The sequence below is a fragment of the Panthera tigris genome, chromosome C1 (assembly GCF_018350195.1).
Source record: "Panthera tigris isolate Pti1 chromosome C1, P.tigris_Pti1_mat1.1, whole genome shotgun sequence".
Classification (NCBI taxonomy): domain Eukaryota; kingdom Metazoa; phylum Chordata; class Mammalia; order Carnivora; family Felidae; genus Panthera; species Panthera tigris.
The window spans coordinates 84,196,989-84,269,077 of record NC_056667.1 but is presented as its reverse complement, the minus strand read 5'-3'; the positions used below and the strand labels follow the sequence as shown (position 1 = coordinate 84,269,077).

The 72,089-nt window shown below is 37.1% G+C and overlaps 1 long non-coding RNA gene and 1 other non-coding gene across 2 annotated transcripts; both read right to left on the bottom strand.

Moving 5' to 3' along the window:
- Positions 1 to 25,304: 25,304 nt before the first annotated feature.
- Positions 25,305 to 25,411, bottom strand: LOC122241623. The gene has a single exon (XR_006221865.1). It is a non-coding gene; the product is annotated as a U6 spliceosomal RNA (small nuclear RNA).
- A 2,648-nt stretch (positions 25,412 to 28,059) lies between these two features.
- LOC122241532 lies at positions 28,060 to 68,901 on the bottom strand. The gene is made up of 3 exons (XR_006221733.1): positions 68,782 to 68,901; positions 64,739 to 64,865; positions 28,060 to 29,350 (listed from the first exon to the last, which is right to left on the bottom strand). It is a non-coding gene; the product is annotated as an uncharacterized LOC122241532 (long non-coding RNA).
- Between the last annotated feature and the right edge of the window lie 3,188 nt (positions 68,902 to 72,089).

The window sequence follows — 72,089 nt, the reverse complement described above, 5'->3', positions numbered from 1 at the left end:
TCTGGCTTAAATGCCTGAGTGCAATTGCCCTTGGATTGTATGGTAGTTGCATTTAGTGTTTGAAGAAACTAGTAAAGTGTTTTCTAGAGGAGTTGTATCATTTTACCTTCCAAGTAACAAAGTGTGAACGATCCAGTTTCTCTGTATCCGTGCCATTTATGGTTGTCACAGTTTTTTGTTTTAGTCATTCTGATAGGTGTGTAGTCATAAGTAATTGTGGTTTGAATTTGCATTTCTCTAATGGCTAGTGATGTCCACCATTATTTGCTTATTTGTCATCTGTAGATGCTCTTCGGTGAAATGTTTCTTCATCTTTTGCCTACTTACTAATTGGATTTTTTTTCCTGTTGAGTTTTGAGAATTTTTTACATATTCTAGTTACTAGATACCAGTCTTTTGTTGGATATGTGGTTTGCAAATATTTTCTTCTAGTCCATAGTTTGCAATAACAAGGTCTTTCACACAGAAGAAGGTTTAATTTTGATAGTCCGATTTATCAATTTTTTGTTTGGTACCAAGTCTAAGAACTGGGTCTAGTCCTAGGTTCTGAAGATTTTCTCACATGTGCTCTTCTGAAAGTTTTATAGTTTTCTGTTTTTCATTTAAGCCTATGATCTATTTTGCATTGATTTTTGTATAAGGTAAGGCTTAGGTTACATTTCTTTTTTTCTTTGCTTTGCTTTCTTTCCTTTTCCTTCCTTCCTTCCTTCCTTCCTTCCTTCCTTCCTTCCTTCCTTCACCTATGAATGTCCAATTTCTTCAGCATAATTTGTTGAAAAGGTGACCTTTCCTCCATTGATTTGTTTTTCTCCCTCTGTGAAAATTCATTTAGGCATAATTGTGTGTGTCTATTTTTTGGTTCTCTGTTATGTTACTATGTTTTTCATTCTCTGTTATGATCTATGTGCTCATCCCTCCAACGATCACACAGTCTTGATTACTACAGTTATATTGTAAGTCTTCACTTCAGATAGATTGATTCTTCCCACTTTATTTTTTAAAATTATTTTAACTATTCCAGTCCTTTTGTCTTTCCATGTAGATTTTAGAACAATCTTGTCTGTATCTATAAGAAATTTTACTGAATATTGATAAGAATTGTGTCAAATCTTGTATATCAGCTTGGGGAGACACAACACCATTTTATGCTTAGTGTTCTAATCTGTGCGTATGTTTATCTCTTCATTTATTAGATCTTCTTTGATTTCTTTCATAAGTGTTTTACTTCTCAACATGTTAAGTCTTGTCCTTGATTTGCATCTGGTATTTTATCTTTTTTTGACCAATTGTAAGTGCTATTATATTTTCAATTTCAGCTTTTATATGTTCATTGATAGTATATAAAATATAATTGATTTTTGTATGTTTATGTCCTGTGACCTTGCTGAACTCATTTATTAGTACTAGGAGGTACTAGGTTTTTTTTTTGTTTTTGTTTTTTTTGTAGATTCTTTAGGTCTTTCTACATAGACAATCATGTCATCTGAAGATACAAGCAGTTTTATTTTTTCATTTCCAGTTTCTATGCCTTTCCCACTCCCTTTCTTTCCTTATTGTACTAGCGAGAGCTTCCAGAACTATAGTGGTAAGAAGGCTATCATTGTCTTGTTCTTGATCTAGATGGTGGTTGTTGTGGTGGTGATGGAGGTATGTGCATTCAGCTTTTTATCGTTACCCATAGGATTTTTTGTAGATTTTAAAATCAAATTGAGGAAGTTCCACTCTATTCCTAGTTTTCTGAGAGTTTTAAAAATCATGAATAGTGGATTTTTTTCAAATGCTTTTTCTGCATCAATTGATATGATCAACTGTTTTCTTCAGCCTGTTAATATGATGGGTTATACTGATTGATTTTTAAATACCGAATCAGCCTTTCATGCCCAGAATGAACCTCACTTGGTCATAGTGTATAATTCTTTTTGCATTTTATTGAATTCTATTGGGTAATATTTTATTAAGGATTTGTGTGTCTATGTTCATGAAGAATATTGGTCTTTTATTGTCTTTTTCAGATAATATCTTCACAAAATATTAGCTTTCCCTTATTCTGTTTTTTGAAAGAGAGTGTACAGAATTGGTGTTTGGTTTTTAAAGTTTGGTAAAATTCTTCAGTAAAACCACCTATACCTTGAGATTTCTTTTTTGGAGGGTTTCAGTTGGTGAGTTCAATTTCCTTAATAGTTATAGGGATATTCAAATTATGTATTTCATATAAGTTTAACTGTGGTAGCTTGAGGAATTTGTCCATTTCACCTACTTTGTCAAATTTATGTATGTATATTTATTCATAGCATTCCTCCATATTCCTTTTGGTGTCTGCAGGGTCTGTAGTAATATCCTCTGTATCATTACTGGTATTGATAATTTATGTCTTTTCTCTTTTCACTTTGTCATTCTGCTAGAGGCTTGGTCTTATTTGAAGTTAATATGCTGATAATGAGGGTTATAGAAATGAGGTAAGGAGGAAAAAAGAAAATGACAGCGGTTTGGATTAATCACCATAGGATAAATTAAAAAGGGACAAAATAAAGCTGGAGACCCACTTATGGTTCAGAATCATAAATTTTTGGTAGCAAAAATCTATAGAATTTTTTTCATTTTGTGCTCCCTCACCCTCACCCCACTCTACCCCCAATTTCTTACTTTCAAAGAGGCAAGGATAGAATCCAGGTTTGTAGAGCTCATGAATGGCGAAAGTTCATTCAAATCTAGATCTGTCTGTCTCCAAAGTCTATGCTAAAGTCTATGTAGGTTAAGGAGCTGTGAAGTTGATATTGTATATGTGGTTCCCTTAGAGGTGAACATGGCAGAATTTAGGAGGAAAAAAATGACATAAGTGTAGATGTGGGCATTAGGGAAGAAGGATAAGACAAAAAGAAATCAAAGGATGTTTTTGTTAACCTGTATTGCAGTTCACTATGTCAAGGTTTTATTTCTGTGTCAAAGGTTAATTTCCTTTGTAATGAAAATAATACATTATAAGATTTTTGTAAGGATAATGTGGCATATTAACTAAAGCATTTAGGGTAGTGTACAACACTCATATGTGTTCAAATTTAATGCTGTTTAATGTCTTTGAACATGATTGCTCTAAGTTTTCTGTTCAATAAAATGAAGCCAAATTAGAATTATAGCAAATGAGTGTTTTCTAATAAGTGGAACTCCTTAAAGTGGAACTGGAAAAATATATTTGCATTCACTCTTGTATGTATAAAACCTCCAGAAGAATAAACAGGGAATTTATAATGATGGTTTTTGGTGCAGGGTGGGATACAGTGGTGCTGGTGGTGTGGTTGTAGAACTAGGCAGGTGGTTTGGAGGGAGTATTATTTTATAATTTAAAAAGTATGATCCCTGTGTATATATATTAATGATACAATTTTTTAAAGGGAAAAAATGTAGAGTTAGCAATCAAGAAGTTACCCATTCCCTTCTCCAGAAGTGTTTGGGTTGAGGCCGCTTGCCCATTAACCAGGGAAGTTGTAGAGAGATACTCCTTCCATGAGTGAGAGGTAGGATTTGATGGCCTCTATTGTCCCTGTGTTGTGATTCCTGAAATATGAATGGATTCTATCTTCTCCCAGCCTTTATTCAGGAAATATACACTAAGTACATGCTGTAGTGAGTCTCTTTATTTAGTGAAATTCAACAAATACTGCTTTTAATTGCGTGATTTGTCTACTTTTTATGTTGACTAGATTATCTTCATCAACTAAAAAGACTTTGCATTGGAGGAGAGAGTCTGTTGCACCTAAAACTGCAGAACTAACACTGAAAACATTGTTCTGCCAATATCTAAGTACCAATATAGTCTCTTGATTGATGGGAGCAGAGTGACCTATTGACCCACAATGGCATTATCCAAGGGCCAAGGCTATATCAGTCACTTCTGTTTTCATAAAGGAGACAGAGTGCCCAACATCCTTGTTCATCTATAGTTTCATGCTTATATGTGGAAAGAATCTGACTGGGCAGCTTATCTTTCTTACTTGACTTTTGTTCTGACTTGTGAACCCTGTTTTGGATTCTAGTTCTAGTGTTATTGACCTCTCATCTGCTGGCCCTGACATGAACTGTGGCTAGGTTTAATATTTGCTTTGTCTCTGTTCAGAATTATATTTTCTTTCCTCTTTGATCTCTGACAGGCCTTCAAAAACTTTTTTCAGCTTTCCAAAGAAAATGCTTTTTGAAATCACTATTATCATGGGGTTGCTTCTATAATTATTTTGGCATTAAATTTCATTCTCTGTACAACAATAGCATTACCACATAATATAAAAGGACCCCTTGTTATTGTCGTCTGGGCAACCCAGATTGTTGTGGAATCTTGTGACATTTCACAGTGTGTTGGCATTGTAAAGAAATTTTATTTGTGTGTTATTTTTTGAGCATAATTCATCAAGCTTGATAAAATAAAGCACAAATATGCAGAAGCACTGTGAATTTTCCTTCCTCAAATCAATTTTTCCTTTCTCTCAGTGAAGTTTGGAAAATAAATACTACTAAGACAACATTGGGAAAAATTTTTACCAATATTGATGTTATCTGACTAGTGAGTGGGTAGTAGTAAATGACTCACCTTTTAGAAGTAAATGAATTCTTTCAGGTACCAAGCAGTATGCTGGAGATATTTGTTCACTCTTAACTGAGTTAAGCAATTTATGATCAGATTTCTCTTAACTTCAAAAGCAATTGCTGCTAGATAACAGTCTGATCAAGCTCGTTTTGTGTGATGTCAGATGGAATCCAAGTAAGCCTTAGGTCAATTGGATTCCACAGGACACATCTTTCCTCGGAATTGGCAAAGTTTTTATCAGCAACTTTTAAGAGAGAAATCTTGTGAAATTTGAATACATTTTAATATTAAAAATTTTCTTTTATAACTACAGATTTCCCCAGGGACTGACTTTTTATTCCTAATTGATTAGTTAGTGTCATATCACTGGGCAAAAATTCCCCAAAGTTCAGTTACCTCTTGGTCACATTTAGTTTGATAAGAATATTTAACTGAGGAGTGTACCAAATATTTGCTGTGTCTTCTCCTTGAAACTTAAATTATGTTTGAAAGCTTACTCAGAGTAATTGTAGGATACTTTTTGCTTTGGATTTTTGTAGGTTAGGAAACATCGTATTTACAAGCCCTAAGACAAAAAACATAAAATACATTGAAGTCATTTTTTTAAATATTTATTTTTGAGAGAGAGAGAGACAGAGAGAGCGTGAGCAAGGGAGGGGCAGAGAGAGAGAGAGAGAGAAACAGAACTTGAAGCAGGCTCCAGGCTCTGAGCTGTCAGCACAGAGCCCAATGTGGGACCCAAACTCATGAACCGTGAGATGGTGACCTGTGCTGAAGTTGGACGTTTAACCAACTGAGCCACTGAGGCACCCCTAAAGTCATTTTATCACTAAAAAGATAAAACATCAGAATAACTATCAGACACCTCAAAACCCATTTATTTTAGTTAAAAGCGGTAAGGAGAATAACTTTCACAGTTTGCTTTTGACTTAAGGCAAATGGCAATTAAGCTAGTTATAAAAGTCTTGGACCTTGGCTGACAATTCTATTATTTTATTTTAGCATTGACTGTTGTAGAAGATACTGCTAAAACTAGCTGATTTTAGCTTCTCTGAAAGACACTTGCTTAGAAACTTTGGAATTCCTTCTTTCTGCCCCATTAGCTTTCTTTTCTTTTGGGATTTCAGTTGTAAGTAATTAGATAGACTTTCTCAGTGTATCTCCTATGTCTCTTACCCTCTTTTCTGTATTTTCTTTACTTTTATCTCTCCATGCTTCATTTTGATGATTCTATTCAAATTTTGCTGCTAGTTCAGTAATTCTGTCCTCAGCTGTATGTAATTTAATTTTAGACTCATCCATTGAGTTTCTAATATCTGGTTTTATTATATGGTTTCTACATTTTTGTCAAAATTTGTCATGTTGTTTTCTGTCTTTTTGGACATATGAAAAAGTCTATGCATAAAATTTTCATCATCTGGATTGCCTAAATCTATTGTTCCCTATTTCTCTTGATTTTTAATTACATTGTCTGGTTACTTTTGGTTGTGCTGAAAAATGTATAATGAAAACTATGAAATTAATTTGAAGCTTATGATAGTGCTATCCCAGGCCTTATTAATTGTATATTTTCTTTTGGCAAGAGCCTAGAAGCATTAGCCATCCCAGATCAACTTGCTCTAATTATAGAAATTAATATGATATGAAGCTGTGCTTCAGTCCCTGCAAAGGTTGAACTATTTCTAGTTTATCCTTCTTCCTAAGACTCAGCCCTATGGGGTTATAACCTGAAATATGGAGTATTTCACCAGAGAAAGTTCATTTCTCTGGCCTATAAAGGCTTTCAGAATTTCTGTTCAGCATCTCAGCTTCTTTCCTAAAAGAGGCAAAAGTCTCCAGAAGAAAGTGGCCCTGAATGCAGGATTTGCTTCTCTGGATTCCTTTGTATTTATAGACAGTGTTGATGAACTAACTAATAAAAATAATAAAATCATGTTTTCCTAAGCTTTAGTCATATCATTTCCCTATCCCATATTCTCAAGAGCTTACTTTTCAGAAACTTATTGATGATACTTTAAAAATCCATTCTGGATCTGGGTCATTCTTTGGCCACATAATTACATTGATTTGACAGATGTGCAGGAATGCAAGGCTTCTTTCTTGATTTTATTGACATTTATCAGACTAAATATTTGAAGGAAAGTTTTTCCTAGGGATTTAGGAAGATTTAAAAAACCAGGGGCACCTGGGTGGCTCAGTCAGTTAAGTGTTTGACTCTTGATTTTGGATTTGATCATTATCTCATGGTTGGTGGGTTTGAGCCCCTCATTGGGCTCTGTGCTGACAATGTGGATCCTGCTTGGGATTCTCTCTCCCTCCATCTCTCTGCACCCCCCCCCCCACTTTTTCTCTCTCTCTCCTCTCTCTCTCTTTCTCTCTCTCTCTCTCAAAATAAGTAAATAAATTTTAAAAAATTTTGTGGGAGAAGAAAATTTAGTTTTATTGATTTTTACAATTGTTAGGTCTTGGTGGATAGACCCCTTAATTATAATATAATGCCCTTCTTCCTCTCTTGTTACCGTGTTTATTTTAAAGTCTAGCCTGAGTATGGCTACTCCAGCTTTCTTTTGTCGACCATTAGCATGATAGATGGTTCTCCATCCCCTTACTTTCAATCTGAAGGTGTCTTTAAATCTAAAATGGGTCTCTTGTAAACAGCATCTAGATGGATCTTGTTTTCCTATCCATTCTGTTACCCTATGTCTTTTGATTGGAGCATTTAGTCCATTGATGTTTAGAGTGAGTACAGAAAGATATGAATTGATTGCCAGTATGTTGCCTGTAAAGTTGGAGTTTCTGGTGGTGTTCTCTGGTCCTTTCTAGTCTTGGTTGCTTTGGTCTTTTTTATCATCTTTTCTCTTCTGAGAGAGTCCCCCTTAAAATTTCTTGCAGGGCTGGTTTAGTGGTCACGGATTCCTTTAATTTTATTTGTCTGGGAAACTTTTTATCTCTCCTTCTATTTTGAATGACAGCCTTGCTGGATAAAGAATCCTTGGCTGCATATTTTTCTGATTTGGCACATTGAATATATCCTGCCACTCCTTTCTGGCCTGCCAAGTTTCTATGGATAGGTCTGCTGCAAACCTGATCTGTCTTCCCTTGTAGGTTAAGGACTTTTTTTCCCCTTGCTGCTTTCATGATTCTTTCCTTGCCTGAGTATTTTGTGAATTTGACTTTGATATGCCTTGTTGATGGTGGGAATCTAATGGGAGTCCTCTGTGCTTCCTGGATTTTGATGTCTGTGTCTTTTCTCAGGTTAGGAAAGTTTTCTGCTATGATTTGCTCACATAACCCTTCTACCCCCTTTTCTCTCTCTTCCTCTTCTGGACCCCTATGATTCTGATGTCGTTCCTTTTTAATGAGTCACTGATTTCTCTAATTCTTAAATCGTGCTCTTTTGCCTTAGTCTCCCTCTTTTTTTCTGCTTCATTATTCTCTATAAGTTTGTCCTCTATATCGCCGATTCGCTGCTCTGCCTCATCCATCCTTGGCATTCATTCGAGATGGTAGCTCAGTTATAGCATTTTTTATTTCATCCTGACTAGCTTTTACTTCTTTTATCTCCACAGAAAGTGACTCTAATCTATTCTCAACTCCAGCTAGTATTCTTATTATCATGATTCTAAATTCTGGTTCAGACATCTTGCTTGTATCTGTGTTGATTAAGTTGTGTTGATTCAATACTAGAATTTTTTAAATATACAGGTAATTCTGACCTAAGTCTGTTGGTTAGACTGTGTTGAATTCGTGGGTGGGCAAAACTGGTAAATGGTGTGACTGCAACTACAGAGAATGGAATTAAGCATGCCTGCAACCTGTCGGTAGTGATGGATTTCTTTGAACAGGGTAGATTTCAGAAGATCAAAACAGAAAATGACTGGTTTCTCCCAAGCAAACTTTTTCTAGAATATCTGAAGGAGATAGATTGAGTGTTGCTGGATGTTTAATAGTTTAGGAGCGGTCTAGAAATGGAAAATAAAAAAAACTATAATAATTTATGATGTCTAAATACTGGATCAGAACTTGATAGAGGCAAAAAAAGTATAGCTTGATATGTACTCTCTTCTTTTGTCTTATATTAAGGAAGTAAACTATAGTATGATGTGGGTGCAGCTAGGACTCCATAAACATACACACAATTTTGTAGCTTTTCAGCAGGTGGGAGGTATTTCTTCGTTACATCTATCTATTTATCTATCTATCATCTATCATCTATGTATTTTCCCACAAGGCTATCAGATCTGGAGCCTGAATGAAGGCATAGTTTTTCTTTATGACTTTCTTGGCAAGGTGATGTTAATGCTGTGAAGTATCTCCTTCCTAGCAAACCATGACCTCATTCTGACCTGGCACTCATTTATTTGAAACACCTTGATCATCACTTTTAAAGTCTTCTGGGGAAATAAAAGTAAAGATATAAAATTGGCTCCATGTTAAGTATAGGGTTTGTTTTTGTTTTTGTTTTTTTTATAAGGAGGATAAATTTCTCTTTTGCTAATCTAATAGAGAAATTAGTTTACATGTATTTGCCAAGCTTAATTCTCTTTCTGCAACAGAGCTCACCTTTGGTGTCCCTGTGGATGGAATTTTAAACCTGGTGGTATGAGCATAGCAATTTATCTCTATGGCTGGATGGGGCTTAGGAAAAGGGGCATGCTGAAGGGATTTTGACAAATTTAAAACTGGCTTTTAGTGTGTATGTTGAAAGAATTCTAAGAGCAAGACATTGTGCCTTCAAAAGAGTTAGGAAATAACTGTTAAAAGCTTTCTTCTAGTGTATTTTTCACAAAAACTTACAATTTTGAAAAATGACCAGAGTCAAGTGGCCTTTTGTAGACTGAAGTATTAAAACAGCCCAGTCCCTCTGTTTAAGAGATCACCAGGCACATTAGTATGTTGAAGAATTACAAAATTGTCCAATGCCCAAAAGTCGTTAGGGCCTGAAATGATATTTGTAGTAAAGCCCAAATTAGCCCAAATTAAAATTTAGCTATAGGGGCTCCTGGGTGGCTCTGTCGGTTAAGCATCTGACTCTTGATATCAGCTCAGGTCATGATCTCACGGTTTGTGAGATTGAAGCCCGCGTCAGGCTCTATGCTGACAGCATGGAGCCTGCTTGGGATTCTCTCTGCCCCTCCCCCACTCATGTGCACACATGAGCGCACACCTGCTCTCTCTCAAAAAAAAAAAAGCTTAAAAAAATAAAATTTAGCTATAAATTTCATGAAATCCATGGGCTGATCTCGTATTATCCCTTTCATGGCATTGCTGAAGCCGACATGCTATAAGAACGTGATAATGCAATATTAAAGATGAATTCTGATTCTGTTTATTTATTTGGTTACCTAGTCATTTTATAAAAGAAGGTAATATAAGTGAACCTCATTTTATACAATTGGAAAAGCACTTGGTAATATACTTGGTAAAAAATTAAATACATTTTAAATGAAATTTGGACAATATTTATAAGACTCTGTTACTCTTTTGTAAATGAAATATTTCAGAAACATCACTCATGATTACTATATTTATAAGTTCAATTTTTTTATATTTCTTAAACTTTCTTAAATTTGGACATATCTGCTTATTGGTGTGAGGGTAGATAGGAAGGAAATGTTAGTTAGAAGAAAGGTGAGGAGATGGCTAATAGGGGAAGAAGGTAAAAAATGTTATTTTGAGGCAGAATTCTTCATTGCAGGCGTTTGGGGAAAAGGAAGAGCATAGCCCACAGTGTAGCTGATGAAGGTGAGCAATCTTTAAGATATGGCATAGAAAGAGAGCAGAGAACATTGTTAAGACAAAACCTTTTCTGTTGTGTACTAGGGAGAGTGAGATTGCTAACTACCTGGTGAGTCAGGTTTATCAGTCACTATTCTTGTAGGTATAAGCAAAGCAAGCCTACTTGTAACACAATTAACATCTCCCTTCTAGTGCCACAACAAGTCATTGCTGATGGCAACTTGGAGTAGCAGTGTTTATCTTTGAAGAGCTCAAAGCACTTCATAGACACTTTCTCTGTTTCTTTAGATCTCTTATCCTCCCAGATAAGCCCACATTGTGTCTTCACCACTTAGCCCACAATGGAGTTGTTGACTTCAATGTATGAAGCTGCCCAGCCTTGCCTAATGCTGGATTTGGAACTAGCAAGAGATGCTTTTGGGTGTTCTGTTATTATCTTCCTAACCATTTTTTTTCATAGCCTCTCTGAATTCACTCATGCCATGTGTCAAGGTCTATGCTAAACCACATGCTTGCAAAGGCTGAAGTCAGCTCTACTTTTAAGATGAGTTAGCATGTGATATATCTCCCCATCCTCATCTGCTCCCTTCCCACTGTCATTATCTCCCTGGAAGGCAGTGGGAATGTCTACTTCACCAGAAGAAACCTGAAAACCCAGAAAGTGTTTGCTGCATTTCATAGTCATTCAGTAACTGAAACAAACAAACAAACAAACAAACAAACCGGAGTTTCCTCTGTCCTCGTCATGTGTCCTAAATGTTGCATCACTTCGCTTCCTTACAGATGATCAACTTTCAGTAAAGAGCAAAATATTTTTAAAGAGGCTGAGAAAGCATGAAATACTGAAATAAACAAGATTCAGGAGTCCAATAGTTGAGTTATAACCCAGCACTTGCTGGTTGGTTGGCCTTGTGCTGTAGTTGCCTAATCTATAAATTAGGATGATAAAGCCTAGCTCATGGGGGGAAGGGGAGCACTGCAAGAGTCGTGAATAGTGGAAGTGCTGTGTAGACCACAATGATTCACATAATTGTTGGTTATTTGGATGTTTGATTTTATGGATGCATGCTTCCATAAAAATCCAGAAAATTTAGGATTTTCTGGTAACATCAGATGGCTGGAAGGTTATCCCTTTTTATCATTTGACTGTGGAGCAGGGAACGGCAGAAAGAAAATAGAAAAAAAAAATTTGCTTCACCCTACTATGTGTTTTAGGTGATTTCAATGGGCACAATCAAAAGTTTGCATTCTAGAAAAATACTAGTTTAGTAACAGCTCCTGTAGATCTTGCTGCATTTTATTCTTGCTTGGATCTGAGGAAGTTAAAAGCAGTGATAACATTAAAGATCGGATGAATTATTGTTATAATATTTGTGCCAAGTTTCTGAAAGAGTTTTCTAAAAATGTATAAAGAATCATTCTTAAGGGCCTGTCTCGGTCAATTGTTCTTTATTTGCCGTGCAGAACTTTGTAAATATTTAACTTTCTTCAGAGTTTGGAATGTGCAAATGTGATTTATTATTTCTAATGATTGGAAAGGGGCTTGGTATCTGCAAACAAAATGTATGAATTGAAAGAGAATGCATAATACAATACATTTCTTTGTACATAGTGGCAGAACAACATGTAAAAAGAAAAAGTGAAGGATTCTCAGCACGACTTGTCCCTCAGCATTTCCAAGAGGTGGTGTTTAAAGTAATAATAGCTTTTATTCTTTGAGTACTTATTATGTGCAAGGCTGTATTTGAACTAAGTGCTTTATGTGTATGTCTGCTCTCTGCATCAGGACACTGACTAATAGAGAGTACAAGGTGAATTGTGTTGAGAATGTTATTTACCTCTCTTAGTATGTTACAATATCAATTATTTTAAATTTCTTTTAATGACAATTCCAAAGGTCCTTGAAAAAGAGAAAGAGAGAGACAGATAAATGCACAGACATAAAGGAGAGAGGGATAGGAGGGGGTGGAGAGTGAGAGCAAGAGTGAAGGAGGAGGAGGAAGAGGAAGAGAGAGAAGATGGAGAGAGATGGAGACAGATTAGTTGTGAGATTCAGGCCTCTGTGGGCAAACATGACTCATGATAGATAATGAAAACACAACTTCATTATTGTCTCCCTCAGCTTTATTTCAGACATTCAGTGAGAGTAATTATCTCTTGCTAGTGAATCAGAACTTGGGTAGCTTCCATAACTTCTCTGCTCTTACTTGGTTATTAACACATCCTACCATCTCTTTTAAGAAACAAACCCCATGTCAATAAATAAATCAGAGTTGCCAAGTGTAAGATGTTAATACAAAATGAGCTTGATTCAGTATCAGATGTTTTCCCTTTTTCCAACTCAGGCCTTCTTCTAGTTGATAGACATGATGGAAGAGACATTGTTGGCTTCTGTCTTTCTGTGCTTTGTGTTTTCTTCTCCTTAACAATCTTCTCATACCAGTTTTTGAGCTTGTTCTTGACCCTCCTGAGGTTTGGGTAGAGAGGGAGGTTGAGGTTGGGAGTAACAGAAGAGAAAAGGTCATAAATTGGTTCTTCTGGGCTGAGTACTTTTCAAATGTGATTCTCTCTCTCATGGGCATTTTTGTGAGTTTTTCTGGGATTCTCATTCCTGGTGACCTCTCACATTGAGGTTTGTTGACTCTTTCAGATCTATCTCTATATTACATGGTCTCTTTGACTCCCTTTTACAGTCCCTAGAAATCAAGTGTCTTCTAGCTTCTAGCTTCTTGTTCCTGGGATTTTTTTGCTTCTGTAGGTGTCTCTGCCTCACTGGGCCCACTTTGATAACACGGTAGCTCTTTCTACCGAGGGACTTGCATCTCATCCACCAGAAACATTTATACAACCCTTGTGCCAGCAAAAATTTAGGAGAATAGCTTGATTGCAACAGGGCTACCCTGCCACAGGTCATTCAGGCTAACTTAGGCTTCAGGCTTCAGTCTTCTATGCCCATCAATGGCAAGGGAAAACCTAGTTGTTCAACTAGGTGCCATGGAAGGTCCATGCGAGAGAAAAATGAGATAATAGTGGACCACTCTTCTGAGTAAGTGGGAGAAACCTCAAAGTGTAGCTTTCTCTAAAGAAATATTCTTCTCAAATATTTTTCAATTTTCATGCTCTCTCTCCCTTTCTCCTTTTTATATTTTCAAGGTAGGTAGGTGGATCCATGACTTGGAAACTACTTTAACTTTTTGGCAGGTACAAATTCTGTATATGGTGATCTGTCTCACACTCAGTTTGGCATCAGATATAGATTATACTTATCTTTCAGTAAAAATCAAAGCAGGAGAAATCCCTCTTCAACTACCGTAGTCACAACCTTCTTTGCAGTTCAAAGAAGCATTATGAGGAAATAAGCAAATTAATTAATTCTAATGATTTTATTAATTATAATCATAGAGACTAGTGCAGTTTAGATACAAAGAAAGTACCCAGCAAATGTTTGTTTGAAGAGGAAAGGAAAGAGGAAGGGCAGACAAGTCACCTTATATAATCCGATAAATGTACCCATATTCTAAAGCCCTGCTTTTTCCCCTTTAGCTTCTGCCAGCTTTGACCATGATCTTGCTCTTAGCCCCAACAGCCATGTTTATTCTGCTTGCATCTGCTATCTCTCCTTTGGGTAACTGATTATCTGACCTTGGTCATCTCTCTAAATTCACATTTGCTACAAAACCTGGTTTTGGGGTAAGCTTATACTCCTTTGATGATGAATCTTGACCTACCTTATTTGTATTCATTTATCAAACAATTATTGAGAATCTATGATAAGTCAGGCATTAAGAGGCACTGAGAATAAAAAGCTTAAAAGGGTATGGTCTTCGTATGTTAACACAAATAACTGATGTACAGGACAGACATTAAGTGCTTTATAGAGGTTATCTTGCTTAATACTTACAGTCATCCTGTAAATAGATATAGTTATTATCATTTCTGTTTTATAGATGACAAAACAAAACACAAGAAGGTTAAATAAATTACTCAGGCTCCCATAGGAGTAAGATGGAGCTGGCAGTCTCCATGTTTGGTTGGTTCGTTGGCATTTTTTAACCAACATGCTATGCAACTCCATCCATTTGGTTCTGCCTGATGTATTGAATGACTTCTGTCTGCTTCTAGGGTAGAGCTAGTGGGTCGGTGATGGGGCTTTAACTGGCTCTGGTGATGGCAATGAAGCTTCTCATGAAAATTATGGAGATGCAATATCGTGTGTTGATAAAGGGCATTGGTTAAAGTTATGACTTCAGTCTTTATTAGTTGTGTGTCCTCTTTATTCTTTATTATAATTGAGGCATAAGCCTTAATTTTCTAGTCTGTCAAATAAGGATAATAATGATACCCACTCGGGGTTGTAGGGAGGTGAAACAGAATTTAACAAAGTATGTGACACTCAGGAGGCATTCAATAATTATGCTATTATTTTTTGAAATACATATGTATTTTTTAAATTTTTTTAATGTTTTATTTATTTTTGAGAGAGAGTGAGAGACTCAGTGTGAGCAGGGGAGAAGCAGAGAGAGAGGAAGACACAGAATCCTAAGCAGACTCCATCCAGGCTCTGAGCTGTCAGCACAGAGCCCAATGTGGGGCTCAAAACTATGAACCATGAGATCATGACCTGAGCTGAAGTTGGATGTTCAACCAACTGAGCCACCCAGGCTTCCTGAAATAAATATATATATTTTAAAGTATAATATATCAAAAATATTCAAGTTTGGTCTTTGTTCTGAAAAAGTCCAAGGCTTTGCTCTTAGTAGGACATTTGAAATGAGAAACTTTTATTATTTCTATTTTAGAGAAGAAGGAAATGATATGAAGAACCACCAGAGACCTGTCTAAAAATTTGGTTTTTGTTTTAATTTATTTTTTATTGAAAAAAAATTTTTTAATGTTTATTTATTTTTGAGTGAGAGAGCGTGCACAGGAGGAGCAGAGAGAGGGAGACAGAGAATTCAAAGCAGGCTCCACGATGTCAGCGCAAAGCCTGATGAGGAGCTCAAACCCACGAACTGTGAAATCATGACCTGATCCAAAGTTGGATGCTCAACTGACCGAGCCACCTGGGTGCCCCAAGAATTTGGTTTTTAGAAACAAGATTTCTTGCCTCTCTGTTCTTACTCTGTTTGTGGTGTGCATAGGTCAATGAAAAGCAAGTTTTCAGCATTTGTGTTTCTTTTCCCAGGAAATTTTTTTTACCTTGAATCCATAACACTAGAAGACCTGTGTAATTCACATAATTTCTACTTAATTTGTGACTTTAAAATGGCAAAACTGCTGCATAGTGAGGCCCCTCCCCACTGGGGAACCTCAGGCCCACTGATGAAGGATATTGGCTTCTACAAAGATGTGCAAGATATACATGAGGTGTGAGGGGGAGCTCACATGGGTAAACCTTCTTTAAGTTCCTAAAAGACAGTAAGGGAGTGAATGACACAACTCTATTTCAGCTCTGAATGAAAGCCTGTATTAGAGACAGTTCTCTCTTTTTTTTAATGTTTATTTATTTCTGGGACAGAGAGAGACAGAGCATGAGTGGGGGAGGGGCAGAAAGAGAGGGAGACACAGAATCAGAAGCAGGCTCCAGGCTCTGAGCTGTCAGCACGGAGCCCGACATGGGGCTCAAACTCACAAACCATGAGATCATGACCTGAGTTGAAGTTGGTCGCTCAACCGACTGAGCCACCCAGGCGCCCCGAGACTGAGGTTCTATGTGGAGTTGGGTTTGACTATTGGCAACTCTGTCATAGTTTAGCATTTGATCTTTGGATAAAAATTGGCTAAGTAGAACATTATGTCATCAAAATGAATAGACTGCTTTGTGACATTGGAGGACACATAAAATATGCAAAATAATTCTTACAAAAGGAAATAAAGCACATTATATCTGTTTGGGGTTACATGAACTCCAGAAAGAAATCCATACATTTGAATTTAAAATCATTTTCCTTAAATTAAAATCTTTTGCAGGGCACCGGTTTTAACATTAGAAAGAGAAATTATCCTCCAAAACATGAGACAAAACTAAATTTCTTAGATTCCCTACTGTTCTACTTTATTTTGAAAGGTCCAGAGGCAGTAAATTCTCAAACATGAAAATGTCCTTTAGCTGCATGGCATGGCCTCTGCTATGAGTTTCTCAGAGAGCCCATGAACTCTTAGGATATTCTTGCTAAAGCATAGTGGGGAATGGTCTGTTCAGTCTTCTCTCTGTATTTGAAGAAGGAAAAATTCAGTGTAGGGAGAACTTTTCCATTTATCTATACATAAGAAGGTAGTGAGGGAAACAGACAGAGAGAAAGAGACAGACAGCCTCAGAGATGGAAATAAAAGGAAGTCATTCCGAGCAAGCAAGCCACTTAACAGCTTCTCTGTGGCCCAAATGTGAAATCACATGCAGACCTATTCTCAAGCAAATGAAGTAATTTTCCACATTTGCTCATAGAAAAGAGCTGGACTCATTCATCAGACTAACCTGCAGTTTCCAGAAAGGTCGAAACTGTCCATTTTGACTATTGTATTGATAACACCTAGCTTAAGGCTTGGCTTATGATAAGATGGACAGTAATAGTTGTTAAATGCAAAGTGTGAGTGATCAAATTTCTCCCTCTTTATGTTACTTTTGGTATAAGAAGCTATAGTATTTTGAATTTATTTATTTATTTTTTTTTTCAACGTTTTTTATTTATTTTTTTGGGACAGAGAGAGACAGAGCATGAACGGGGGAGGGGCAGAGAGAGAGGGAGACACAGAATCGGAAACAGGCTCCAGGCTCCGAGCCATCAGCCCAGAGCCCGACGCGGGGCTCGAACTCACGGACCGCGAGATCGTGACCTGGCTGAAGTCGGACGCTTAACCCACTGCGCCACCCAGGCGCCCCTATAGTATTTTGAATTTAAATGCAAGTGCGGTTCTCTTAGCTTAGGGCAGACCCTGCAATGTGTATGTTTTACAGTTTTTGAGCCTTACAGACTACTTTAGCAAGAACATTCCTTGGAAAAGATATCTAAACAATAACAATCTTTATTGTAACCAATTATTTTGGAAAGCATTTTAATCCTTTTAAGTAAAGAATTCATTCTAGCGTGTGTGTGAAATGACATAGGCCTAACTAGATCTGACCATTCCTTGTGGGGAGGCTTGGCTGCTGGGGTTGATTAGGTAAGGCCATTTGAAGCAGGATCACAGAGGTTATTATATTAGTCTATTCAAGCTGCCATAAGAAAATATCATAGATGGGTGACTTAAACAGAAGAAGTGTTTTATTACAGTTTTGGAGGCTGGAAGTCCAAGATCAGGATGCTGGCTTGGTTGGGGTCCAGGAAGAGCTCTCTTTGTGGCTGGCAAATGGTGCCTTTTTACAGTATCCTCACATAGCAGAGAAAGAGAGACAGCAAGAGCACTCTACTTACAAGGGCACTAATCTCATCACAAGGGACCCATCCTTATGGCCTCATATGAACCTAATTACCTCACAAAGGCTGTGTTTCCATAACATTACAACAGGGGTTAGGACTTTAACAAATGCATTTTGGCAGGACACAACTCAGTCCGTAGCATTTGTGTTGAGTTGATTGGATTTATTCTGAATTGTCTGCAGTTTCTTAAGCAGCTGAGCAACAGAGAATAAGATCATGGTCTATGTTTCAGGAAGATAATCCTGAGTAAGATGGACTGAAGAATAGTTATGATTAGCAATGTGGAAAGAGGAGAACTGTAGATGGAAGAGTTGACTGTAAGTGAGATGTCACAGATTTAAAATAAGGTGCTGGAGTGGAGAAAAGCAAAAAATCAAAGATTCATGAAAAATGAAGAACCAACAAGTTTGAGCAACCACTTAGGTATGGAGAATGAAGGAAAGGGAGGCATTAAAGTGCCTCTGAAATTTTGAGCCTGTACAATATGAAGAATAATGGTGCCATTGATAGATCCAGGGAACTTTCCAGGGAGGAACCAAAGTTTGATGTGCAGAGGATGAAGAGTGGAAGGAATATCCCATTTTCCCAGCTAGGTGGCACCTGTGTGTGTATGCATCTATGTCTATATACCCATCTAAATAACAACGTGGGCTTGCAGCTGAAGTCTATTTTTAATATGAAGTGCTAGCTGGAAATAATTGAGTCATAAATTAATAAACTCAATATGACAAATATTTATTGAGCACTCTTTCTGAAAAAATGGGAGATCCAAAGACTAGTAGTCCTTGCCATCTGTCGGCTTACAATTTAGTGAGAAGTTCATGTATTTAAATAATATTAATTTAAAGTAGACTGAGATATTATGGTAGAGAAAATATCTTCTGTTAAAGGTAAATGTTCTAGGGGAAAGGTATTTAGTATTTAGAAATTTAGTGTTTAGAAAAACTTCTATTTGGAGGGAGTAGACCTTGATGTGATTTTTGAAAAATGGTTGGACTCAACAGAAATGAGATTATTCCAGAAATAAGGTATCTCATGAGCAAAGATCCTGAGGTGAGAAAATGCAAAAGGGCATGGTTGAGAAAGAAGGGCAGAACATTCTGATGTAAGTGTAAAAAAGGTGGAAGTACATGGCAGAGGAAAGCATCTTTCCTAAATATCATGTGTTCTCAAAGAGGCAGTGTTACTCCAAAGGCAGGAAAAAAATAGTTCTTACTTAAAAAAAGTTTTTGGAAATATTTATTGATTTATTTGGGCAGGGGGAGGGCAGAGAGAGAGGAGAGAGAGAATCCCAAGCAAGCTCCATGCTGTTAGCACAGAGCCTGACACGGGGCTTGATCCCATGAACCATGAGATCATGACCTGAGCTGAAATCAAGAGTTGGGACACTTAACTGACTGAGCCACCCAGTGCCCCTAAAAAATTTATTTTATTTTATTTTATTTTATTTTATTTTATTTTATTTTATTTTATTTTATTTTTTATTTTTGAGAGAGACACAGAGTACAAAGGGGGGAGGGGCAGAGAGAGAGGGAAACACAGAATCTGAAGCAGACTGCAGGCTCTGAGCTGTCCTCACAGAGCTTGACGTGGGGCTTGAACTCATGGACTGTGAGATCATGACCTGAGCTGAAGTCAAAGCTCAACTGACTGAGCCACGCAGGCACCCCAGTTCTTACTTTTTAAATGAAAAAAGCACAGATAACATACAATAAATAATCAGGCATACAGTATATCTGTGGTATTGAAATTGTGTGTGGGTGATTAGAAAAAGAAATATCTAAGAAGACTCCTTAAGTTGAACACTGATATTGATGGATTTTGGCAAAGCAATGAATTTTATGAAGCCGCCCAGAAGAGAGTAACTTGCTTTACCTGACTTCTGGTTCTGGTGATTTGAGGTGAGTGTAGGTAATTTGGGGAAAAATACTCTACAAACTCAAATTGGTTAAAGTAATTTTGGAAATTACATGTAAGGTAAATTATGCAAAAGTTGGTTTTCCCTGACTCATGGAGAGAATGACTTCCAAAATAATTTTACCCTTCTCTTGGATTCTGGTGACTTGGCATTATAAGGCACATGAATTGCAGGATGCTTTCAGAGCCCATTACAGTCATTAAATAATGAACATTCTTCAATCTCACCAATACCATTAAGAGTGACATCATCATTTTCTAAATCTAAAGACATAGACCTGTCCTTTTTCACATTGCAGAACAGTTTGGTGATAGATCTAAGATTGAAAGTTATTATTTTTATTCTAGGAGGTGCTGTCAGTTTATTTTAATCATTTTATTAGCAAGTATTTATGAAAACACAAAATGTGTAATTATTGTAAGTTCCAGGCCCTGTGGGGGAAAAGACTTATTAGAAGATTAGAAGTTACATTTACAGGTGTAATAGAGAGTTGGAGAAACAATGTAGAAGCTCATGGGAATTTATGTTAGAATGAGTTCATGTAGTCATCTGATAACCTAACTTTGGTAAATAAACAATAAATAAATAAATAAACAAACCCTATAGCTTTTTTTGTGATGTGTATCTTTTTTTAGGATAGTAACACTATGTTCAGTATCCAGTTTCAGAAAACTAATCAGGAGTCACACAGAAATAAGCAGGAAGAATGATACAGACAATTTACATTAACCTTGGAAAACTAGAATCTGCTGTAACTCAGGAGGGGGGAAAAAAAGAATAAAGATTACAGTAGGAATGCGTGATAGATTATATTGCTGTTGATGAATATCTACTTCATCACCCTACTGAAGACTGACTTGGCCATGTGACTTGCTGTGGCCAATGAAGATGAATGGAAGTGACGTGTGTTACACCCAGGGAGAAGCTTTGAGAGCAGGTTCACACTTTGCCAAACTCCTTTTCTCTGCTGTGATGCCCACAATGTTCCAGGGATGACTATGTCAGGCGAGTCCTACAATGAGCTACAGTCAGTCCACTATGACATGAGCCATGAGTGAGAAATGGAACTCTGATTTTGTAAGCTAATGCAATTTTGTTTGTTACTACAGCACAGCCCTACCTAATCTCACTACTACTGAAAGCTAGGACGGCAAGGTATCAATGAGTAAATGCAATTCATGGGGTTGATTAATGAGAAGTATGGAAAATCCTTTCCTACAGAGAAAACCAGCTGGCTAGAACTCAGTAGGAGAGGCAATGATTATAGTTGAATGGTTCTTCAGTAGGTAAGGCAGTGTATTCACTGCTAGTTATGTTTTATGTGTATATTTGGGCATATATCTATTTCAGTTAGCAGACAGAAGAATACAACTATTTTATGGGGAGGAAATAAGTAATGAAAAATGGTTGCTTCTTACTTTATTATTTTTCAACCATGCATTGCAATTCAAAATAATTTACCTTCCCTCAGAAAGTGGGAAGTTTCAAGGAAAAAAAAAAAGCCTAACAGTTTGTTTGCCTGTGACCTTGAGTTAGGGTTTTCTATCATTCACTCATAGTATCTTCCAGTCCTATAACTTACTATTTGCATTTGAACATGCATCATATTGCTTCGCTGCCTTTCAGCTTTTATTATTTGAGTGTGACCACTATCACGACGGTAGCACTTCTTCAATGTTACTGATTTATGAAAGGGAAAAACCCATCCACGTGAAATGATGGTGATTAATAGATAATATTTTTTTTAACGTTTATTTATTTTTGAGACGGGGAGAGACAGAGCATGAACAGGGGAGGGTCAGAGAGAGGGAGACACAGAATATGAAGCAGGCTCCAGGCTCTGAGCTGTCAGCACAGAGCCCGACGCGGGGCTAGAACTCACGGACCGCAAGATCATGACCTGAGCCGAAGTCGGCCGCCTAACCGACTGAGGCACCCAGGCGCCCCAATAGATAATATTTTTAAAGCACTTAATTTTGAAGAATTTCCCTTGTATTATCCCTTTTATATCCTCACAACGATTCTGTGCAGCAGGTGCTACTATTATCCCGATTTATCAGTATAAGAAACTGAGGCACAGAAAGGTTAGAGTTGTACAGTTGCACAGAGACTGGCAGAGGATGGATTTAAGGATGTAGAAAGTTAGAAATAGGATCCAGGAAGCAATTTTCTAGTCTCTTGCTAATGAGTGGTACAAATTTAAGCAATTTCATATCTCTGGATCTGAGTTTTTCATGTTTCCAATAAAAAGAGTTGACTAGGGGAGTCTCCCAGCTGTAAAACTCTATAAATCTCTGCATCATTAAATAACTACATTTAGATCACTTCATGCATTATGGGAAAGAATTGTTGCATATTAGAAAGGCTATAAGGTTTGGTGTGACGCAAACGTGATGTCTGGCAAGTCTCTTAGCCTTACTGAACCTGTTCCTTATGTGTAAATTGTCAGTATTACCCATTTCATGAATTTGTTGTCATGTCTAATTGAGATAATATATTTTGGAGTTCTTTGCTAACAATATAAACAATATAAATAAAAGAAATGATCACCATGTGAAAGACACTATTCATCCATTCTTTTATTGAGCCACCCATCCATTCATCCATTAAATATTTATTAAGTGCCATTCACAAGGGTGGAGAGCAGGGTTACTTTCCTGTAAGGAGCTCATAGACTAAGTTGGAGATAGGAGAAGGGCCATATTGTCAAAGGGCTTGGACACCATGTTAGGGAGGTGAGATTTTAACCTGTTGGAGGTGGGAATCCATGGAAGGATTTTTAAGGAGAGGAATGTGACTAAATTTGTACGGAAACTATTAGTCTAGCAGGGCTGTGGGGATATGGAGTGGAGGGAACGAGACAAGAGAGAAAATTGGTGACAGTAGTACAGCCTCTCCTTGTTGCCATCTGAGACATCAAGCAGTGTTTGGCCATAAGTAATTCTGAAACTGCAGCCATGAGAGACCCCTGAGTCTGCATGGATATCGAGGTGGCAAGAAAGGGACAAAAGGGACAAGAGTCTGTCAGCTATGTTGGCAAGGCTTATTCAGAGACTGCCGAAATTGTGTTGTTATTGGGGATTTGCCTCCACACACTCTACACTCCACTGTCCTGCACTAAGCTGGTACCCATGGAAGCACCAGAAGTACTAGGAATATAATAGGTGGGTATATAAACTCGATCTTACTTTGATCATTATATTGAGTCTGGTTTCCCTTAGAAGTCAATCCCCAGCAGAACTAATAAACATCAAACTGTGGGAAAATAGTCATTTTTCTCTAAAATGTGTTATTCCTTTGTTCTATTGTTTTCTGGTAGAAGTTTCAGAAGGTGGGAAAGCCAGAGGCCTAGATAAGCCAATAATTCTTTAATTAATTCCTAATCCTCCCCTGTCATTGACCATAATAAATAAAAGCAGAAATCCAGGGATATAACATACATAGATCTTTCCAAATGTATAGATATATTTGCATACATCTTTTCACATATAGGAATCAAAATACTTGTTACCAAAATTTGTATTAGTAAATACAGAATATCATAGAATATAATAAAGTTGCCAACTCTGATACCAGGTGTCTGGTTTCAAATCCTGGCTCATCTTCTTGCGGGCTGTGTGACCCTGGATAAGTCATCTACTTCTCTGTGCCTCTATAAAATGGAGGAAATTGTGTTCCTACCAGTTAAAAGTGTTTTGAAGGGTTCCATGAATATAAAGGGCTCAGAACAAGGTCTGGACCATCAGAAGAGCCTAAATAATGTTAATTCTTATTAACTGTATTAACTGTGGTTACTATTCATGCTGCTAAGGAGGCAAGTGTGCCTCCTCATGGGCCTTTCTAAACACAGAAGTATCAAATTTAAATGTAAGGCAAGCAAGAAGTTTGCCCTTAACTCAGCACAAGAGGCAAATAGAGTCAGAGAATGATGAGACAGAAACTTAGAACTGGGAGGGAAGTCCAGTTCTTTTTAGAGTCACCTTGTTAATTATAGCTTACGCATCTCAGACATTTCCAAACCCCTCTTCCCTAGCAGAACTGATTTTGGTGTTGTCTATTCCCTGTTCCCCATTGTCTCCCTGAGCCTGAGCCTCAGCCTGGACCCCTCTGACTTAACAGATGTACTAGCACAGACCTTCTGCTTTCCAAGTGTCAGAATTTCTGGGTGCTCACCATCAGCCAAACTCCTTGGCACAGTATGTATCTGAGTGGCTTATAAACAGGGCTGTGTCTGAGTTGGTGCTAATTCCTCCTGCACCAGAAATATTTAATAATCTCCTTGCAGGTGCTTTCAAATTGACTTCCTGGTAGAGCAGCAATAATCAGTACCATCACACCCTAACTTTACTCTAGATTGCTAAGTCTTTGAACTTAGGGGCTGGTTTTTATTAAAATGATGAATTACTGTATGGATGCAGTAGGGATTCTCTCTACTTAACTCACAAAAATATCAAAAAAGGAAGCAATGGAATAAACTGCCTGGTAAATATGATTTTTAAAAACTTGAAAAATTACCACAAAGAAGAAATGGAGGTATTAGCTAATGCTATGTTGGTTATCATTTTGCAATATATAAATGTATGAAACCAACATGTTGGACACCTTATATGAAACTTACACAATGCCATGTGTCAATTATGTCTCAATAAGACTGGAAGAAAAAAAAACTTAAAAAAAACTTACAATGTCAAAAATCATAGGCAATATTAAAGTGCAGTTGACAAATTTGGAAAATTTTATGAGTTAGGATGACTGTGTAATTAATTTCTTAAGGTGTCAATAAGGTGTAGAAGTCAATAAGGAAAATACTGAAAGTGGAGCAAACATAAGATATTTGTGGCAGAAATAATTAAAATCAATAAACATGACAAATTTTCAGCTTCACTAGTGATCATATAAACATAGATAATGGAAAGTTACTTTTTTTTGGCCTATGAAATTGGTAATGATTAAAATAGGTAATCATGATGAAGCTACCATAAAATTTATCTCTTACATTGTCTAAACAGTACAATACTTCAGGAACAGAATCTGACCATATGTTAGCAAGGGCTAGCCAAAGATCTTAGAAGAATCCATACATTTGATTCAGTGATTTCAGTTCTAGAAATGTCCTCTATTGAATTAGGGGTCCATAAAAAGATTGTCGTACAAAGATGTTTACTACAATCTTGGTTATAATAGCAACTAAACTCAGTGACATCAACAACAACAAAATAGCAAAACAAGCAAAAACAAAAGAACCTGTAAATGTGTATTTTTAATGAGTTAAAGGTGGAGAGTGATCCCACAAATTATGGTTCACTCCTATGGTAGTATTATTACCCACCATATTTTTAAAAAGCTTTTATTTAAATTCCAGTTGGTTAGTTCACAGTGTGATATTAACTTCAGGTGTACAATTTAGTGATTTAACACTTCCATACAACATCTGAGGCTCATCACAAGTGCCCTCCTTATCCCCATCACCTATTTATTAACCCATCCCCACACACACCTCCCTTCTGGCAACCATCAGTTTGTTCTCTATAGTTAAGAGTGTTTCTTGGTTTGCCTTTCTCTCTCTTTTTTTCCTTTGCTCTGTTGCTTTGTTTATTAAATTCCACATGCGAGTGAAATCATATGGTATTTGTCTTTCTCTTTCTGCCTGTGCAAAAATGTGGAATGCTTCATGCGTTTGTGTGTCATTCTTGTGCAGAGGCCATGCTAATCTTCTCTGTATCATTCCAATTTTAGTATATGTGCTGCTGAAACGAGCACTACCCAACATATTTTTAATGCATCCATTATTAACCATGTTTAGAAATAATTTTTAGTAACATGAAAATGCATGTATCCATCATACTTCATTATATATATTATATATGATAGACATATCAAGCTGTTATTAACCATGTTTTGGAAGAACTTTTATTAACTTAGGGATATATACATACATATATCATAATATATGTAAATATGATAATACACAATTACATCATAATAAAATATTGCCTACATTTAAAAAAGTAAATCTACACAGATACACAAACACATACACTGTAGAAAAAAGACTGGAAGGAAATAAAACCTTAACTGCCTGTAATTGCTGTTTGATAGAAATGATGGGGCTAAAAGACACTTAAAATAGCATGAACAATCCTGCTATAGAGATGTGATTTATGCAGCATTTTTGCATACTTCTCAAACTGAGCCTCACCACAATTCTGTGGGTAAGTACAGGCAGGTATTATTTCCCCTTTGCATAGAGAAAGGTGCTGAGGCTTAGGGAGGTGCTTGGTTTAATCAAGGTCAAAAGGCAGAGCTGAAATATGAACACGGGTCATTTGACACCGTATCTGAAGCTGCTTTCACAAAAATAAGTTGACTCTTTAAGATCGTATGGCTAGAAAGTCTATAGCTATAGGGACTCCAGGAAATGGTGAGAACTTGCAGTAACAATTCTTGAAAGTTTCATGGCTGTTGATAAATAGGAAAAGTCTAATGAGATTCTAAGTAAATGCAGACGAAAGTTTCTGCAGGCTTAAAAGAAATTATTTATTACTCACAGTATCTTAGCATACTGGCTGAATAGAAGAGCCATGAGTCACCCCTGAGATTTTTGAGGGAAAGCAAGTGGGTATTATCCCAGTCTATACAGGAGACAAACTCATAAATAAGAGAAGAATACACTTGACACTCCCACACACTGAGACTGTGGCCAAAAGGAAGGTAAATTTCACATTCCTGACTTCGGAATCATGAAGTGGTTTCATATTCTTATACCCCAAACAGGGTATGCTACTGAGGGGTCCTCAAGGCTTGTTCATAGGTGAGTCTGAGCAAATGCATTGCTTCCTGAGATGCATACCTCTCTACTTTAATTTAGTTCCCTTTGTATTCCATTTTGTGTTCCCAGCAAAAACAAAAGCACTCTTACTCAAGAATTTTGGAATTAGGAAATTGAGCATTGGAGTAACTTTATACTCATCTGGAAGACACAACATGTAACCTTTACCCCTCCTTCATTTGAAGAAAACAACTATACTGTGGTTGGTACAGGAAGTCCCTGTGGGGTATCTCCTGGGTGCCAATTATTTTTGTCACTCATAACAGGTTTTATTTCATTTCCTCAATAAGTACTCATTTATATAATTTGCTCTTTCCTCTTAAAGTATTATCTATTTCATTCAAGCTCTAAAAGTTTACCCTCAGTTTTCTGTTTGGCTAGAGTGCTTTGCCTTCTGAATTTTCTAAGCATTTTCTTGATCCATCAAATCGGTTTGCATAGATAGACCTAGTGTTCATTATTCCTAAAATGTAAAATACTATGCTAATTTATTTTATGCTTGATTCTACCTTTGTGCTATGGCATATTGAAAAGCATTCTGAACAAAGAAGACACTAGTAACTATTAATAGCTGATTGGGAAATATTATGACTCATACATATTTAGAATACAGTATAATGTCAGTATATTTTGGCAAACATACCTTAAATTACAAAAAAGGAATGCCTTTGTTAAGTTCTTTTTTTTTAAGTTCTGATGGTTCTTATCAACTTAGAAATCATAACATAATGCCTTGGAAGTAGGTATGTTCATCTCTGGTCACACCTTTACTGGCCCTCTCAACCTCATGCTTTTCATTTAACCCCTCATATTTGGACTTTTAACAAATGAGAGCAAATTATTGGTGGGGTTAAAATATGCTAGGTGATAAAAAGGTAACAAAAAAATATACTCAAGACTGTAGAGTAAGACCAGTGTCTGTATGTGTCTGGAGAATGTAGGTGCATTAGTTTAGCATTTGAATGGTTCTGGGGCTTTAATAGGCTTATAATATACTTAGGAAAGGAAACTAAATATACTCATCTAAATTCAAATAGCAATATAAACGAAACAGTAATCAAGGCATGTCAAAATATGTTCTGAAGGGGAGCTAGGTTTAGGTTGGGAGAAATTGCTGTATTGTGGAATCATCAAGAAAGTTTGTATGGGAAGTTGGTAAGGATGACTGCAATATAGTGTGTAATAATATCAGCTTTAGATCAAGACAGGCCTGGGTTTGAATTCTGGCTTTGTGATCTTGAGCAAGTTATTTTATCTCTGGGTTTTGGTTGTCATTTGTTACACTGGCTTAATGAAAGTAACTTTGTAGATGTGTTGGAAGAATTCAGTAAAATGAAATATGTAAAGCATTCAGCTTAGTTCCAGGTACACAGTAAATGCTAAACAATGGTAGCTGTTATTAATTAAATTGGAGCTTGAATGACAGGTTATATTTCAATGGTGGAAGCTGGGATTGAGGGAGGAGAAGAGACAGGACAGAAAAAGGCAAAAGATCTTGCTGGTGGGGCAAAGGTATGAATAAGGATGAAAAGGCCTAAATATACAGATACATTTAAGAAGAATATAAATGGATCACACTGAAGATTTTGGATGGGGGGGCAGGATGTTACACCGTTTGTATTGAGCAGAGGCAGTTTGCTTCAGGTCACAAACCATTTGACCTTAACAGGTGGCTTGGCATCTTCCCGTTGGATGCTGAGATGCTGGTTTTTGGCAAGGTAAACATCCTATATTTATTTGGTTACTTGCTTCACAGCACCATGGAGTGTCTTACACATTATGTAGTTCTTTTATGACACACCTGTGAGGTAGAAAAAGCTGTGGATAAAAATGCCTGGCATGAACTGAATGGCCCACAGCAGGTGATTGTGCTATGGGGATGGGCCTGGCTCCAAGTTTTCTTCTTCCCAGAGCCTCCGTATAAAAGCCCATTTGGCCAATCATGGCATTTCTCATTACACATCTGCTCTGGGAAAGAGAGAGAGCACTGAGCACTGTCAGGACTCAGGCAAGAGGCTTCCAAGTCTTCTGCAAATGACTCATGCAAATAGTTTTGCTTTACATATATGGAATATAGATCTGTAATTATGCAAACACTTGCACATAATTTCCACAGTAGCATGTTGTCAATAAACAGGTGCTTTCTTGTGTTTACAAAAAGGCTCATCCCACTTCTAAAACATTTATTTTTGTAATATCTTTCATGTTGACTTACACTTTTCTTTGGACAGATTATAGCTGTTTTTCCTTCTCCTCTGACAAACGACTAGGTGAGCAGACATGGTAAACATCTTATGAAGCCATGTAAACTTTGGAGAACATTTGTATTCACCAAAGTCACAAAGCTAAGGCAAAAATGACCTCACTGGATTTTCCTCGTTGTTTCGTGAGCAGTGAAAGGAGAACACTGGTGAAGGAAATGCTCTCATGCAGGATTATGGAGATGAAGGACGGACTTGCATGGCAAGGATGCTCAGGGATCATCTCAGTGAGGTTTTATTTTTACATAAGAGAGCTTCAGCCAAGAATTTAAGTCCATGATTCTCAACCTTGGCTGCTATTGGCCTTATCTGTAGAGATTTGAAAACAACTTCTTTCTTGGGTCCGTTTCCAGGGTCTCTAAATGTAATGGGTTTGGTGTGTGGCTAGAACACCTAGAGTTTTAAAACAACTCCCTGCCCTGGTGATCTTCTGTGCAGCCCACAAATTGAAAATCACTTTGTTCCAAGCCACTTGTACTAATGAACTAATATTTCATTAAGATTTCATTAGCCTTCAATAGGATATGTCAATATGAGCAGCCAACATCTGTCAGTGGGAGCCCAAACTGCTCAATCTGAAGCAATTTCCTCAAGCTTCCAAACTTCCTTCTGCAGGTATGGAAAGAGAGGAGAGAAGGGCATATAGAACAAAGAAATTAATCATGAACTGTATTTAAGCACTTTATGCCTGTATTTAAGAACTTTATGCCTGACTTTAAATTTCGGCCATGATTAATTAGCTTGTATCAGACTTCCCCTCCCACTAAAGCGTGTACCAGTATGGAGAAGAATATAAAACAATTACTTGCAGGAAATGGGCAGCAAGCAATGTCTGTGAGCAAAGGGAAACACATGAGCTACATCCTGCATTCACCCTGATTTCTCCCTGAATGGAATTTCCAGACCACTGTTTGGGGGAATAGAGCCCAAGCAGACAACAGTATTTTTGCTATCAGAGGAAACAGACTGGTGTTTGGAGTTACCATGGTGACTGCGATTTGAAGGATAGGATATCAGACAGAAGAAGCTACAGAGGACCTTCAAAAATCTACACAAAAGTTCACACTGTGTCTTTGGCTGACTCATAAAGTGGAGCATGACAGAATGAGATTTCAAGAGATGGGACAGAGAAAAAATAAAGGGAGCCTGAAATATAATTGGGAATTTTAGAGGTTTCACAACTCTGTGGAAACATTAATGTTTGGGTCCAGCTAAGTGAACTCCCTAGGCTTGTTGTTGTCATTGAAATACCACATCCTAGAAGTTAGGGGAATGCTAGGAGTATGCTAGAAGTAAGGGTTGGACTCTAGGAAAAAGGGCAAAGTGAAATAGACCCACCCCTGACTCAGACTAAATGTGGCAGGATGAGGGTGACCCTCTAGTGATATGATTATCTGCCAGATAAAAACTTAATGTCCTTTAGAAGATAACATACTGCAAAGCACCTATGATATATCATTTATAATATCCAGCATTTAATAAAAAGTTTTAGGCATGCAAATAAGTGGGTAAAGTGACAAATAATTAGGAGATAAAACAGAAAAAATGGACCTAGATGTGATATAAGTACGGAATGTAGTTAGTAAGGAGTTCAAAATAACCATGGTTTATATGTTCAAAAATAAAGGAAAATAAAGGCAAAATGAATAAAAAGATGGACTATTTCAATAGACAATTGGAATCTATTAAAAGAATATGATGGAGATCTGGGTCTGCAAAGTTCAATATTTGAAATTAAGGTCTTTATACCTAACATATGACTATTTAGCCTAGATTCTCATGGTATTTGTATGGAATAAAATCTGTGATGTGAATAGAGAAACCAATAGGTATAAGATGATTAATGACAAAATATAAGAGAGTGGAATTGCATATGCAAAAGAGGAAGTTCTTATGTGAACTCTGCTTGATTTTGACCAGTGAGATGAGACAACTATAAAACATGATGTTCAAATGACCAGAAATACATATTTAGTCTGTGTATTAGTTTGTTAGGGCGCTGTGACAGAGTAACACACACTAGGTGGTTTAAGCAACAACAGAAATCACATGGCATTCTCCTATGTGTGTGTCTAGGTCCAAAATTTTTGCTGAAATTAATTGTAATTAAGTTGCTATTGCTTTCAACCCAAAAACCTAATAATTGAAATAATTGGAACAAGATGTAAGCCTTTGAGGATTCAGTGTATTTGGAAATGATCAGGATGGAGCAAAACTTGGAGTTCCAGATGGACAAACCACCTGCTTCCTTGGCAGTCAGAAGGGGGAAGAGCAAGGAGTCTGGAATGAACTGGAGGAAAAGAATGGTGGAAATAAGAGGAAGATTGATTTTGGGGACAATCATCTAGGAGAGGCCTAATTTCAGAGTCTAGTGTTTGGACTGGATTCTAAACTAGATGCTGTAAGATCTACCTCCATATTTAGATTCTCTAACTTGGTCGTGTAAAATAGCTATTATTGCATGTTGGTTTCTATTGTAGCTTGATGCTATCTATGCTTGTACGTGTAGTTCTGGGCTGCCTCGTAAGTCAGTTCTATTTTGTTTTTTAAAATTTTATTTATTTATTTTTGACAGAGAGGGAGAGGAAGAGAAAGAGAGGTTGAGAGAGAGAGAGGGAGGGAGAAAACACATGCACATGCAAGCAGGGGAGGGCAGAGAGATAGTTAGAGAGAGAATCCCAAGCTGATGATAGCACAGAGCCCCATCTGGGGCTTGAACCTACAAACCGTGAGACTATGACCTGAGCTGAAATCAAGAGTCGGACGCTCAACCGACTGAGACACCCAGGCACCCCAGCTCGATTTCCTTTTTAAATCATATTTTCTGAAGTAAAAACATGCCTGGAAGATGATGGTCACATCCATATCCCAGCCCCATAGTTATAAATTGGTCTCTAGATCTTCTACATTGGAACATATATCAGTGCAAGTGAAACTAGTAATCTTAAAAAAAAAAAAATTAGATTTTCTTTAAACTCTTTATGTAGTGAAGAATAATCCTTGTCCAGAAGAGGTCTGCCCTCTGCCCTCAGCAGCTGGGAGGTATTCTCTAAATCCTTGCAATGCCATGCCTGATAGGAGTCTTTGTAGGACTGGAGGCTGTGAATTTCAGAGTTTTCACAGCCTCTGCATTTCCAGATAGTCTGACAGAATTTCCGGATAGTCTAACGGTATTAAATATAGTAGGAACTTCGAGTCACACAGTATCAGTTTGACCCCAGAATGCCTGGCAACTGAGGTCAGCCATGTGGGCAATCAACCATAGAGCCCAAATAAAGGCTCTGGATGCCAAGGCTTGAGTGAGCTTCCCTGGTTGGCTCCCTGGTTGATACTCCATTTGTATCATCATATATTACTGCTGGAAGAGTAATGCTGTGTGTGCGTGGCTCCATGGGGAGAGGATAACTCAAAGCTCTGTGTTTGGAACTTTCTTAGATTCTGCCCTATGTGCTTCTTCTCTTGGCTGATTTTAATCTCTATCTTTTAACCTAACCTAATCTGTATCTAAAACCATAATCATGAGATAAGTGTTTCTGGTGAGTTCTGTGAGTCTTTCTAGTGAATTATTGAAACTAAATGTGGTCTTGGAACCCCTGAGTTTACTATTGGTCAGAAGTAAGGGTTTCTAGTTCACACAAGGGTTTCTCACTTCACACAAAAGTAAATAATTTATAAACAATGTTTCATTAATTACTAGTAGTGACAATTCACCTGTGAAGAACTATTTTATTTTATTTTGTATTTCAAGTTTTTATTTAAATTCTAGTTAATTGACATAGATGGTAAAATTTCCCTTAAGTGTAGAACTTAGTGATTCATCACTTCCATACAACACCCAGTGATCATCACAAGTGCACTCCTTAATGCCCATCACCCATCTGGCCAAACCCCTTGTCCATCTCCCTCCATCAACCCTGTTTGTTCTCTATTCTGTAGAGTCTCTTGTGGTTTGCTTCCCTCTCTCTCTCTTTTTTCCTTCCCTTATATTTGTCTGTTTTGACAAAAAGAACTTCTCATTTAAACTGGCATGAAAATAATGCTGATAGTTGCTTGTAATAGGGAAGAGGATTTGAGATTTAAAATAACTGGCAGTTCTTCTAAGTACTGAGGATTCATTCATTCAACAAATATTTGCTGAGCACCTTATTATATGTCTTAAAGATACAGTCCCTTCCATTAAAGATGATTCCTAGATTTTAAGGAAAATTGGTAATAATGGCTAACAGAGAAATCTGATTCAATTTGAACAAGGATTAGATTGTTAAGAGAGACAGATACATCAAGGTCATCAAGTCTGTTTTGTTGTAATGGTTAAAATTGTGGTATTTGGAACCAAGTAAACATGGGCTGACCACCTAATGTGATTTTTCAGTGCCCATACTATGACATTCATTGCAATTTTCAGCTTTCTCACTTTCCTCATCTGTAAAGTGGAGATAATAATATCGACTTCATAGACTTCTTGTGAAGATGAGGTAGGATGATGATGTATTAAAAGACTAGTCACAGGGGCACCTGGGTGGCTTAGTCTGTTACGCATCCAACTCTTGATTTTGGCTCAGTTCATGATCTCACAGCTCATGAGTTTGAGCCCCAAGTAGCCTCTATGCTGACAGTGCAGAGCCTGCTTGGGATTCTCTCTCCCACTCTCTGTGCCTCTCCCCTACTTGTTCTCTCTCTCAAAATAAATAAGTAAACTTAAAAAAAGATCAGTCACATAATCAATACATGTTATCAATTGTTATTAGTATATTCAAGTGTTTCTTAATGAACCATTTTAAAAAATGAGTGTGAGGGGATATTGTTTCCCAGCATACCTATATTAATGTCAGTGACCACTTAGTTCCTCGGTCCCAGGAGTGACTATGGCATCATGGGGACAGCAGTGCAGGTCCAGTTTTGAACTGTATATTGTAGCAGAAAAGCAAACGAACAGGTTTGGGATTTATTTAGTAGCAGTGACTTCAAGTACAGCTGCTTTTGCCACCTTTTGTTTTGTGAGTAAAATACCGGAGAGATTTGGCTGTTGTATATTCAGGAGTACCAAGCCCTGGAGAAGGTGAAATTGGATTTTGTGGTCATGGCTTTTAGGCAGAAGAAGGATTCTGAAGCAGCTGGGGAGAGTAAAATAAACTGGGGAAACTAGTTTAGTCTGTAGCAACATTCACGTGTTTAGATGGTTTCTCATTTGGGGTGGCTCAAGCTCTGCCCCCAGACCTTTTAATTGCGCAGAATATACTGAGCAGGCAGTACTGCACAAAGCTTTGGTAAATTGTTCATTTCTGAGATTTTCTTCCTTCATATAGACATTAGCTTACTCAATTAAATTTATGGGATAGAAAGAAGCAAACATAACATAAAAAGCTAAGCTAACATTTTATGAAATCACAGTACTTTTCCTTGAGTACGTTAGAAAAATAAAGCCATGTAATCCCACATGGAGCCTTCTGCACATCCCTGCCTTTGAGCAATTTAGCCATTTTAGCTGAGTGCACTAATCTCTTCCAGGGAATTATACCTTGCACTGACATCACACTTCGGGCTCTTCCCTTTTATTCTCAAAATGAATAAATCTTGTTGGCTAGCAGAGTAGATTATATTTGACTCATTTTAAGTCAATTACTCAAAGTCACAAGGCTAGACTAAATGGCAGAGCTAAAAGATTTAGCGCTAGTTCCCCCTTCAATGGACCCTCAGTCTCCAGACTCTAGCTTTGCAGTAGGATTGTGTGGGAAGCTTGTTGAAAATGCACATGCCTGGGTGTGAGACACAGGCGTGCTGATACACACTGTCTGGTACAGGAACCAGAAGTCTGCTTTTTTAACAGCCATGCTTGGTAATCCTGAAATAGGTGATTGTAGACCACCACCAGAAGGATCACAAAATGAGGTCTTCTGGTAGCAAAAGCTACAGGTTATCTCTGCATCCCTTAAGCATCATCTGCAGTCCAGGGTAATGCCATTTCTGGTAGCATAGAAGAAAATAGAGGTATTTTCTCCAAAAGAAAAATGATGTTTTCTTTTTCTCTCCCTTCCTGATGCCACTGCAAGATGTTTACATCTGAGACAGAATTTTCGGTTGAAGCTCAGCTTTACCCTTGGGATCTCCAGGAGTGGCTTGTATTTGTGATGTTCATACTGCATTAGGGAATGAACATGAATATACTAGAAGCAAACCAGAGCTTCAGCCATGAAATGTTCCTCTTTCTGGGCAATCCACTGATGCCCCCTGTAGCCACTGATTAAATGCCATGGCCTGACCCTATTCTTGCTTTACGTCTGGTCCCATCAACTCCTTCGACCTTCTGCAAGTAGTTACCAGGAAATAGACAACACGCTAACCTTTCTGAAGACCCATGCTCCTTCCCAGAAGTGCCTAAGCAAGCCATCTCATGAGAATACACAATTGCTTCTGGGGTCATTCTGGTCATCAGTCGCCAGAAGACAGCAGTTTCTGCAGCAATTTGACACTCCTACTTTGTGCTGAAGTTGGAAGCTGCCACCTTTCTTTTTATTAAGGAAAATTCAGCTTTTGGCATGAGCTTATGCTGTTTTATTTTTTTTTAACCTCGAGTTTTTCTGGCCCTAATGGAAAATGCTTTATTTTTCGTAGTGCAAGTGTAGATATATAGTATCAGAATAAATCCCATGTTCTGTGGGACTCCCAAAAACTATAATTGTGTCACAGAAACAACAAAACATGCTAATGAAGAAGGTTTTTTTTCCATCAGTAAACAGTCTGCATACATATAAGTTTCCTGTAAAGTAACAAAGATGATACGTTGGGAAGTTTCTTAGCAATTTCAGAATCATGTGATTGTATTTAATTTTCTCATTAGAAAAATTATGGGGGTTAGAAGGCATTAGGGGTTAGCAAACTTATTCTGTAAAATATTTTAGGCTTTGCAAGCCATATAGTCTCTTTCATAGTTACTCAGTGCTGCTGTTGAAGCATAAAAGCAGTCATAGACAAAACATAAATGAATGGGCATGGCTTTGTTCCATTAACTCATTTACAAGAACGGGAGGTGGACCGTGTTTCTCCTGTGGGCAATAGCTTGCTGACTCCTGGACTCAATGGTCTTTCCTGGATCCTTAGATTTGTAATTCCATTCAAGCAAATTAAAATCCAACTGTCAGGGGTGCCTGGGTGGCTCAGTCAGTTAAATGCCCAACTCCTGGTTTCGGCTTAGGTCTTGATCTCATGGTTTGGGAGTTTGAGCCCATTGGGCTCTGTGCTGACAACACGGAGCCTGCTTGGGATTCTGTCTCTCTCTGCTTTTCCCCTGCTGATGATTTCTCTCTCTCTTTCTCTCTCTCTCTCAAAAAAAAAAAAAAAATCCAACTGTCACTTGGTTACTCTCTGATTAAGATCTATAATGCTATCCATTTCTAATTTTATCTGTCAAAGAGCACTGGTATTAGAAATAATACCAATATTTATTTAAAAACTCTTGTGCAGGGGCGGCTGGGTGGCTCAGTTGGTTAAGCAGCCGACTTCGGCTCAGGTCATGATTTCATGGTCTGTGAGTTCAAGCACCATGTCGGGCTCTGTGCTGACAGCTCAGAGCCTGGAGCCTGCTTCCGATTCTGTGTCTCCCTCTCTCTCTGACCCTCCCCCATTCATGCTCTGTCTCTCTCTGTCTCAAAAATAAATAAATATTAAAAAAAAGAAGAAGAAAAATAAAAACTCTTGTGTCATGAGTCTGATAAATATTTTTCAAATAGTAATTGAATTCTCTCAAACCTAAAAAAATGGCGCTATTATTATGATTTTCGTTTATAGACGTGGGAAACTGAGGCCCAGAGAAATAATAAGGGAATAATTGTATGTACCTACAGTAAATGGTACAGTTGGGAATCAAATTCAGGTGTGTCTACTTTTAGAACCTGATTTGTAAACATCATGCTCTATACTGCTTTACATGGAGGTAGAATATTTTTGTATCCCAAAGAGTTATTAGCATGTGTGCTAATCCCTTACAGGGGAACGAGCATAGAGCAAGAATGAGGAAAAAGGGGGAAAAAAAACAAGGAGATGGAAGCCATGGAAAAGAAGGATTTTAATAGGTGGGTCTACAATATCAAACATGATGAAAGCTGAGGCAGAGAACTGAAAAGAAACCACTGGATTTGAAAATTAGAAAGTATCTGATGACTCTCAGACCCTCAATGGTTGGGGCCAGAGGCCAGGTTTTAAGAGGAATAATATGGGAAAGTAAATGTCTTTTTAGAAAATTGGCAATACATCGGAGAGAAATAGGATACTGCTTCCAACTCCCCCAATCTTTTCATTCTCTCTCCAGGGGGCAATTAAGAATACCAGCTAAGAAACACGTATTCTTTCATAAGTTGATCCTTACGTTGCTTGGCAGAGTTGCCATGAGATAAACATCAAGACTTACTACTACAGAGGAGTGAACACTGCTTTGTGCAGCGGGAATTCATCAGTCTTGAACCCAGTCAGTGAGTGACAGCCGGACACTAAGGTTTCCTTCCTGGTAGTTGGGAGTATTGTGTCAGCATCACTGAGCTCATTATTCTTTTACTTTCAGAGCAAGATGAAATTAAGAGGCCAGCTTGTTGGGAAGTTAGCTCACTATGCCGTACAGATCTAAGAAATGTTGGAGTGACTGCTGTTCCTGAAAATATAGGTGGTAGTGGAGTAACAGGCTTAGTTCTCTTGGTTTTGCTTTTCTCATAAAATAGGAGAAATGGATCAGTTCTGGCAGAGTTCAAAGCTCTCTTTCTGTCACTGAGGAGAAATAACTCTAAGGGCCAGAAAAATAAGATAGTGTTTTTATGTCAATCCCTAAATTAGAAAGTTCCAAGCTATGTTATTTCTATCTATAGCCATCTAAGTGGGTTCTGGGGACCTGGTGCTAACTTTGAAGAGAGTTGGCCTCTTTTGCAAAAACCTTTAAACTGAACAATTGCTTTCAAAACAGATTGTCTATAATGCCAAACTAAAAACAACTCGTTTGAATTTTAAAAGAATCATCATGTGGAATACTTTAAGATTAAATACATAAATATCTTCGGTGATCCAATATGGAAATTTGAGTGAAGGTCAAAGTTCTTCTATGACATTTAGAGATGTTTAAAAATGGTACTTTGAAAACAGAGGAAACTATGGATTATCCATATTAACCTTAGTCGTATCATGAATAATGGGCATTAACCAATAATCAATCTCAAACCTTAATTAGCCATTATACAAGGTTTAGTTTACAAGAAAAGCAAATATTTTATCAGAGTGGCTCATAAATTGCAAATTGACATAATTACACATATTAAAATTTTATTTTGGGGGGGCACCTGGGTGGCTTAGTCGGTTAAGCATCTGACTCTTAAGTCAAGAGTTCGGCTCAGGTCATGATCCCAGGTTGTGGGATCAAACCCTGGGTCAGTCTCCATGATGAGCGTGGAGCCTCCTTAAGATTCTCTCTCTCTCTCTCTCTCTCTCTCTCTCTCTTTCTGTCTTTGCCTCTGCTCCCTCCCTTGCTTATGCTTGCCAGCTCTCTCTCTCTAAAAAAAAAAAAAAAGAAAGAGAAAAGAAAAATGTATTTTTTCAATTTGACAATGGTGATTTGTGACTTGCTTAAAGAATTATTATTAGAAGCAAGGAGATAGGGCAAAAGATCTGAATAATTTTTTTCACTAAGTTGTGTAATTGAGGCTTGGCTTAAATGACATGTAATGTAATTTAATTATTTAATGAACACACTGGTGGTAGTGTGCAGTTTTGAATATTTTAGGAAATATGATTCTTTTCACCTGCCCTTAATTATAATTTTTCTTGTACTTACTTTTCTATTAATTAATCTTTAAAAAGTGGGGACACCTGGGTGGCTCAATGGGTTAAGCCACTGACTCTTGATTTGGCTCAGGTCATGATTTCATGGTTTGTGAGTTTGAGCCCAGCATTGGGCTGTGTGCTGACAGTGTGGAGCCTGCTTGGGATTCTCTGTCTCCCTCTCTCTTCCCCTCCCCTGCTTGCACTCTCTCTCTCTCTCAAAATAAATAAATAAACTTCAAAAAAAAAAAGAAAAAGGAATTAAGAAACCCTTTTTCAATATTGTAGGAAATCATAATTCATTATGAACTAATCGGAGTATAATTATTCATGTTTCTATTCCTTTTATTTATCTTTACAATAATTATTCAGTTTTGAATTCAAAAGACCTTTAACTAGTTCTACTGCTAACTCTAGCAGTAGGTACCTAGTAGGTAGTAGGTATGTAGGTACCTACTAGGTACCTAGTAAATGATTTTGTGTTTGTATTCTTTTGAATAACCTTTTTTCTTTTTTTGGCTTTAATTTCTTTTTTTTTCAAGTTAAATCTGGTTTGACACAATTTTATAGACAACCAAGATTCCTATGCTGCTTATTAGTTGCACTTAGGTATTTGCCTACTTTGCTTGTTGACATTGGGATTGATTGTAGAAGTGAGCAAATCACCCAGTATTTTATTAAGATGCTTTTTATTCTTATGGTTTCATGTAAAGAAATGAAATTAAACAAACTCTAAGACTTACAGCCCGTCCTATGTACATCCCTGGAATAAGAAAGTATTTCTGTTACTTTATTTCAATTCTTAGGGTCAGATTTACTTTTTATGAATCTATTGATCTTTCTAGGATTAGTCACAAAAACTTAGAATATAAATATAGTTGACTTAGAATTACTACCTAATAGGGGCGCCTGGGTGGCTCAGTTGGTTAAGTGGCCGACTTCGGCTCAGGTCATGATCTCGCAGTCCGTGAGTTCAAGCCCCGCGTCAGGCTCTGTGCTGACAGCTCAGAGCCTGGAGCCTGTTTCAGATTCTGTGTCTCCCTCTCTCTGACCCTCCCCCGTTCATGCTCTGTCTCTCTGTCTCAAAAATAAGTAAACGTAAAAAAAAAAAAAAAAAAGAATTACTACCTAATAGCAATTTCTCTCATACCGAGACAGTGTCATTTGTATTAAATGTATGAAACGGATAATTCTATGCATGGTTATTTAATTAATTAAAAAGGTGAATACTGAGGCTTTCCTATTTATTTTGGAAAACAAAAACTTATTCCAAGTATTTAAATATGTTGAAACATGAATCTTCTCAGGCCGTTGCTAGGATATTGCAGACAAAATAATTTTGCTACTTGCTTGAAAAATCTTGTTCTTGCTATGAGAGCAATCAAACACAATTGCCAGAGGAAATAAAATATTTAGAATCATCTTGTATTGAATTAAGTCTTCTATTGTTCCAACTAATATTAAATTATAAGTCACCAAGACTATACTTATCCTGGTAAGCAGTGAGTAATGTATAGAATTGTCAAACAATATGTTGTACACCTAAAACAAATATAACATTGTATGTCAATTATACTTCAATAAAAAAGGAATGAAAAAATTATAGGTCATCAAGTCCAAGTTTGTTTTTTATTTTAGAGTTTAAACTCCAGATTTTAAAATATTATGAGAATTATCTTAGAAGGAAGTAGAACCTTGTTTCTGAAAATATCAGATATAGTACCTTTTTTTTGAAAGACAGCAGAGTAAAATATCTCAAAATTAAGTTTCTCAATACAAATTAAATTCTCATAATTAATATTTAAGAATTTCTGTGTCTTATTTTGTTCATGTATTAAAATTGCTTCTCATTCACTTTGTTATAGAGATAAAAGGGAAATTTTAAACGTGATTGATGGCAATATTCACTTGACCTAGACAACTTATGTTGACATCACTAAACATTAAGCATCCACTTCTGAACATAATCAATTTCTAAACTGTTAGAATGTTCTTCTTTATTTAGTACTTGTTATGGGCTAAATTATGTCTCTTCCTGCTAACCCCCATATTTATATACTGGAGTCCTAACCCTTATAGTGCCTCAGAATGTGAATGTATTTGGAGATAGGATCTTTTTTTAAAATGTTTGTTTGTTTGTTTATTGAGAGAGAGAGAGACAGAGACAGAGTGTGGGAGGTGCAGAGAGAGTGAGAGGGAGACAGAAAATTCCAAGCAGGCTCCGCACTATCAGCATGGAGCCCGATGCAGGGCTCAAACCCATGAACCGTGAGATCATGACCTGAGCCAAAATCAAGAGTCAGACACTTAACCGACTGAGCCACCCAGGTGCCCCAGAGATAGTGTTTTTAAAGAAATAATTAAAATAGGGTGTTTAGGGTGGGCCCTAATCCAATATGACTGGTATCCTTGTAGTAAGAGGAAATTAAGACATAAACAAGCACAGAGAAAAGGCTATGTGGAGACCCATGGAGGAAATGGCCAAAGAGAGAGGCTTCCAAAGAAACCAACCCTGCCAGCACCTTGATTTTGAACTTTCAGCTTCCAGATCTGTGAGAAAATAAATTTCTGTTGTTTAAGCCACTCAGTCTTTTGTACTTTGTTATGGCAGCCGAGCAAGCTAATACAATACAGCTATAACTATGGAAATTCTCAGAAAAATGTCTTCACTTTTCTGAGAGGTTTTATGAATTCCAGTGCTGGTGGTTATAAACTTTATCAACCACAACACATTGGTGGTAGGGTGAAGTTTTTGGTGTTTTAGGAGACATGATTCTTTTCATCTGTCCTTAATTATAATTTTCTATTCCTCTGACTTCCAGTTTGGTGGATAGACAGGGAGTGTTACAATGGATGGTGAGAATTTGATGTGTTCCAGAACATCTGAGCACTGAATCTATTGTCTTTATAGTTCCATGTGTTTGTGTAATGAATAAGTGAGACTGTGCACATGTGTGTGTGTACATGTATATGAAGGATGTGTGTGTAGGTATGTGTTTTGAAGAGGTGCTATAGTGGACTGGTTAAGAGCACAGACTCTAGAAGCAGGGGGAGGCAAATTTTCTGCTCTACATGTACTAACTGTGATCTTAGGCAAGTTATTTAACCTCTCAAGTCTTTACATTCCTTATCTGTTAAATGGGTCCAGGGATAGTTCCTCCCTCATAGAGTCATTGTGAGCATTAACTGGTTTGAGTATTTAGAATAGTACCTGACACCTAGTAAGTGCTGGGTACATGTTAACTATTATTGCATGCATTTTTGCAGGCGGCTTCAAGTGGAACAGAATTTTAGTCCCAGTGATTGGTGAGAAATGAAATACGTAGTAGCTTGAAATGTCTATTTTGTTAAATAAGAGAAGAATGCACTTCTTTCTTGACTTCATTCATTCATTCATTCATTCATACATTTAAATAAAGCTTTATTTGAATCTTGCTCTCCTCAGCCAGCAGCTTGCATAATTTTGGTCAGTTTACCTGACCTCTGAGCTCATAAGATTTGTTTATCTCAACGATAAAATAAGGGTAGCAATCTCTATTTTACAGAATTATTGTGAGGATTAATGAAATGAAGCAATGGATTCGAAGAACCATACGTGGTCCTGGAAAGTAGTAGGTGCTAAATTGTTGCCTTCTTTTCCATTCTTCGTATTCCCTAAATTTCAATATGATATTAAGGTTATACACTGTAAGAAGGGAATCAAGGTGTGAGAAGTAGGAAGGCACTTAGAGATGAAACTGAACCGCTCGCGAACACACGGGGGACAGTGGGGCCAGATCCAAGAGAGGACTGAAAATTCTGTCTCCCACTCTTCCACATCAGTAAGTTGTCCTCCTAACATACACGCTTCTGACTCTCTCTCCTTCCCATATGAGACCTAATAGCATTTAATGCACAATCAGTGGGGTTTTTTTATTTGATTTTTTATTTTTTAAAATTTACATCCAAATCAGTTAGCATATAGTGCAACAATGATTTCAGGAGTAGATTCCTTAGTGCCCCTTACCCATTTAGCCCATCCCTCCTCCCACAACCCCTCCAGTAACCCTCAGTTTGTTCTCCATATTTATGAGTCTCTTCTGTTTTGTCCCCCTCCCTGTTTTTATATTATTTTTGGTTCCCTTCCCTTATGTTCATCTGTTTTGTCTCTTAAAGTCCTGATATGAGTGAAGTCATAGGATTTTTGTCTTTCTCTAATTTCGCTTAGCATAATACCCTCCAGTTCCATCCGCGTAGCTGCAAATGGCAAGATTTCATTCTTTTTGATTGCCAAGTAATACTCCATTGTGTATATATACCACATCTTCTTTATGCATTCATCCATCGATGGACATTTGGGCTCTTTCCATACTTTGGCTATTGTTGATAGTGCTTCTATAAACATTGGGGTGCATGTGTCCCTTTGAAACAGCACACCCACAATCAGTGGTTTTAATAAATAGTCAGGTAGAGATTGACTGGGGAAACCATATCATGGTAAGGCTTGGCAAGGGTGTTACTGTTTTTCCTGTTTTTACAAATGTGAACATGTTTTATGTTTCATAGGATTAGGGTCATAGCCTTTTGGAAGTTGATGACTTGTGTGCTAAATCTCTGCTGGTCCCTCCCTTGCCCTTTGAACCTCTTCTTAATGGCCGTATTGATTTGCTGGTATTTCCCGACCTTCCCTTACTTATTAATTCATGGCTCCCACAGTCAACCAAGGGAAAATGCATCAAACTCACTTTGCTCCCTGAATCTAGAACCGACACATCCCCTCTGCAGCATTTGGCACAGTGGCTGATTTGTTATGGATTTCTCTTTTGCCAGTACAATTTATTAGCCAATTAATTTCCATTTTAATCTCTTTATGACCCTAACACGTTGCAGAGAAGTAAAGGAGAGCCTATTGATAAGAACAGAAATTTTTAAGTAATATAGAACCAGTCTACACAAATTTCAGCCCTTTTTTAAGGGAATGCAAAACTCAGATAAGGCTGAAAAGGACTTGAGAAGAAAAGCTTGAAAGTTTTACAAGAGTCCAGATGGTGGCAGCAGAGAATGTGAGAAAAACTCAGGAGCAATAATGGCTTAAAAGTATGATTCGAATATGTTGCAGATAGTTGCAAAGCTACTAATTATTGATTGGCAATTAAAATAGGGAAACTGGCTAAGGAACTGTACTTCAGTACCAGAGATGCCTGCGTATGACTCATTGGCATTGTAAATTTGGGCAAGCCAATTAACTCTTCCAGCTCTTGTTTCCTCATTTGTAAAGTAGGGATAATAATAGTTACAGGATTGCTTTGGGATTAAGAGAGATAATGTATATAAAAGGTTTAGCCTACGCCTAGAAAACTGTAAGTGCTTAGAAAAAGAGAGAAAGAGACATGGGGAAGGGGGTGGGAGAATTATGTAAAAAATGAGCATGTATTTCATAATGAAGTTTCTATAACATATTCTAAATCAGTGTGGTACTATAGGGAAAATGAAAGCAGTCAACTCTTGGGTACAGGCAAAAAGGAGATGCATTGCCTGCAGAGAGTATTTATCTATCATCTGTCTGTCTATCTATCTATCTATCTATCTATCTATCTATCTATCTATCTATCATCTATCTACATTTTATTTTTTCTTAATTTTTTAAATGTTTATTCATTTTTGAGACAGAAAGAGACAGAGCACGAGTGGGGGGAGGAACAGAGGGATAGGAGGACACAGAATCCGAGGCAGGCTCCAAGCTCTGAGCTGTCAGCACAGAGCCCAACATGGGGCTTGAACCCACAGACTGTGAGATCATGACCTGAGCTGAAGTGTCTCAACCGACTAAACCACCCAGGCACCTCCTGTCTAAGTTTTACATTTTAATTCCAGTGTAGCTAACATACAGTGTTGTATTAGTTTCAGGTATACAATATAGTAATTCAATAATTCTCTACATTACTCTGTGCTCCTCATGTGGAGAGTTTAAAGAGAATAACAACACCAGTGAAAAATGGTCTACTTTTTAAAAATCACTATGCACCAGTGATTCTAAATCATGCCAGTGATAAAATGCTTTTTTTTTTTTTGCTCTAAAAGGAATGCGTTAGTTTTTTTTTTTTTTTTTTTTTTTAGGTTTTACTTAAATTCCAGTTAACATTCAGTGTAATATTAGTTGCAGGTGTACAATATAGGGTTCAATACTTCCATACATCACCTAGTGCTCATCACAAGTGCCCTCCTTAATCCCCATCACCTACTTTACTCCTCCCCCTGCCTACCTCCCCTCTGGTAACCACCAGTTTGCTTTCTATGGTTAAGAATCTGTTTCTTGGTTTGCCTCTCTTTTTCTCTTTTTTCCCCTTTGTTTGTTTGTTTTGTTTTTTAAATTCCATATATGAGGGAAATCATATTGTATTTGTTGTTCTCTGACTTATTTCACTTAGCATAATATACTCTAGCTCCATCCTTGTTGCAAATAGCAAGATTTCATTCTTTTTTTTAATGGCTGAGTAATATTCTTGTGTGTGTGTGTGTGTGTGTGTGTGTGTGTGTGTGTGTATTTATCACAGCTGCTTCTTTTTTTTAAAGATACAACTTTTCTTATTTTAGGACAAGAAATGGGAACATAATATAACATTTAAAAGTTACCAGATTTGTAATTTCAAAATAGTTCCATTGATTTCTTATCTATCTGGATGTATTCTCACATAGGCCAACACAGTTTGACTAAAGTTAACTTCAATAAAATGACAAATTACATCTGCATTGAAATAATTGGTGGTTTAATCCTGGAATATCTCCTTCATGCAAGTCCCAAATCAATACCACTTCTTCTTTATCCATTCATCAGTAGATGGATACTTGGGCTATTTCCATAGTTTGGCTATTGTAGATAATGCTGCTATAAACATCGAGGTGCATATATCCCTTTGATTTAGAATTTTTGTATTATTTGGGTAAATACCTAGTAGTACAATTGCTGGATCATAGGGTAGTTCTTTTAACTTTTTGAGGACCTCCATACTGTTTTCCAGAGTAGCTGCACCAGTTTGCATTCCCACCAACAGTGTAAGAAGGTTTCCTTTCTCCACACCCTCTCCAGCACCTGTTTCTCGTGTTGTTGATTTGAGTCTAAAATACTCTTTCTTATAGAAACTCCTATAAATTGAATTTTTTAAATGACCCTTTACCTTTTGGCCTTGACCTGCCTGCCTTCTATACTTATCTCTCACTGACTTATTCCTTCCAGTCCAATTGGACTAACTGTCCAGTGGAGATACTCTGCACATTCCTGCCTCCACATTTTGATTTATACAGTTCCCACCACTTGGAATGACTTGTTCTCTTCTTTTCTTTTATCTAGATCTTACTTTTCCTTTATGGGCTCAGGATAAGCCTACATTTTCAGAAAGCCTTCCCCATCTATTGGATCCCACAAGGATTCCTCCCTTCTTGTGTGTGTAGCTATTTTGGCACGTAGCATCTGCTGTCTTGTATTGTAATATATTGCCCCTCCTCCCTATGTAAATGAGGAGCTCTTTCATGGAGCTGATACTTATTTCCGTGATCTAGACCAGATATAGATTTTGCTGTCATCTGTACATTTGTGCTTGGAGTTCCAGTTATTCTATTTCACTAAACAAACACAACTGGTGGGTATCTTCTATTTTGAACTTAATCTGAGAGATGTATACATTAACTTAAATAGTGTATATAATGTAATATCAATCAACATTTAAGAAATAAGACTTGGAGAAAAGTGACTGGAACCTCCCAGAACTGAGATGAGTCTGGACTGCCCCAGGTTCCATTGAAGAAATTGTTGGGTCATTTTCTGTGGGAGCTGGAATCATTTAATCCTTTCTTTGCAGGTGTGGAATCTAATTCAGGTTTTAGCATGCAATGCATATCTTGTGGATTACATGAAAAATACTGGTCTTTGAACTTAAAATTAACCTTGCATCTATATTCTAACCAGCTCCTGCAAACAGTATACTGTCAATGTTTACCTTGACATTCTAAGAGACAAATAATTTTTTAGTAGGACACATCAGGAAATGAACTACTTAAAATAAATTGAGAAGATCATTAGAGAAAATGTAAAATGTCTTTCTTCACATCTTCGTATTCAATATGTTAGCCTTTTCTCATGAGGTCCTTCATGACAGATCCTGGGATCACAGGCTCAGTATCCAGTAGAGGAACCTTAAAAGTTCTGGGACTCTTAACAGGTGGTCTGGGAAGAAAGAAGCATTTCTGAGCTGAGGTGGCTTCTGCTCAGGAGCAGTTATGGACAGATGGTTTGTTTTCACTTCTCTCAGACTCTAGTGAAGTTAGAACTGGATGTTCAGTCTTTTATCACTTGAGGTAGTAAGGTGAGAACTCTGTCTTATCTCATTACTGATGAGAATCACTATCTTAGTCATTTTGTGAGCCTCGTTCTGGGAGCAAACCAAAGTTTGTCATTACCAAAGGTACAAAGAAAATGTGGTAAGGGAGAAAATGGCATAAATCTGTAGCTGTTTGAAAGACTATTGTATAAAAAATGACTTAGACTTATTCTGTATAAACCCAAGGAATAAAATGAAGAACAATGATAATGGACTTCAGTTCAAAGTAAATAAAACTTTCTAACAATCTGTTGTCCATATATGGAATGGAGTGTTGTGTTGATACTTTGTTTCCCATGATGTGAGATATTCACATAGTGGGAATTCTGTAGGGTGTTCAAGGGTCAATGAATATGAATAAATTAATTCTAACTCTCCTTATCTATAGTCTATAGTTTTTTCAATTCTGCCATTTCTTTTCCCAAATCTATTGATTAGCCGGTCAGAATTTTTCGAGCATGTCAAATTCAAATCAATCAGCATAAAAAATGAATTTTTTTCCCTTTCCTTTTTCCCATTCCTACTCTCATTATTATTGTAGACTCTGGTCTTATCTTTTAACTTCTACCAGTTAGGGATATGGAAGAATAAGCCTCCAAGTAGAAAAGTATATGGTATTAAAATATTCAGCATATAAAAATCATATGGGATTTTGGAAGACTATGCACAGAATTTCACTTTTTTTTTAAGCTTAGAGAAAAATATAGTCTTGTAATGAAGTTTTATGTGGCACATGAGAGGAAAAATCTTGTGCTTTCCTCTCAATGGGAAGCTTTAATCATGTATTGAACAATTCTTTTCCCCAGCCTACATGTCCCAAGGGAGGGATTTAATGGGGGAGGGATTTAATACCCCTTCTATTCAAGGGGTAAAAGAAAATTGCAAGCTTCTTTGGGTTTTTGATTCACATATTTTATGCAGGTGCCATATTGGCATTTTCTTGCAGGACAAGAAAAAAAATAGACTCCCCTCCTTTTTTAGAGTGGGGCTTATAGGCTCTGCAGTGGGGTGGTTTGAAAGTCCTCAGAGAGAGGTAGTACAAAGCCTTCCATATGTTATTCAAACCACTGGTTTTGAGGAAGAATGAAGTGTAATTGTATTAGTCTGTGTCTAATCAAGAAAGAAAAACCACATAATAATTAGTAATTTGAATTGGAAAAATTAAATAAAAAGGATTGTTGACTATAACAGGAAATAAGCATAACGAAAGATTAATTAATATAAAAGGAAGATAGTTCTAAGGAATATAAGGAATATAAGAATGTATATAAGGGATATAAGAATAGTAGACTACCAGTTGTTCTCAACTTGTTTGATTTCTGCTCGTTCCTTTATTATTTCTTTCCTTATGCTTGGTTTGGGATTATTTTACTCTTCTTTTTTTAGTTCTTAAATTGGAAGCTTGGATCATTGACTTGAAATTTTTCTTCTTTTCTAATAGGAGTATTTAGTACTATGATTTTCTCTTAAGTACTAATTTAGGCTCATCCCACACATTTTGATATGCTGTGTTTTCATTTTCATCTAATTTTAAATCTTCTTTAATTTCCTTTATGACTTCCTCTTTCTCCCATGGGCTTGGGAGCATATTGTTTCTTTGTTAGTATTTTGGGATTTTTCCAGGTATCTGTCATTGATTTACAGCTTACTTAATTATGGTCAGAGAATATATTTTACAAGATTTTAATTTTTTTATTTTGTTAGGATTTGTATTATGGCCCTGAATTTTGTCTATTTTGATTAGTATGGAGTTTACTATATATATTTAATTAGTTACCCTATGTTCAAATTATGTTACACAGCTTAATACAGTGTAAGGACCCTGCAACAATATATTCCCAATTCCTTTCTCCCATTCTTTGTGCTATTGTTGACATACATAGTACTTTCCATATACTATAAATACACAATTCACTGCTATAATTTTTGCCTTAGGCAGCTAATTTTATTTTATTTTAGATTATTTTTTTAAGTTTATTTATTTTTAGAGACAGAGAGGGGGAGAGAGAGAGAAAGGGAGAGAGAGAGAAACCAAAGCAAGCTCTGTGCTGTTAGTGCAGAGCCCGACATGGGGCTTGAACTAACAAACTGTGAGCTCATGACTTGAGCCAAAATTGAGTGTCGGACGCCTAACCTACTGGGTCACCCAGGTGCCCCCTTAGGCAGCCAATTTTAGAGCTATTAAAAATAAAAAGAATTTTTTGTTCATCTTAATTTATACCATTTTCAGTATTCTCCATTTCTTTGTATAATTGCAGGTTTTGTGTGGCATTGTGTTCATTTTTCCTGAAGAATTTTCTTTAGCATTTTGTCATAGTATAACCTACCACTAGTCTGCTAGTGATAATTTATCTGTTTTTGCTTTTCTGAAAAAATCTATTTCTTCTTCAGTTTTGAGAGGCATTTAATGGGATATAGGATCTGAGGTTGACAGGTTTTTTTTTTTTTGTTTCCTTTTAATACTTTAAAGATAGCATTCCATTGCTTTCTGGCTTGCATGGTTTCTGACATGAAGTTTGCTGTAATTCTTACCTTTATTCTTCTGTATGTAATACATCTTTTTGCTTTGCATTACTTCAAAATTTTCTCTTTATAATTGGTTTTCTATAGTTTTAATATGATATTTCCGTGTGCGTATGTGTATGTCTGTATGTGTCTGTGTGTGTGGTTTTGTGTATGTCAGTAGCTTTGGAAAATTCACAAACATTAACCTTTCATATAATTCTCTCTTCCTTCTCTCTCTTCCTTTTGGGTTTCCAATTATGTGTATGCTGGATTGATTTTGTCTCACTGCTTTTGGATGTTCTGTTCCTTTTTTTTCCACTCATTTTTCCTCTTTCTGTTTTAGTTTGGCTGATTTATACTGATCTTTATTTATTTGTCTATTGACCTGTAAACTTCACTGCTTCTTTCCTCAGCCATGTTGAATTTACCAATGATTAGTAGAAGGAATTCTTATCTGTTACTATATTTTTCATTTATATAATTTCCTTTTAATTTTTTCTTACAGATTTTATGGCTGCTGAAATTCCCATGTATTAATGCATGTTGTTCACCTTTCTCATTAGAGTCATTAACATTTTAAGCATATTTATTTTAAATTCCCTGTCTAACACTTAGACATCTGGGTCATATCTGAATTTGGTTTTCCCTCGACAGTTTTTAAAAATTGCTTCTTTATGTGTCTTACAGATTTTTGCATGCATAATCTTAATCTTATGTAGGAATGCAGTGACTGTGGTAAACAGAATCTGGGAATAGGTGCCTGGAAATTGTTACATCGTTCACATTGCTCAGTCTTTTGCATGGGAGTTGAGTCAATCTAATTAGAGATTGAGTTGGGTTTGGCCTTTGTTGTTATTAGAGTTACCATGTGTGTATATTTCATAGGGCATTTGCATATTCCTGTTATAGAGTCTTCCTACCAGTAATCATCCTCCAGTAGCCTCACTACTCATTTTACTGTGCTCAACTGTATTTAATAATAGATCTTATTTAATTGTATTAAGTCTGTACCTGTGGTAGTACTAGACTGAGTATGTACTTGTGCATTTTTTTTTCTAACTGATGGAAACAAAACTAAATTCTAGAGAGCTATGCCTGAAATGCAGAAGCAGAAATTTGTTTACATACCCTAACCCCTCCTTCCTTTTTTATCATTCTTGCAGAACCATAGGCACTTTTACCATATGCTTTTCCTTTTTGGTTCATAGTCATGTTGGTTTCTTCTTGGCTTTTTCATCTCAACCTAGGTAGCAGAACGCCTTTGTTTCCTTCCTATTTAGTAGCCTGATTGCTCCTCCTTGTGGACACATTTTTATTTTTATTTTCTTTTTTTTTAATATATGAAGTTTATTGTCCAATTGGTTTCCATACAACACCCAGTGCTCATCCCAAAAGGTGCCCTCCTCAATACCCATCACCCACCCTCCCCTCCCTCCCACCCCCCATCAACCCTCAGTTTGTTCTCAGTTTTTGAGAGTCTCTTATGCTTTGGCTCTCTTCCACTCTAACCTCTTTTTTTTTTCCTTCCCCTCCCCCATGGGTTTCTGTTAAGTTTCTCAGGATCCACATAAGAGTGAAACCATATGGTATCTGTCTTTCTCTGTATGGCTTATTTCACTTAGCATCACACTCTCCAGTGTGGACACATTTTTAAAAAGTCATTCTATTTTCCAGAACTTGTACACCCTTTCCATTTACCAAAGACCAAATATACTTCCTCTTTTCAAGAATTTATTTAATCTATTTTCCCTATAAGAATAGCTAGCAGTGCAATATTTTAAAGTTTCATGTATTTCTGAAAATAGAAATTAGTTAGGTAGGTAGTGAAATAAATGCCCTCTTCCAATATTGAGAGATTAAGCAAGCATCCTGATGTCCTTTGTTCTGAAACAAAGCGTTGGCCATTTCCAGTGTCAATGTCTAATAGAGTCAAATGTGAGCAATTGTCCAGTTTCCTATTACGTTCTCATGTTCACAGAGAGATGCCAGAATTAACACTATTCTACCCACAGTGCTCACTACCAAAGAGAAACACCTTTACTTTTGAATAAAAACAATCAAAGAAGAAAAGTATTGGTTTTGGAAGTTGTAGTAAAATCTTGATTTGGTGTACTTTTTTATTCATGTGGTTCAAAGTATATTGTATGACAAGTAGTTTTTCTTTTCTGAACCTCACCATCAATTTCCTTCTTTGATCATATTTCCTATCTTTTGTCTCTTTTATCAAGGCATTTTTATTAGTAAGGGCTATTATCTCCTTCTTTCTCCTTAAGGCAGTCTGATAGCAATCTCTAATATCCTTTGAATAAATTTCATTCAAGGCAGTTATCAGTAGAGGCAACTGTCCCCTTGTTTAACCAAAATTCATGGTTTCATTTTTGCTTGGGCATCTGAACTATATTAGTAAGGAAGAATTTCATGTTTTGTACCCAGAGTACAAAGATAGTCATAAAGCATTTTTTCTTGTTTGGAGAAGGGTGGTCAAGAATGGGCCTTAAGATACCATAGATACTTTCTAATCCTTGCTTTAATAAATAAATAAATATCTTAGATGAAGTTAGAGATAAAGAGATTTTCCTGGACAATTAGTTATTCTGCATATGGATCTGTGCATTCATAATTTCCCTTTCTAAAAAATATTTCAAGCATTATTCCTGGGACTTCTGTCCCCTATTTTTATCTTACATCATTCAAAGTTTTTACTTTCTGGGCCTATATGTATTATCCCATGTATCAGGGTCAAGAGAGAAGCATCAACTAATAGTGGCTTAAACGGTAGAGTCATTTTAAAAAATATTTATTTTAACAGAGAGAGAGCAACTGAGGGAGTGTCAGGGAGAGAGTGGGAGAGAAATAATCCAAAGCAGGCTCTGAGCTGTCAGTGCAGAGTCTGATGTGGGGCTCGAACCCATGACCATGAGATCATGACCTGAGCCACAATCAAGAGCTGGACGCTTAACCAACTGAGCCACCCAGGTGCCCCGAGACACTTTTTTCCCCTTGCATTTGAGAAGTTTGGAGCAGACAGCATAAAGCTGAATTGGTATTACATAGGGTCAGGAAAAAAATCTAGGCTTCTGTCTCCTTTCCTACCTTTCTTCTGTACAGTCACTATTACCATGTTTACTGGATGCTCCAATAAAACTCCATTCCAGTCAGATAGTAGAAAGGGATAAATCAGGGCAACTACCCTCTCCTTTAGAGTATTTCCTGGAAGATGCCTTCTATTACTTTCACATTCACACAGGCTTGTACCCAGTCACACAGCCACACTTAGGTGCAAATAGAGTTAAGGAATGTCTATGTTCTGAGATGCTGTATGTATTTTGGTAGCTAAAATTTGAGGTTTCTGGCAGTAAAGGCAAAGGGAAGATAATTTTGGCAAACAACCATTGGTGTATGCCACATACCACATTGATATGCACATTTCTAAGAAACATTTCACAGGAGCCAGTCAAATTCGAAACTGAGAATCCCATTTATTTTTACCAAGATGATTCATAAATTCAGTTGCATACCATTCATGTGCTGGGAAAACCTGTGTACCATAATGGTTTTAAATTCAATTCTATTCTTACACCTCAATATAATTAAAATTAATTCATAGCCATTTTTGATACAAGTCCCAAATTATTTACTTGTAAAAGTGAACATGAAAAATATAGAAGTTACTGACTAGCAATACATTAATGTCTCAGTGAATTCTGTAACAGTTTCAGTACATGTGTTCGTGCTGTTAGATGTATTAACCTTTCATCCCATGCTTGTCTTCCCAGTTTTATGTGGTATGGTGTTTACATCCACTCTAGTACTAAAAGTTAAAAATATTCAGGAATCTGTAATAATGAAGGGCATCGATAAGAATTTTTCACACTCAAAATATTGAAGGAAATATCTAATTGAGGATTGGATCCAATTAGAATTATTAACACTACTCTCTATCCCCAAGTTGAATTGTTTGATTCTACAACTTTGTCTTCTTGTTAACAAAATACATGCCAGTTTTAAACATAGCTATTCAAGAGGAATGAGATAAAAATTAGCCTGCAATTTTCAAGGAAAATTGTAATTTCCATATAAGTGCAGTCCAATGCCTTTACCAATATACACATAGTTAGTTTGTTAGATTATAAAAACCTTTCTCCTAACCCCCTTCAGTCTCAAACTACTGACTATTTTTTCTTTTTTCCCTTAGGGAAAAACTCTTTGAAATAGTACTCTGTATTTTATATCCTCAATTACTCTCCTCCCACTCTCTCTTGAGTCCAATTCAATTAGATTTTTTTCTCCATCATTCTACTCAAACTCTATCAATGATTTTTAGGTTTCTATAATCAATGGTAACTTCATAGCATTCATCTTATTAATGTATCTATAACATTGATACCATTGATTACTCTCTCCTTCTGGAAGCTCCTTTTTCTCTTGACCTACAGGATGCTGTACTCTTTTGGTTTTTCCCTTATCTCAGTTTCTTTTGTTAGTTTTTCCTCATCTTCCCAAACCCTTCACACAGAAGTGCCCTAGACCTTACATGTGAATGTTCCTGTCTCTAGGCACTCGTGGTCTTCTCAAATCTCATGGTTTTAAGCACAATCTGTGTACTGATGAATAAATGATATAGAACTGTATCCTGGACATTTGCTCTAAATCTAGGCTCATATTTCTAACTACCTACTTGAGTTTTCAATTTATAAAATCTAATAATCATTTTAAATGTAACATATCCAAAGCTGAGCACCTGATCTTTGCCTCAAAGCTTCTTCCCTAGTTTTCTTGACCTTGATCAATGATTTATTCATCATTGCAGTTGCTGCATCCCAAAGACTTGGAGTTGGTTTTTTGAAATTGTCTTCTCTTATATTCCACATGTAATCATTCAGCATTACCTCTTGGGATTACCTCCAAAGAATACCCAGAATCTACCATTTCTTACCATCTCCACCACTGTCATTATAAACAGCTGTTTATAGCTATTACCTGGAGATTATTTCAGTAGCTTCTTAACTGTCCTCTCTTCTTGTTCTCTTGCCTGCTCTTTGTTTCTTCTTAGCATTTATGCCATTACTGTTCTCAGAACCTGCCAGTAGCTCCCCATTTTTACTCTAAATGATAGCTGAAGTTACTTTGATATTCTCATCTACCAGACTCTTTCTGCTCCCTGGTTACGGAGCACCTGATTTAGTTCTGAGGATGGGGCAAGAGAGAAATGAGCTCCTTTTATAGCCTCCCACATTGCTGGGGAAGTTGGGTTCTCACTTACATACTCTCCCTTTCCATTGCAAGATAAATGAAAGGCTGATGAAGATATTTCTTGGCCCTAAGCCATACCACCTTGGGACATAGGTGACACAAGTAAAGTAAAATTGTTTTTCTTACCCACTCCAATGCATCCAAACTTGTGTTTTTTTGCTCTGACAAAGTGCTGGAACTTCTCTGGAAATCTGGACTTCCAGAAATGCTCTCTCATCCATGAGTAATTGTCTAAAAGTCATTTTTCTTTGGGCCTCCCAGACTGTGGGCCAAGAGAGACTAGAACAAGTTCCTTGCTACTGAGTGTCCACACATGGGACCAAGGTCTGTCTGCCTATTGCCTGATGCATGGATGGATGAGATTCCTTCCGAGTCCCTTGGTGTATGGTGCTGGATCCCACAGCTCCCTCAAAGGCACTTTTGTCTGTGGATGGATGCCAGATATTTATTGTTGGGAGTGTGTAGAAAAAATGAGGGATACCTTATGTCTCAATGATGTTGACATCCCTTCTAACTGTAATCTTGTGTTTGGCATCCTGTGGCTTTAGCCTGTTTAGCATTCTGTGACTTCCTTCTCATCTCCAGTGGTTTTCTTCAAAACTAACTGGGGAAGGATTATTTCTCATACCTCTGAGTAAGAATAGGACAAAACCGTAAGAGGGTAATAAAGAAAAGAAAGATTAGCTCTTCCAACTTGAGTTAAAAATAAACAAAACACTGACTCACTAGAAATTATTGGTAAGAGACTTGCGCTTCGAAATGTCTGCTTTAATGATTCAGAGGCAAATAAAAGTGACTGGATGAATTATCTATTATAGAGAAGATGTTTCACTTGACCCAATTTAGTGTGAATGACCCTAATTGCCTCTTTGAATGTGGGAAGGGCCCATTGCCAAATAGTGGCTCCCAGTTGTAAATGGGTAAAGTTTCAATAAAGGAATTGTTAAGAAAGTCTCCGTGGAGAGGAGAGGTTGAGCTCCAAGTAGGACGTGTTCTGGATAGAAGTAAATTGGGTGTGTGAAAGTTGGTGGTGAGGCCACAAAGGCCATCTATATGAAGCAGAAATTACTTTTGCATGAGCACAATAGCATGACTGAGTGCAAAACCTATAATGCAAAAGATAGTAATTGTCTGAAATGTTTTATTCTTAACAGAAGTTTTATTTTGAGACTATAAGAATTTTTGGAAGGTAAGTAAGTAGATATATTGTTAGAGTGAGGAAGGATTGGATGAGTCCTTAGTCCTAGCTCTCCCACTAATTGGCTGGTTTCTTGGGTCATAGTTTCGTCATCTATAAAATATAAGAATAATTGTGGAAGTCCCTTTCAGCTTAAAAAGAATCTATAAATCAACAATGAATAGAGTAAGAGTTGCTCCAAAACCTGAGATGGAAGAAATACCATGGAGCCTTTTTTTTTTTTTTCTGGATAAAATGAAAATCTGGTTTATTTATTCTGCATATGCCAGACATGTGCTCAATTCTGGGGATAGTCTTGGAAAAGAAGGCAGACAGGTCTTGCCCTCCTGGAACTTTTTCTTACTCTCATTTTCCAAGGATTAATTCTAATGTCACTCATTTTTTTCAGGTCCTGCCCTATCTCTTGGGCTATTCCAAACCTTGTGATTTGCACAGTCCAGGAAAAATAAGAGCAATCCCTGGCTCTCTGATCTATCACAGATTGCTATTGCTTTTTTTCTGATTCCATAATATATTTTTGAAAGTGTCTGGCTCTGCAGGTAACATCTCCTCTCAAGAGCTAAGTGTTCCAGGAACTTTGGCCATGGCTCTATTTGCCTCCTCCATTTCCATCGGAACTCAAGTAGCTGTCAATTACTCAGATCCTGTCCTTTTTGAGGTGTTATGAACAAGTAAGCCAGTGTATGACACTCCACAGAACCCCACCTTCATCCAACTGCCCAGTCTCTAGGAATCAAGCTACTATGAGGCTTTGAAAGACTACCCTGATCAATGCTCAAGGCTATAGCTTCCACCGTGTCCTACTCTGGGCAATGTAGTCCTTATCTTCTTCAGGCCTAATTCTGCAAACCAGCGAGACAAGGATTGAATTTGACTCACAGATAGGTTTGTTCTCCAATTATCTAAAGTCTCCATCCTGCCTTTTTGTTCCCAACAATAAAACTGAACATCTGTGTTCTCATTCTTTTCCTGTTCCTTCTCTTATATTTTTGGTTTAAGTGCACAACCTCTAGAACAAGTTTGTTCGAGTTTGAATCTAAGCTCCACCACTCACTAACTATGTGGCTTGGTCAAATCATGTAACCTTTCTACATTTCAGGTTTTCATCTTTAAATTGAACATAAATAAAAGACACCTATCTCATAAGTGTATGTGTTGCACTTAGAACCATCACTAGTACATAATAAGTACTTTGTAGGTGTTACTACTTTATTTATCATTGCTTATTACTTATTGTTATATTATTACTGACCTGGCTCTTATAGGTATTTGAATGAGATCAGTAGACTAGATCTTTTAACATAAAGGCCATAATGGCTTCCAACTATTGAACTATTTCTTCAAAGTAGTTCTATACTCCACCATAGCCTATCAACATTTTTGGCCTTTAACAGAACAAAAAATGTTTAATTATCTTCTTGGCAGTAAACAAAAAGGTCTAATGGACTTTTATTTTTAGGGAGGAAGAGTGTGTGGAGAAGTATCTTTCATTTCCTTTGGTATTAGATTACTAATTTTAAATCACCCTATCACATTTTAACAGGCCAAAAAAAAATTTGCCCAATTTCTAACTCAGAAGTCTGTACAGATTTTCTTACTCTGCACCTTATTTAAGCATCACCAGGAAGATGTTTCTATTGCATTGAGGAATTGGCTAAATTTCCCCCCCTCCATCTGCTTTCTAGCACTTGTGGCTTTTTATTTCATATCACTTATAATTCAATGTAATTTGAGTTGCTTCTTGAAGTCTCAGGCTTAACTTGTTAGCTTGTCAGTCATCCATTTTCTGTGATGAGTCAAAAATATTTTTCACCTGGTGAATAAAATATGGATATTTCATTTCATCGAACCATTTCAAGTTTCTAACATTGAATTGTTGATGTCTTGAGATTCTTTGCACCTGCTTAATTTTGATACACGACCTTTACGTTGCTTTGAAAGTCAAACTTCTAATGGGGAAGAATGTATTTTAATGTGCATATTGGCATGTTTCATAGGTTCAAAAGTGCTTTCTTTTATGTGCAGAGAATGAAAATAAATGATCCTCTGACAGCCTGTCAGCCAGAGTTTTATTAGCTGTGTCTGACCATGTCCCTTGGGTGGAAATGGCAGCCAAGAGCATCTGGGTTTTTATTTATTGTTAGGACATTTTGTACACGTTGTGGGAAGACCATAACCTTGCTTCTTCTTGCCTCAACTCTTGAGTAGATAAGTCCCTGCCCCTGTGGGGGGAATTGGGAAGGAACTTTCTTTAAGACTGTGCCTTTACATGCACACCTTTCCTCATGTGAGGGCCTGCAACTCTAGAAATGTGGAGACCTGGGGCGGGGCTGAGTATTGAAGAATTCAGGGAAAGGGGACCTTTTTATTATGTCTTAGACTGCAAACTTCAGTGAGATATATTTGTCATTGCAGTGGTTATACTTGTTAAGTAGCCAGGACTGGAGACTAAGAAGAACAAAAGGAAAAAAAAAATTAACTATGTTCTAAGAATTGTATTTAATGCTTGGCAGGTATTGTCTCTTTTTATTCCACAATAATTCTATGAAATAAGAACCAATTTTATGCCCATTTATTTACTATTTATTTTTAATTTTATGCCCATTTAAAAGGTGAGAACATTTAGGATCAGACAGGTCAGGCAAAGTAACTTGTCCAAGGTAACATGTCTGGAAACAGAAACAAAATTAAATATAAGTTGATTTATTATAGGTCACACAGCGAGCAAATTAAAAGCCCACTTGTTCTAAGGACTTTACTATGTTATGGAAAATTTTATTTTATTGATCATTTATGATAGATTTATAGAGCATATAAAGTTGCTAAGCTATTTTTAAGGAGGGTTTTTTGTTTGTTTGTTTGTTTGTTTGTTTGTTTTGGTCAAGGCTAGCTGGATTTCTTTCTTTGTTATTTTTTTATTAGAGAATTCAAGAAACTCTTTTTTGTTTTGTTTTATTAAACTATAATTGACATACAACATTATATTTCTTTCAGGTGTACAACACAGTGATTCAACATTTACATACATTACAAAAAGATCACCTGGATAAGTCTAGTTACCATCTGTCACCATACAAAGTTATTACAATGCTATTTACTATATTCCTTATGCTGCACTTTATATCCCCTTGACTTATGTATTTTATAACTAGAAGTTCGTACTGCTTAATCCCCTTTATCTTTTTAGCTCATCATTCCACTCCCTTTTCTTCTGGTAACCACCAGTTTGTTCTCTGTATTTATGAATCTGTTTCTATTTTGTTTATTTGTTTTGTTTTTTAGATTCCACATGCAAGTAGAATCATATGATATTTGTCTTTCTCTATTTGATTTATTTCACTTAGTATAATACTCTCTGGGTTTATCCATGTTGTCACGAATGGCAAGATTTCATTATTTTGATGACAGAGTAATAGTCCTATTATATATATACCACATCTTTATCTATTCATCCACTGATGGATTGTCCATCTATTGAGGGACACTTAGGTTGCTTTTATTTATTTACTTATTTAAAAAAAATATTTTTAATGTTTACTTTTGAAGGAGAGAGAGAGAGAGCGTGAGCAGGGGAGGGAGGGAGGGAGGGAGAGAGAGAGAGAGAGAGAGAGAGAGAGAGAGAGAGAGAGAGAGAGAATCTGACCAGTCTCCAGGCTCTGAGCTCTCAGCACAGAGCCCGACGTGGGGCTTGAACGCACGAGCCTTGAGATCATTACCTGAGCCGAAGTTGGAAGTTTAACCAACTGAGCCACCCTGGCACCCCATTTAGGTTGCTTTTATATCCTGGCTATTGTAAATAATGCTGCAGTGAACATATGGGTACATATATCTTTTTGATTGGTGTTCATTTTTTTGGATAAACATTCAGTGGAATTGCTAGATTGTATGGTAGTTCTATTTTTAATTTTTGAGGACCCTCTATGTTGTTTTCTATGGTGACTGCCCAATTTACATTCCCAATCCGTCAAGAGGGTTCTCTTTTTTGCACATTCTCACCAACACTTGTCTTTTTGATAATAGCCATTCTGACAGGTATAAGATGATACTTTGTTGTGGTTTTAATTTTGCATTTTTTTGATGGTTAGTGGATGTGTCTGCAATGACTTTAAAAGCAAGTAAAATAGTTCTCCCTATTTGTGGCTAAAAACTATGGTAATATTGATGAATATTGCTAGTTAGGCTCTGGTGAATTATCTTCTTCAGGTAGTTGGGATTTAGTTTGAGAATTCATGGAGAAATGAGGAAGCATAGAAAACTGCTTTCCAAATTTTACAATTAAGTTAGCTTTATGGAAAATTGGAACATTTCCCAAGATTCAACAACTATTCCAGGACCCAATAGCAATTCTTGTGATGTATTTTGTCATCCACTGAGAAAAGGGCATCTGTGAATTCTAGCTGTGGGCATCCTGGTTGAGTTATGACCAGTATAGCAAGGTCACATGGTAAAAACATGACAACTTTAATAGAAGACATTACCTGCTATTGCTTTCCTCACAGGGTAGTGCGGTGGGGGGAAGGGCATGGTAGGTACTTGGATACCTCCACAATACTGCTCAAATTTGCAGTACAAACCTCCAGCTATATGTTCAGCTACATTTACTGTAATATCTGTAAAATCTAGAAATGACATACAATTTTGCACTAAAATCATTACAATTTGGATTCTCAAGAATTGGTACAGTTTCAACTTCTAGTTGAATATAGAGATAGAGGTTATTTGAAGGCTTAGCAATTTTTTTTTCTACTTAGATTATTTCTAGGTATACCTGCTACTTAAGAATCCAGTGAACCTTCACCTCTAGCTATAGCATCAAGTATCTCATTTAATCTATACATCTTGCCTGTAATGGACTGAATGTTTATGTCCTCCCAAAATCCATATGTTAAAACCTCAACCCCACAAGGTATTAAGGCATTAAGAGGTGGAGACTTTAGGAGATAATTAGGTTATGAGAGCAGATCCCAAGTGAATGACATTAGTGCCTGTATAAAAAAAGAGACAAGATCCCTCATCTCCCCTCTATGTGAGGTCATGGCTACCAACCAGAAATGAACCAGAAACTGGGTTCTCGCCAGACACCGGATCTGCTGACACCTTTATCTTGGATTTCCCAATTTCCAGAATTGTGAGAAATAAATTTCTGTCATTTGTAAGCCAGCTAGTCTATGGCATTTTGTTATAGCTGCCAAACGGACTAAGACATTGCCCTAGAACTAGTCTTTCCTCCAACACACCTTTACAGTAATAAGAATAGTGGTTTCAGAATTATTTTGTTACTAGCTTCTTGATTTTATGTAAGTTTACTTAAAGTTTCTGAGCCTCAGAATTCCTATAGTATTTAAAATGGGGTTAATATTTTTTTTACTTCATTGTAAAGCAATTATTAATAAGGCTTAATGAAAAAAGCTTGTAGAATATATTGTATTTGAATCATTCATTGAGTAGTGTCTTGATCAGAGAAAGGGTTAATTGAATTATATTGGAATGAGTTTAATTTAATTTACAGTGATTAGAGAATAATTTTTCCTCTTTAATCCTCAGATTTTGAGATCCCTAGCCATCAGAAACTCCTGAAAACTTCATTTCAACTAGATCTAGTTAGGCATGAAGGAGAAGGAAATTATCAAAAGAAGAAGTGACATACGGGGCGCCTGGGTGGCTCAGTCATTTGGGCGTCCGACTTCAGCTCAGGTCACGATCTCGCGGTCCGTGAGTTCGAGCCCCGTGTCGGGCTCTGTGCTGACTGCTCAGAGCCTGGAGCCTGTTTCGGATTCTGTGTCTCCCTCTCTCTCTGACCCTCCCCCATTCATGCTCTGTCTCTCTCTGTCTCAAAAATAAATAAACGTTAAAAAAAATTTAAAAAAAGAAGGAGTGACATAAGCAATCCCCCTTTCCTCACCTGACCTATCAAAGTTCTCTTGAGATTGAAACTGTGGCTCTCAATAGATTCCTTGAGTTGCCTAGTGTCAACTGCTACCAGCAATTGTGCACAACGGGACTTACCATCAGTGACCATGACGTTTAGCACTTGTGGAATCAAAGCACACCACAGGCATAGGGAGACACACGCTATCTTTTCATTTTGAGGAGCACCCTCTTCTGATTGAGAACAATATGCATATACATTGATTTCTTCTGGAATAAAAAAAAATTTAAGACCAAAGACTTTCTACACATGAAGGTAGAAACAGAGTGGTGCACAGTGCTCTTGGGGTGAGCAGCACATTCCATCTGTGATTATTATTTGGGCTGAAGTATGTTAAGGACACAGGATGTGCTTTAACATGGGTGTGTGGGGGCTGAATATTCAAACGGGAATAAATCAACAGCCTGCTGCTAACGTATTATTTAAAAATAAGTATTTCACAATGTACCAGCAGAAATATTAAAACCCAATCTCATGATAGGAGCACGGAGATTGGGCTTTCTTCACTCTCTTAATGATTTTATTCAGAGAAGGATTATCTTTTCTTTGTTTCAAACATCAGTGATTCGGCAATTACACAGGCTCTCTGCAGGCGGGGGTTGAGACAGAGAGAGAGCTGGGAAGGAGAAGTGCTTTGAGCTGGAATGTGTTATTGAACAGATTTAAAGGTATTTTAATCATAGGCCTTTAATGCTATTTTAGAACATGTGTGTGGCTCCCTAGCTTATCTTCTCCCTTCTGCTGCAGCTGCTAAGAAATAGGCAAATTGCTCTCAGAAAGACGAATACAGTTTATTTTTGGGTCCTGCATTTTTGATTCCAAGTGTTATGAACGAGCAAGTTCATAGAAACATGTGCCTAGACTGTTGGGATGAGCACTGGATGTTGTATGGAAACCAATTTGACAATAAATTTCATATTAAAAAAAAAAAAAAAAGAAAAACATGTGCCTAGAACAGTGCCCTGTGATTAGAGACCTCTGTCTTGAAGTGCTTCCTCCTCTCTTCAGATGGACTTAGCTTCAGACACTCATGACAAGTAGCTACCTGTGCAGGTTCAGCTCATTGATTTGCCACTGCCTTTATTCTCCTGAAATATGACTTTCTATTCATGCTATTCTGGTTTCTATTCTACCCTGTAATTTGTGCAAAAAGAAAAGTATCAGACGTGCCTGCTTAACAGTCTCTATTGACATTTTGCAGAACAGAACAGATTGGACCTATTTTCTTCCTGCATTCAGTTTAAAGTATTTGAACCTTTCTAACAGCTGTGAGACAATATTTATTCTTAGTCAGCAACCGATTTCATGAGTCTAAAACCATGTAATGTATGTAACTGCGTATTAAACCATGCAGAGCTGCCTGAGTGATGAGTTGGAACTTCAATAGGAGATCAAGTAGGCTGCTCTGAAAGGGATGCTTTGGGATGGTGGGATGGGTCAGACTGTACTTCAGAAATACAACAAAATGGTTCAGGAAGAAGCCAAGGATTTCCATTTCAAGAAAGACCAGTCAAACTCACAGGCAGGGGGAGTATTTGCAGAGTTTTACCTGTGATGGTGGTAGTAGTGGGGGTAGAGTTGTGGGAGACGATTAGAGAGGGAGGGAGGCAAACCATAAGAGACTCTTAAAAACTGAGAATAAACTGAGGGTTGATGGGGGTGGGAGGGAGGGGAAGGTGGGTGATGGGCATTGAGGAGGGGACCTGTTGGGATGAGCACTGGGTGTTTATGGAAACCATTTGACAATAAATTTCATATTAAAAAAAAGGAAGTAGCCATTTGTGTGTAAATTTCATAGGATATCGAATAAACTTCAGCCAGTTCTGCTTGTCTTTTAATTATTCATAAAGGGCCACAGGGAAGGGTTGGGTTGTGAACCTTTGGAGTGTGTGTATAGAATCACTTTGGGAGCTTATTAAAAATGTAGGATCCTGTTTGCATCCTCTAGACTTTCTGGTTCAGAAGGTCAAGGGTGGAGCTAAGGAATTTGCATATTTAATAATCACAGGTAATTCTGATGCATGTAACTTAAGAAACATTGTTAAAGATTTCAAAAGAAGAGTGGAGGATTTAGTATTCTTATTGCCCATGATTGAAACTCACCACTAATCCTCAAATATTCAAGAACTAAAAGCAGGGAACAAAACTGACTTGAATACATTGTTGTGCAGTTTAGTTGTAAGTGATGGGGATGGTAATCAGCAGTTTTTAATTCCTTACTGTGTGTCAGATGATTGAAACCGAATAAATTTTATATAATCTTTATTATAGCTCAGTAAGTCAGTTAACATTACATCATTTTACAGGTAGTAAAACATGCTCAGAAATGTTGAGTAACTTGTCCAAAATGACATAGTAATTACCAGAGCCCCTTAGGCTTCTCACTCTCCTCATTCTGCTCAGGAAAGTTTATCATGACTTCTATACCAGAGTCTCTATACCAACAAATCTTAAATCTGTATCTGCAGCCTGGATCTCTCTTGAGTGTTCTCCAACCATCTATCTGTTGGCCTGTTGGAATCACCTGAAGTTCTACACATTCTCAACTGTACTTGCCATCTTCCTCCCTATATTTTTTTTCTCCTTTACTGTCCTCTAGTTCAGCTAGTAGGACCCACTATCTACCTATTGGTCAAGCCATACATAATGGGGTTCTTTTGATCAAAACACCCAAATATCTCCTGATCCGATGATCTTCTGCTGGTCCTCACCACTAACCTTCTAGTTCAGGCCAGAATCATCTCTTGCCAAGTGTATAAGTTAGTGTTTGCTGCACAATACAAAATTTCCCATAACATAGTGACTTAAAATAGAAATCATTTTACTTTACTCACAATTATGTGTGCCAGCTGTGTAGTTTTTTAGGTCTGGACAAGTTTGGCTAAGCTCTGCTGGGCTTACTCTTGTGTCTGTGATCTGCTGAGATCGCTGGTGGCTTAATGACCTACCATGGCCTTACTTACATATATGGTGATGGACAGGCTGTCAGCTCATGGCTGTATGGCTTTTGACCAGGGTGCTGGATTCTTTTCCATATGTGGCTTTTCATTCTTCAGCAGGCTAGCTCATCCACATGGTGGTCTCAGTATTCTAAGTGCAGTAAAAGACAAGAAGCCCCGATGTACAAGTATTTTTCAGGCCTTTGAGCTGTATTTGTTAATGTCATCCAGAGCCCCTGACTCACTGTGGCAAGACACTGCCAAAGGTTGTGGATAGAGGGAGAGGAATATTTCATAGCCATTTTTGCAATCTATTACACTGGGACTTTGTAATAGCTCCCTAATGGTTTCCTTACCACCAATCTTGCCTCCTCCAATCCTTTTTTCATCCAGCAGTCAATGAATGGTCTATCATGTCAGCACTCCTCTCACTTCACTGGTATACCATTGTTTTGAATGTTCTAAAGCCCTAACTCCTTAACATGACTTAAGGTACTCCAGGATTTATATTCTATCTACCCCTTCGAGCTTTGACTCTCTCCCTATATTCTTAATTTCTTGTGGTTACTCAAACAGCCAGATTTAGTGTTTCTTAATCAGAGAGCATATGTGGCAGTAGGCTCTCATTAGTGTCCTTATCTTTCTCCACCTGAAAAGCACATTCTCATTTCCCTATCTTCCTGACCCTCCCTTATCTATGTAACATATCTATCCACTAGTCTGAGCTTAAATATCTCTTCCTCAGGCTTCTGTGGACATTTTGAATAGTAGCACTTAGACTTCACTGCAGGTAAGTGTTCAAAGTCTGCTTTCCTGTGAGAGTAGAAGCTCTGTGAAGTCAGGAACCATGTCAATTTCATCTCGTACTAACTCTCTAACATGTAGCACCATGCCTGGTACATAGCAGGTGCTCAGTAAATACTGGCTAAAAGAACAAACACTCCTGACTTGTCTTATTTCAGTCTGACCATGGTACACTGTAGCTTAGGCTCAACTTGCTGATTCTGTTCCCTTTGCTTATATACTTAATTTATTTTGTGTTTCTGGACTAAAAATGATTTTAGTAATGAATGGAGAAGGAAATATATATACTATCTTTATATCTAATTATATGTATCTAATACATATCTAATATGTATGTTATATATATTTAGTAAATTTAGTAATTAAATTCAGAAAATTTGGTAAGCTCACATTATTTCTTGTTCAGGAGTCAAGTGTAAATTATGTCAATGTCTTTTCTTGCATCCCCACCTCCTTAGAGAGAAAAGTAAATGAGTGAATTAAGAGGAAAAGGATGGGACCACTGCAAAGGGAGCTTAGACAACTTTTCAGTGGTCTGAGAGCAGTCTTACCCATGTTGCCCTTAGCTGTCTGTGGTCTGTTGTTGCATGGAAATTTTCTTGGTAGGCTGGCATCATGAACATTGGCCAAGGTCTGCTCTGCGGAAGCCATTCAATTCTGGAGGCCATTCTAAAATTCATGGAAATCTACTTGGGAAATATAATTTCAAGGCCTGTCTTTCTTGACTTGTGTATATAGTGTGTCCTTATAGTTTGTGTCAAGTGAAGCTGCCATGGTGAACTTTATAGCAAATCTGATAACTTTGTTACTATAAACTCAAAACAGAAAAAAAAATTCAGAAGTCTTCTCTGGACACTAGAAAAAGTTGTCAAATCAAATAGTTCTTAAATCGAAGTTATTGATTTTGAAGCCCTGGAAAACTAGGTCATGTATAATTTGTATAAATCTAATTAGTTAGAAACATATAGACTGGTTTACAGCCTCTCTCCATATCCTTTATCGATCTCAGTTTCTTCATCTATGAAGTGCAGAAATTCATAATCTTATACTACATAATATTGCTATAGACCTAAGATGAGATAATATATGTGAGATAATTTTGTGTGCTATAAAGTATTATTCATTATCAATCATTTTTTAATATATATATTCCGGACCTTGTGTTAAGGCCAAGGGAGAGATATAAAAACGAGTAAGATATAGTCCTTGCTCTGAGTAAGCTTGCAACTGATGGAGGTGACAGATGAGGATAAAATCATAATACAGAATGAACAAAACTGCAGTATCACAGAGGGGGTAGCAATTAATTCTGGCTAGAGGGTTCACAGAAGAGAAGATATTTAATTTGGGCTTGGAAGGATAGGTAAGATTTTACCAGAGGGAGAAGACAAGAAGGGCGTTCTAGTCAGATATCTCCTTCTAATCCGTAACAGGAGACTCTGTTTTTAAAACAATGAGAAGTGGCGGGTAGATACCCAGAAGGCATATAAAAGAGGTATAATTGTGAATATTATTTATTTATTTTTGGATTAAGAGAGGATGAGAGGAAGTCATAAGACAAAGCAGCATCAAGGACAACTAAACCAGAACAAGGAGCAATGAAAATTCACTGGGGGAAATAAAACCCATTACTTGTTACTTTATATATACCCCCAAAATGCATGAAAACTTTGAAGCCACCCCTGAAAATTTCATGCATCAGAAGAGGATGCTTTTCTCTTACTTAATAATCAGATGAGTGAATACGTCAATGTGGAGATTGAGACAAATTGAAAGTGATTAATAGTGTTTGGTAAAGGATGCATTCAAATACTTTTATAAAAGTAACTTCAACAACAATTCATGAACTAAGCAGAAAAATAGGAAAGTAACTGAGTTCTAATTAGACATATTGTCAACACTTTGTGTCATGGGTGGAAAGGCCCATTACTCCTCATACCCCCTACCCCTATTGCCAGGGGACAACGAAGATGGATGCTTTAGTTTTAAATGAAGAAATCTGTGCGAGACAAATTCATGAAAAAAAGTTCAAAAAAATGTTAAAAAAGCATTTTAAATGTAAAGAATTCGAGGGGCTCCTGGGTGGCTCGGTTGGTTAAACATCTGACTCTTGATTTTGGGTCAGGTCATGATCTTACAGTGATGAGATCTAGCCCTGTGTTGGGTTCTCCACTGGGTATGGAGATTCTCTCTTCCCCTCTCCCTCTGCCTCTCTTCTGCTCATGCTCACTCTTTCTCTCTCAAAAAACAAAACAAAAGCAAAATAAAAAAAAGCAAAATAATTCAAAATCTGAAGGGAAACATAGACACACATATACACACAGATTCATTTCCCATTTTCAGACATATTAAGTTAGAGACCAGACATATAATTTAAATTATTCAGAAGGATGCCACTTAAAGTGAAAGGGAGTGCTGTTTATAATTGTCACCAGGACAACAGGTGCAAACTGGGACTGTCCTAGGTAAGTTAGATGTATGGTAACCTTAGTTGTAGGAACTGCACAGTTAAACTTTGTTGAATAGGACAAAACAAATGCTTTTTTTTTTTCCACTCAGGAGCTCCTAAGGCTTCTGGCCTTAAAACACTAGAAGTTTTGGCTAATGCAAAATTTATTATGTAGGTGGGAATAGAGTAGTATAAGCACCAGTATATTGTTGTGATTAAGAGCATTGACTGGTTTCAAATCCTGGTTAACTGTGTGACTTTGGGTGAATTGCTTAATGTCTCTGTGCCTCAACTTCCTCATCAGTAAATTGGGGATAATAACTGTTATTGTGAGAATTAAACAACAATACATGGAAAGTGCTTGCAAGAGTGTCTGGTTCAAAGGATTATGGAAATGCTTGTTAGTTTTATAATTATCCATTTCATAGATTACACTTCTCTCCCCACCAAAAAAATAAAAAATAAAAAATAAATAAAAGGAACAGATAAACAAATTATGTTCAGAGTTTAACCTGATAATCAGGCTCACTTTAAGGTAGTCAAAAAGTGATCCAGGATAGACTCAGCTGGAAACTTGGGCCTTCTCCAGAAAGAAGTATTTCCAAGCTTTCTCGGGAAATGAGTGAAGGGGAAGAAGAGGTCAGGCAAGATCTTATTTTACTGGTTTGGTTTAAAGTCTCTGAGATGTCCAATGCTCGGTCAGATCTGTACCAGACTTGTTACTCATGTAGTGATATTATAGAGGCAAATGAGGTTTGAAAAAACACTAGAAACTTCCAAAACAACCACAGGAAGTCCATATTTATATGCTTACATTTAAGTCTTGCCATTAGACTGAGTCTTCTTCATTATTACAATAATTTGTAATTACATTGGGGCTCCTGGGTGGCTCAGTCGATTAAGTGTCCGACTTCAGCTCAGGTCACGATCTCGCGGAGCGTGAGTTCGAGCCCCGCGTCAGGCTCTGGGCTGATGGCTCAGAGCCTGGAGCCTGCTTCCGATTCTGTGTCTCCCTCTCTCTCTGCCCCTTCCCCGTTCATGCTCTGTCTCTCTCTGTCCCAAAAATAAATAAACGTTAAAAAATTTTTTTTAAAAAAATTAGTAATTACAACAATTAATTACCATTATAATTATTATTAAAACAATAATATAAAAATAACTATAACTGTCATTCTTGAGCCTTTACTAGATGCCAGGCCCTCCCCGAGTCCTTCACATGTATTAACTCATGCAATACAACAAATATTTGATTTAGGTGCTATTATTATTATGCTTTTGCAGATGAAGATACTGAGGAATAAAGAAGTTACAGATTGACTTAGTTTTGTATTTCATCAGTGTCAGATACATGCCAGGCACCTGGTAAGTATTTATTGAATCAATTTGCTTGTAGGCCTGTTAATATTTTCTAGCAGAACCCACTCACATCGTTGATTTTATTCAGTAAGAGGAAATTTTGAGAATCTATTTAGAGGAAAAAACATTTGCTTGCAACTGCTTTGTTATCCTTGCATATATTTGTTCTTGGTATTTTGATTTCTGTAAGACCACAAGAATTCATAATTATAAACAACATTTCAAATAACCTTTTATGTGCCATCATAGGTAAGGATAGAAGTGTTAAATGAGATTTTGAATTCTGGAAAACGGCCTAACAAATGAGAACAGATAATTTTTAATAAATCACTTATGTTTGGCTTTGGAAAGCATTATTCTGGATATTTTTGCCTCCAGTGATTTGATTTCCTAATTATGTTTTTACCTCAGGACAGTATTATAATTGCTTGCATTTTCTGAGCACAGACCAGCTGTAAGGGGAGAGGGGCACTTCTGGGCAGTTCTGTAAATGTCAGGAGCAGGAGGTCAGTCTGGGGTTAATGATGTGCTCTGAATCTTCCACACAGTGGAAAATTCACCAGTGGAGAGTGTGCCTACGATAAAGTATGTGAAGTACAGAGAGGACACCAAGTAGAAAACGAGGCAGCCGGAAAGACATCAACAGCAGAGAAGGCAGGGGAATAGCACAGAGTAGCCATTAGAGGCAATTGATCAGGGAAACAAATAGAAGATGGTAGTAAATTTTTATTCTCCTCAATGGGCTATTTTGTAATGGTACTTTGGATCCTATGTGTTTGGCTACAAAAGCAGGCACTGCATTTTGATGTTTTGGGTCAGTTATAGAAAACAATAACAGGGGAGAAATAGTATTCCCAAGGATATGATGATATCTGTGTGTTTATTTGCTGCATTTAAAATTTAAAGGGCCAGGCTCCAGAAATGAATTATAGTTAGATTAAATGCTTTTCTAAATGCCAAAGTGATGCAGTGGCTCATCCCGATTTCTCCCTCATCATGCCTCTGTTTGACAACTGAAATCTAAGCACAGCCATAATCTCATCAGCCTTGCTTCTTTAATGAAAGACACTACCCTCAATGATCCATTTGATCAACACTCATTCAACAGTAACCATTGGTGGGCAAACAGTCCAGTGGGGGAGAAAAACACTAAAACAGAATTACAGATCACCCCATACTTAGAGTTGTGTTAAATGCAATGAAGAAAATTTCTAATTCTGAGAACACTGTATAGAGGGACCTATTATAGACTGGTGTGTGTGGGGGGAGAGGGTTGACAGAAAGTGTCCCTGCATACGTTACACGTAAGACTTGAATAAATAGGAATTGGCCAGGTGAAGCTGGTGGTGGAAAGAGTCAAGTGCACATGACAGATCTTACTCTATTCTTTATATTAAAAGGGTTTTGTAACTTCAAAGTCAGCCAGTTGACTATTTCTGGTGGGGCTGATTGAAGGGAATGTGATGAAATTTGGAAAGCTCACATAATAACAACAGGACACTGGAGTGACACCCCTTTCTCCTAAAACACTCCTCTCCACCTTGGAAAGCAGAGACCTGTGGTAGAATTATTGAAACGTAGGTGAACAGGTTGCCTTCCTTTTGGCTTTGATGATGCCAGAAGAGGGAAAGAAGAGTCTGCATGGTCTCAGTAGAGGTGGAAGATAGCAACCAGGAACCATTGGGTTGCTCTTCTCACCATAGCGCAATTATTATGGGCTTTCAGGGACCTCTCTCTGGACAGACAGGGAATGTGTAAAATGCCTTCTGAGGTTGGCAGATATAAAAAGCCCAGATGGCTGATATAAAAATCCCATCTCCAAAGGCATTCTAAGGGGAATTCAGTGCTGCTCTCAGAGCATGAGTTTTAAATCTACACAACCTAGGACCATTGTTTTGCAGATAGCTTCAGCTATTTATTTTTACTGCAACATGGGGGAGAGGTGACTTCAACAACTTTTTCTGTGCTTAATGCTGGATTCCATAAATCACCTCAGAATAAGTCTGGCATTAAAGGCAAAAATGAGTTAAAAATCCTATGTTTTTTTTTAAAAAAAAGCTGTGTGGGAGGCAATGCTCAGTCTGGGAGGTTTGAGAGGAAAGCTCTCACGATGTTCACAGCCCACACAATCACAGGGTGTAAGTTCTCGGGGAGGGAATTCTTTGGCAGTAGCAACATACATAATCGCATTTTCCTCAGAGCAGGCTTTATGTTCAAGTTTTTAATTCATGTTAAGGTTTAAAGAATTGCCTTTAATTATAAAAATGGCTAAACATTTTTATCTAGTATCCTTTCAGAAAACAGATTCCTTGAGGAATGATTTAATCCAATGATTAGGGTGGTGATAGAAAAGCACAGACTTGTTATGCACTCAGCTAGGAACATGTGTGTGTTTAAGTGTGAAGCCCAGATAGGAATATGCATTAAATTATTCCATTTTCATGCAATCACATGGACAATAAGCAAATCCCACAGGTATTGTTCTCCTGCAAGAATCCTGGCTATTGGCAGTTCATTTTCAAGTACAGATTTCTCTACATGAAATCGAAGTAACCAAACATAATCGTTTCTCTGTCAGCTCTTGATTATTAGTGTGTAAATTATGTCTTAACGCTTTCCAGAGTCGCTAACATCACTTCATCAGGGAGCCCAGGTTTTGAGTTCTGCCAGATGTCAGCTTAATGCTGGAGATATGAAAAGTTTCATAGTAATGGTAATAATAATCATTAATATTTACTGAGCATTGTCTATGTGCCAGGCAATATT